Source organism: Podarcis tiliguerta (genome assembly GCF_965153285.1).
Source record: "Podarcis tiliguerta genome assembly, chromosome: Z".
Taxonomy (NCBI): domain Eukaryota; kingdom Metazoa; phylum Chordata; class Lepidosauria; order Squamata; family Lacertidae; genus Podarcis; species Podarcis tiliguerta.
In genome coordinates, this window is record NC_139553.1 from 1,157,833 (window position 1) to 1,229,207 (window position 71,375).

General features: G+C 48.9%; 1 protein-coding gene across 3 annotated transcripts; it reads right to left on the reverse strand.

Annotated features, from left to right (window-relative positions):
* Positions 1-4,730: 4,730 nt before the first annotated feature.
* Positions 4,731-59,143, reverse strand: LHX2 (LIM homeobox 2). 3 transcript variants are annotated; one of them, XM_083423127.1, is made up of 5 exons: positions 57,222-59,143; positions 42,243-42,448; positions 40,893-41,269; positions 31,085-31,290; positions 4,731-5,636 (listed from the first exon to the last, which is right to left on the reverse strand). In XM_083423127.1, exons 2-5 carry the CDS (start codon positions 42,440-42,442, stop codon positions 5,349-5,351), a joined length of 1,071 nt encoding a protein of 356 aa, XP_083279253.1. In that variant the 5' UTR covers positions 42,443-42,448; positions 57,222-59,143; the 3' UTR covers positions 4,731-5,348. The 3 variants fall into 3 exon arrangements, with proteins under 3 accessions (XP_083279253.1, XP_083279252.1, XP_083279251.1); XM_083423126.1 differs by having other exon boundaries at positions 56,933-59,143; XM_083423125.1 differs by lacking the exon at positions 57,222-59,143 and adding an exon at positions 45,142-46,201.
* Positions 59,144-71,375: the final 12,232 nt, after the last annotated feature.

Sequence of the window (71,375 nt, forward strand, 5' to 3'; positions counted from 1 at the left end):
CAGAACTAGCCAAGGAGAAAGGGAGGTGATCAACAGCTTCATGGCATTCAGTGGAGGCTGGTGGAGAACCATCCAGCCGCAGATCACAAGCTCTCCACTCTGTTTGCAGACAGCTCTGGTGAAGGAATGGGCAGAGCAATGGTCCCTGGCTGGGCTTTCTTTGAGGAGGCTTGGAGGAACAGCGTTAGTGGTGCAGGCAAGGGACAGTGCACAGCGTGAAGGAGGTGCCCATAAGCCCCACCTTGTGTGGTGCTGGACTAAGAGAAGAAAGGTGTCGCTGGCAGTAGGTGCAATGGGCACAGATCTGGGTTCGAATCCAGTCAAACTTGTGAGCTCCCTGCCAGGCTGTGCTCCCCACCATCCCTCAGCCTCAGTTTCCCCTGCTTGCAACTTAGCTTAGCAGCCTCCTTCCGAGAGCTTTTCGGTGCAGAAAGCAATCAGATCTATACTGTTGTGCTTTATGTGCCAGCTCCTTCTGCTTGCTGCCTCCTCTGACAGCTCAATAACTGTATATGCTCATAATCTTAACACTTTCCTTCTACTTCATAGGGTGGTGGTTTGTTTTTTTCTTACAGGGTTTCAAGATGAAGAGGTCAAACGGTCTGCAGTCCAGACCAGTGGTTCTCAAAGCGGCTGGTGCTGTTCCCTGGGGCATGACAGTGGGATTACGGGAGGTGGGGCACAAAGGGGGACGTGGGCGGCAGGGGGGCACTGGACGTTGATCAAGTTTATCAGTTTATTGGATTAATTAAGTTAAATAAATTGGATTAATTAAGCTAAATAGTTTTAATTGGATTTTGAATTAATGTGCAATTCATAATTGCACTTCTGAATTTTATTACGTTATTATCTTCCTTAGTGGGTCATGCAAACCCATTGTTTTTATTCTTTTTTTATTGCACGTTTTGAGTGTTTATCTTGTATTTTTATGCTGTGAACCAGTGGTACCTGTGAGTTAAGTAGGTTAAGTACTTAATTCGTTCCGGAGGTCCGTACTTAACCTGAAACTGTTCTTAACCTGAGGTACCACTTTAGCTAAAGGGGCCTCCCGCTGCTGCTGTGCCACAGAAGCACGATTTCTGTTCTCATCCTGAAGCAAAGTTCTTAATCTGAAGCACTATTTCTGGGTTAGCGGAGTCTGTAACCTGAAGCGTCTGTAACCCGAGGTACCACTGTATATAAAACAATAAGAAGAAGAAGAAGAGTTTGGATTTGATATCCCGCCTTTCACTCCCTTTAAGGAGTCTCAAAGCGGCTAACATTCTCCTTTCCCTTCCTCCCCCACAACAAACACTCTGTGAGGTGAGTGGGGCTGAGAGACTGTGACTGGCCCAAGGTCACCCAGCAGCTGCATGTGGAGGAGCGGAGACGCGAACCCGGTTACCCAGATTACGTGACTACCGCTCTTAACCACTACACCACACTGGCTCTCACTATAACAAACAATAATACAAACCACTATTATGAATAATGCATTTTATAGGGTAGGGTGGGTGGCACTGGAGATGGGTTTATGGAACCAAGGGGGCAGTGGCCCCCTCCAAAGGTTTTGGAAAGCACTGCCTTAAAACGTGAAGCAAAACAATCCCCCCCCCAAATGCTCCACTGGGCTCAGGTCAAGCATGCAATGTGCACAGCTCTGCCCCCACCCTCAACGGAAGGGAACAGCGGGGGGGGGGGGTGCTAAGGGAAAATGGCCAAGGGAACTTCCATTGCTGCCCCAAGCCTGGAATCTGCCACCTGAGGCAGCCATGCCACTTTGCCCAACAGTAGGGACGGTCCTGTGGGGCGTGCTAGCAGGGAGGACATAGCAGGCTCCGGTTCCATTATTCCCCTCTTGTGGAGATGGCTCCGCTCTCCCCCGCAGCCCATGTTGTTTTCACCTGCAAGACTCGTGATGTGTTGCCAGGGTCGGTCTCAGTGATGCAAGCCCAAGGTGTTGTTGCAGCAGTCAGCTGGCTGGCTGGGAAAGCCTTGGGGGCTGCGGGGAGAAGAGCAGCAGCGGCGGCGGCGGCGTCAGAGTATTTCTGGAGCTGGCCACCTCGAGGGAGGAAGAGCAATATGGAAAAGAGCCAGGGAAACACGCCGTGAGGCAGAGAGCAGGTGGCACTAATACGGGGAGGGAGCGCTGAAGACTACAGTACTACTGTTTAGAAATCAGATTGGGCGCAAAGGGGAGGCGGTTGAAGAGAAAGCCTGGAAGGGGGCCGGGAGCAGGACTCAGTTCTCTGGCTTTTTGTTCTCTTCAACCACCAGGGCCAACCCAAGACATCTTGCTGCCCGAGGCACAGGACAAGATGGTGCCTCCACCGCCACCACCCGCCATTTAGCATGCTGGCAATCAAACCCTACTTCAACGCTAGCAGTGTAGAAGCACCCTCCACCCCACCTGAAGAGGCTAGCTTAGGGGGCGCCAGGCAGACCATGCGAGGGCACGCACGGCTCCCTCTGGTCCTGGCTGCCCCATATCAGCTTTTGGCCGTGGCAGCTGCCACCCTCTGCCTCATGGTAGGGCCGTTCCTTCCTGCGGAGGTGATTTCTCTCCCAGGGAAATCGCAGAGCTGCTCTCCTCCTGCCTACTTTATCATTACCAATGAAGATCCACCTCCATCCATTGCTGATGGGATGCTGAGGGCTGAACAAGATGTGGAAATAGCCCTTTCTGTCCAAAGGGGATGTTCAGAATACAGGTACATGGGGAAGGAAGGCAAGCCGCAAGTAAGGCCACCCACCCCACACATCGAAGCCCCTGTGATGCCACTTGGAACAATCACAGCTTCCCCCAAATAATTCTGGGAACTGTCATTTGTTTGGTGCTGAGAGACCCCCCGTTCCCCTCACAATTCCCAGAGTGCTTTTAACAATCGCACCCTCTTCCCAGAGGAACTCTGTGAACCATGGCTCTGTGAAAGGGAGGGGGGGGCTCCTAACAACTCTCTGTTCCCATAATGCTTTGGGAAACCATAACTGCTGAAAGTGCCATCACAAGGATTTAAAGGTGTGGTTTGAATGTGGCCTGACTCTGGCCAGAGTGGAGGGAGAACTGCAGGGCAGAGGCGGCAGGTGATTGGCGTGGCAGGAGAGGATGGAGAGGAGTGTAAGTGGGAAAGTTCAAGGACAACCAAGGAAACATTTCGGCGTAGAATGGTAGTATCCATGCCTCTCTTCAAGGGCCTTGGCTAAAGGTGGCCAAGAGACTGGTGTGGATGAACTGGAAAAAACAAAGATAGGATGATGCCCTTTAATCAACAGGCGCAGACTTTGCTTGGATAATATTTGGAAGGACTTTATACAAAAAAGTAGTCGGCTGTTAACATTTGCATAAGTATTAGGATAATAACACTATGCCAATTTATATAAGAGTGTATGGGAATATCGTATAATGCATTTTTGCGCATAGACACACACACACACACACTTTTCAATATGTATGTTTGTTGTTCTCCCCTCCCTCTTTTCCTTCTTTTTTCTGTATCACTTAATTTCTTTTAATTGGAATCACTTTAATAAAATATAAATAAATGAATAAGAGCCTTGGCTATTCTACAGATCTCAACCACACATTGTTGTGACCAGGGCTTTTCAACTCTGACAAAGTGAAATATCAGAAAAGAGAAAGTCTTCTTTGTGCTGATGACGGGAGGAGAGTTTGTTTGTCTAAAATTAGGCCTAATATAACCCTCCTCACAACAGTGTTGTTTTGGGGATTAAACAAGGAGAGGAGAACCATGCAGCTCACCTTCAGCTTCTGGGAGAGAAAGTGGGATAGAAATGCAACTAATAAGTGGAGGCATTCAGTCAGTGATCCTTGGCATGGCGAAAGGGGTGACCACACAAGAGGGTCCCTGTTTCCATCTGGGAAATGGTAGAGAAACTGCTGCGGGGGGGAGTGTAGAGGTTCACAGGAACCTGACTCAAACACAGAGTTGGGACAGTGGCTCATCTAGCTCAGAAGCACAGTCACCATCATTCCTGACCCCCTTGGCCATGGGAGTTGGAATCCACCCACATCTGGAGGCACCCATAGACATGGTCAGCCTTGCAACTTTCTCTGCATGGCAGGCAAAAAAATTTTTGCCTTTCCCGTTGGGGAGAACTGACCTATTTACTGAACTTGGCTCATGCCCCTGCCATCTTTATTCGGGGTGTGTATGTGAAAAGGTCGTGTGTCTGAACAGAATAAGAGCCCTGCTTGTTCAGGCCCATGTCCCATCCAGTCCGGCATCCTGTTCTCACAGTGTCCAACCAGATGCCCTAATGGGCAACCATCAGGCAGGATCTGACCACATGAGCCCTCTCCTCTTCTGTGGTTTCCAGCAACTAATGTTCAGAAGCATCACTGCCTCTGGCAGTGGAGGTAGTACACAGCCGTCTTGGCTGTATTTTGAAAGAAGCCATTTGATGGACCATCATCAAGGCCGTTATATACTCCTCCATATAGCCACCCAGTTGGCCTTGCCAATGGGAGGTCTTGAAAGGGATCCATCCTTCCTCCACTCCTTCCTCCCTGCCAACCTACAGGCATTTGCACACACACACACACACACTCGCACAAATGTAGCCTTCGCCAGCCTGATGCCCTCCAGATGTTTTGAACTACAACTGCCAGGCTGATGAGAGTTGAAATCCAAAACATCTGGACGACACCATGTTATGGAAGGCTCTCTTAATGGGCCCGGCATCTAAGGCTGGGGCTCCCGGCATTCACAACAGTAACCAACATGAACCAGTTTCCTTTAAGTGGTTTTATTACTGGTTAGATTTTTACAAATTCTGATAGCTGAACAGACTTTTCACTTTTAAAATTCTAAAACATCAGAACAATCAATGAAGGGCTTAGGACTAATTCAAAGTAACAAAACTCTTATTAACATTTTTTTTTCATTTATTTTTTCTTCTTCTTCTTTGTGTTTGTTTGTTCTTTGCCCTGGTCATAAATACACAGAGAGGAAAAAAGGAGATGGGCGTGGGTGGGTGGGGGGCATGGGTGTGATCCAAAGGATGGGAGAACAGTATATAAGGCACATGGCAGTCTTTGAAAATTACAGAAGCTTTAGCCAACTTAAATTAATTGCTGTTTCCCTCGCCCAGTCCACAAAACTGTACATTGACACAAATGTTGTGTGGCAAGTTGCTCTTCCAAGTGACTCCTCCGTCCGCCCTGTGGCCGTCACACCAGACCGGACCGTGCTGCTGCTGTTCTCCTCCTCCTCAGAAATACCCTGCGCTGTGGCTAGCCCAGCTGTGAGAAAGTCTCTAGTAAAAATACGCTTGGAACTCAACTAAGAGTAATTTCTTTTTCAAAGGAAAAAAAGAAGAAGGGGGGGATGAAGGAAGGGAGAGAGTCATCAGAAAAGATTTGTGAGCGTTGTCTGTGAAGGGCTCCGAGATTCGTGGACCTCCAAGCCCCCGGGCACCGAGGTCAAGACCGAGGTGACCGATGGCATACTGGGGTTTGTCAAGTCCGTTAAGGTAGTGGGGGTGCTGGACGGGCTCATGGAGGTGTTGGAGATTTCGGAGGCAGGGCCCGAGGGCGTTCCGGCCTGGAGGGTCGAGTCAGACGTCTTGTCCACCCCTGTGTTCTCTTGGCGTAAGAGGTTCCGTCTGAATTTAGCACGTGCATTTTGGAACCAGACCTACAACCAGTCAACAGGAGGGTGGGGGTGAAGGGGGAGAGAGAGAGGGTGGGGGGACTATCAGTGGGTGGTTTCATTTCAAAGCCCCAATTGGTAAGCATGAAAAATATACATTTACAATGCGAAATGGATATTTTGAACAACAACGGAAGCATTTTCAAAACAAGACGAAATAAAATATTGAAATATATATTCATAGTTATTATTCCTTGCAATTTGTAATATTTCACTACCATGTGCTCTTGTTAAGCATCAATATTGTGGAACAATGTGCCCCTTCCATGGCTCTCTTTTGCTGGCTGGAAAATACATTTTTATACGGGCAGACTTTTGCCTGCTAATTCTTACCTCTGGTGGTCATTTCCACCTCTAATCTTTTCCACTGTCACGTTTTTAAATGCATCCCTAATGCTCCGCATTGTATGTATTTTTTATTTGGGGGGGGGGCGAGACCCTAATTTTTAATACCTTTTAATTGTTTTGAAGTGTCACAAGCCATCCTGAATGGTGCATGGACGCCAGGAAGGCAGGATGGATTTTTAATAAAAAATAAATAGCTCAGAAAAATGATACGTTGTATCCAACTACATTTTACCCAGAGTAGACCCACTGAATTAAATGGGCATGACTAACTTAGGTCCATTCACTTCCATCAGTCTACTCTTCAGCAGAACTTAAGACAGAGACACCCAAACACCTTGCAACTGTATGTACAATAATAAATTAACGATAATTATAATAAAAATAGTAAGATTGTACGAGTTGGAAGAAGAAAATATCTTGGCTTCCCTGTGGGGAAAACTGCACATTGTGATTCAAGAACAAAAGTGCTCACAGTTTCATGTGGCTGGCCAAAACTGCTTGTGTCCTTGTCTAAGCGCATTGATGCTCAGGAGAAAACACGTTACTGATTGGTTGGTTTTCATTACTGTGTTTAAATCCAAAGCCATGTTTCCCAGGAAACGTAAGTACCTAAGAAGAGCCTGCCGGATCAGGCCGACGGCCCATCTAGTCCAGCATTCTGTTCCCCCCGTGGCCCATCAGATGCCCATTGTGGGGAAGTCATTGCTGGCTCCGGTTGAGAAGGCAGAGTGAAGTCATCATGGATAGCCCTCTCCTCCATGAATTTCCCTAATGCTTTTCTAAAGCCATCCAGGCTAGAGGCCATGACCACTTCCTGTGGGAGCAAGTTCCATAGTACAAACAACCTCCATTGGTTTTGCCGTGACAGCTCAGCTCCACCAGGCCTCCTCTCCCCACAACTCTCCCCTGGAGGCGGCCACCCTGTCAGGCTGCCTCAGTGGGAGAGACACGAAGCAGGAGACGAGTTCCACCTGCTTTGATGGAGGCCACCAGGTACCTCCTGCCAGCTGATCAACACAAGAACAGTTTTGGCTTTCCTCTTCCCCCTTGCCCCTTCCCCCTTGTGTGTTGTATTTTTGTTTGTTTGTTTATTCGAATGCAAGCCTGCGGATAGGGAGTGTCTTGTTTTGATTTCATGTAAGCCACTCTGGGAGCCTTTTTGGCCGAAGGGCCCAGAACAAATGCTCTACGTAATAAATAATCTCTTGCCTTCGCTGACAACAATCACATATTCAAGCAGAGAGCACAAGACAAGCTCAAAAGTCTCTTAAGCCTCATGCTTCAGGCCTTTTAAAAAAATGAAATGTGGATATACCACCCTTCACCCAAAGATCTCCGGGGGGTTCACAGCATAAAAACACAAGATGAAAACAGAAAATACATAAAAAGGAGAACAAGAACAGAACAAAGCCATAACCCCTCCCTCCCACAAACCCATTTCAAAGGATATAGGATGTTGGTCGGCCAAAGGCCTGGCTGGAGAAAAACCTTTGCCCCTGGTGCCTAAGGGAGCCAGGCGGTCCTTCTTGGGAAGAGCATCCCATAAACAGGGAGCCACCACAGAAAAGGATCGTTCTTGAATTGTCCCCCTCTAGACCTCTCATGGAGGAGGCACGTGAAGAAGGGCTTCTTCAGGCGACCATCACAGGGTTCAGGGAGGTTCATATAGAGACAGGCAGTCCTTGAAATATTGAGGTCATGTGTTATTTCTATTATTATTATTATTATTATTAGATTTATGGTGCATGCAGGCTTCAAGGAAGTCATGTTTTAAAACGAGTAAGTTGCATATTTATCAGAGGGAAGGAAAAGGAAGCTGGGAAAAGACTTTCACATTTGGCTGCCCAAGGTACACAATCCTGGGGGTGTTCTGTTCATTCACAACTCTGTCTCTTCCGAGTCAGCCTTAAAGCAAGAAACAAAACAATAGGAGAGGTCTGGGTTTCTGGGTTCCTGGCCTGGATGTGGCCCACTTTGTGGAAGGAAGACAAAGAGAGATGTGCTAGTCACCCTGATTAACGACTTGTAGGGGGAATCAGGCAAAGCTTTATGGGGGTAAAACACCCCCCCACACACACACACACGTCAGGCTGATAAAGATGTGTTTATGGCAGGAACATATCCAACACCCATTTCATTTCTGAAAAATTACAATCGTTTGATTGGGAAGAATATTTAGATTCCCCCTTCATAGTCCTCCAATGGGCTCCTTCTAGCAGTCCATGTTGTTGTTGTTGTTGTTTTGTTGTTGTTGTTGTTGTTACCACATCTCTTTCCCTGATGGGACTCAAGGTAGCTTACAGATAAAAATGAAACGTGACCAGAGATTCTCCAAGGACTGGAAGAAATTTACAGAGTATATCAAAAATTTCTGTGCTGAGCAAATAACGTTCGTTGGCTTTCAAGAAGCTCTGTGAAATTACTGTGAGAAATATTGTTTAAAAAATATGATGTGATTAACAGTATTTGAGTGCAATATAATATTGGGAAATGTGAGACAAGGATAAAAAATAAACGGAAAATTATCAGACAAGCTGAGGGAAGTTCTGGAAAAAAGGGTTTAAGTTAAAAATGAGTGTATAATTTTGTAAAAATGTTTTTTTTAATGGAAAATCTAATAAAAAATATTTATTAAAAAAAAGAAACTGTTTAATGAAATTGTTAAAAAAAGTAAAAATGGTTAGAACTACATACATACATAAAATCTATTAAAACTATAGAAATAATTGCGATAAAAGCAGCACAGTACCAGCCCTTTCATTAAAGCAGTCAGTTCCCAAAAGCCTGTTAAAATGAAACAGTCTTCATTCCCTGGCGGAAGGACAGCAAGGAGGCAGCCAATCTGGCTTCTCTAGGGAAGGATTTCCAAGGTCGGGGGCAGCATCCGAGAAGGTCCTCTCCCATGTCACTCCCAAAGCATGCCTGCGAGGGTGGCAGGAGTGAGAGAAGGACCTCCCAGAAGATCTCAGAGAACAGGCCACTTCATATGAGGGAATGCAGTCTTTCATATACAGTCTTCCATGTAGCACAAAGAACTGCACTAAAGACGAGACATAGAATAAATATTATTTAGCTCAGCATTACCCTACGTGGGGCTACCTTTGAAGGTGACCAGGAAACTACAACTAATCCAGAATGAGGCAGCTGGACTGGTGACTGAGGGCAGCCACCAAGACCACATAACACTGGTCTTGAAAGACCTACACTGGCTCCCAGTACATTTCTGAGCACAATTCAAAGGGTTGGTGCTGACCTTTAAAGCCCTAAACAGCCTTGGACCAGTAGACCTGAAGGAGCGTCTCCACTCCCATCGTTCTGCCCGGACACTGAGGTCCAGCTCCGCAGTTCCCACATTGCGAGAAGTGAAGTTACAGGGAAACAGGCAGAAGGTCTTCTCTGCAGCGCTGCCCTCCCTGTGGAATGCCCTCCCATGTCAATGTCAAGGAAATAAACTTCTGTATAGGTAAGGTTTTAATGTTTGATGTTTTATTGTGCTTTTATTTGTGCTGGAAGCTGCCTAGAGCAGCGGGAGCCACGAAGTCTAATGGGCAGGGTATAAATACTAGAATTATTATTGTTGTTATTATCCCCTATGGAGGCCCAGTTCTTGTTGACCAAAATTTCAAGTGATGAACTTGTGAACCAACCCTAAGTGGTGTTGGGTCAAACTAAGCCAGAGGCTCCATTCTTGCTGGTGTCCTTCCACTGATTCCATGTAAGTTTCAGCTTTGTAAACTTACTCACTTCCTCACCCTCCCAAAACCCAGATACTTTGGCATCCTGGAAGCTTCCTGGCAGGTCAGGAAAAAGTTGGATTTCGGCTGCTCAAGGGTTGCATTAATTTTTATTACAAAGATCCCACCTTTTCCCCAGACCAGGGCTCATGGCTGCTTATGCAAATTAAAAACAACACAGGCAAAATACCAAAAGCTAAAAACTTATAATTGATAACTATCAAAAAGTGTTTAAACTCTAACAGAATTAAAACAATATAATTTTTTTTATTGAAATACAGATAATAAAAACAGCACGGCACTATTAAAAGCCATTTCCTTAAAAGGCAGTCGGTTCTGAAAGGCCTGTCAGAATAAAGCAGTCTTCAGTCTCCGGTGGAAGGACGGCAAGGAGGGAGGCATTCTGGCTTCTCTGGGGAGGCAGTTTGGACACAACTGGATGTGACGCCATTAGCAGAATTAGCATGACAAATTGCTTCGGCAACTAAGAGCAGCCACACAGCACCAGCCACAGAATCAAGAAAGAGCTGTCAGTCTGTCAGTCCTTTCCGTCTCCAGGCCCTAAGTTCCCAAGGAGTTCTGGCTCCAAGCAGCTCTTCACGCAGTAGCTCTGAGCTCACAAAAGCCCCATTCCATTCAGTGAGAACTTCTGGGCATGACTCTGACCATAATAATTGTGTTCATCAATAAAGCTGGGGTGGAAGGTTTTTTCAAGCAGACAAGAGTAGCTGGATCAGTTTTTCAAAAGTTCTGACACAATGGCATAGTGTGGGTTGCTAGCCATTGTGTCCTTGTCTAAGCCAGGTGAAACTGTGAGCACATCTGGGGGGGCGCACTCGCACTCGCAGCTCTCTGCCCCTACCTGGCTCACTCACTCTCTCTCACTGCAGTGCTGGCTGTGCAAATCCGATCCGAGCCGCCGGGTCGCCGCCCACTGTGGAGGGGAGGGTGCCAGGCGTGCGGTGCGGTGCGGAGAGAGAACAAGGGACTATCTGGGGGAGGGACAGTGCAGCGGGGGGGGGGCACAAATTACTTGCCTTGCCCCGGGTTAGGGGGCGCAAATTACTTGCCTTGCCCCGGGTGCTGACAACCCACGCTACGCCACTGCCTTGACTGCCTCCCTCCAGTCCAGTACTGAACCCTTTCCCCCCCCACCCCCCAGCACATGTATTGTATATTAAGAAAATACTGATGTTATTGAAGTAAAATGTGTTAAATGCTAGTATATTAAAAGTGATTTAGAATCACCTGCTTTAAATTTTTGCAGATTTTTAAATGCTGGTATTGAAATCTACATTGAAATCTCTCTCAACTGACAGTATTGCTATGTTACTCAGTCTTTCTTGGCTCATTGTAGATCTCTGACACGTTTTGATTAAGTTTTGAGAAACTTATTTAACAACTGGCCGTTGTAACAGTGATAGTTAAAAAGATTCTTAATGTCACAACAAAGTTAGTCAAGCTTTCACTTTTACACCCACTAAAGTAAATCTAAAGCTGTCCAGTTAGCAATTGCCCTTATACAAGACAATATGGTGCCAAAGGCAATTTAGGAAAGTTTTTAATGTTTGATGTTTTATCATGCTTTTACTGTTCTGCTGGGAGCCGCCCAGAGTGGCTGGGGAAACCACTGGTATAAATAAATTGTTGTTGTTGTTGTTGTTGTTGTTGTTGTTGTTGTTGTTGTTGTTGTTATTTCAGCAATCATAGCTGCAGCATTCAACTCTGCATACTTAGCACATGCGTGCTGAATTTGTTCAATGATAAAATCATCTTTTTCTGTATCCAACAATGACTGGATTTGCAGGAAAGCAAATCGCTGGTAAGGCATAGTCATCTGTATTGTACATTTTGTAATTTCTGCCTTATGCCAATTACCACAGCAGGGGCAAAGCTTGGGCTACAGAGATGCACCAGCAGAACCAGTCTAGTCCTTCCACACAATCCTGCCTCACCGCTGCCTTTTTTCTGCAGAAGCTGCTGTTGAGAGTGTGACAGCACAACAGTGCTCCACTGGACTCCTGCAAAACCACTTTGGGCACAGATGTATTTGAATTACCCCAGAAGTGTCCTCTCTTCTGTTTCCTCATACCTGTGAAAGCTACCCAGGCACCTGAAATAGAGGGCCTTTAACTGCCACAGCAAGAATCTATCAACCAAAACTGGCACATATCCAACAGCAAAGCACCATTAATATGCTTCTAAATGAGATCTGGTTAGCCTCAATTACAAACCCACAATGAACAAAATATTTATTCAGAGGCTGAAATGAAGCCACAGCCTGTTATCCTCAAGGAAGAAGATTCCTATTTTGATTGCTAAACCTGCTGCATATTCTACAGCTATCAGTCACAGCATTAGCAGTGGGGACAGAATGCCCAGGGCCTGGACCGTAATAAATTACTACTTCTGCAGCAATATACCCCAAAGCATTTCATCCCCAGTTGGTGGGGCAACTGTCTTAAGGCACAAAGGACGGCTGCAGGACAGAGTCCCACCTTCAAGTAACAATGCCGTTACTGAGATGTCCTACTAAACCCTGACGGTGCTTAAGCACGCTGAGGGAAATCCCATCATGTGATGAGATGCCAGGGTAAGCAGGTGAGTGGCAAAGTGGGCAGCTCACAGGCCCGTAGGCAAAAGCTCTCTTATTAGGGTGGTGGCAAAAAATGACACACATCCCTAGTGCGGTGGAGAAAAGGCGATCACTCTCATCTTTTCCTGGCCTGAAACATGGGTGTAGCCAGGGGGGCAGGCAGGGGCAGCTGCCCCCACCTAAATAAATAAAAATGCTGAGCTAAATGACGTTCTGCACCCCCCCCCAACAAAAGGCCTGCCCCCCCCCAAGAAAAATCTTGGCCCAGAAACCAAATGCCTTGGAATGTAGCAAACACTTCTACAATAGACAAAGCCTTACCCTGGTACCATAATGAAAAACTCTACGTTGTTCTGCGCCTTCAGACTTGGCAGGGGCATTCAGAGGAGCCCCGATCCAAGCATCTCTGGAGCCCTAGACAATTTGAAACACAATCTCCCCCAATGCACTTTTTGGAGGTGCCTGCAGGGGCTGAGAGGCCAACGTCTGTCTCTCCTTCCCCCGAAGCTGCTGCTGCGTCCAGCCCAGGGACTGACCTCAGCTAGAGTGCAAGGCTTGCCTGGTCCCTGCGAATAGCGAGAGTGCTTCTCCAGCTGGCCTATGGCGGGAATGCCCCTGTTTAAAGCTTCAGCTGCCAAATGTGGGGCTCACTCACAGCCGCCTCTTCTCTTGGGCTGAAAGGAGGGATGCTGGCATTTCCTTCTTCCGCAGTCGGGGACGAAAGGCAGGTCGCTCCAGGCATGGCTGAGGCTTGGAGGTGGGGATGCATTTGTTGCCCAACTTGCACCCCTACAAATTTTGCATCTCGTGGAACCACCCCAGTGTCCCCCCACCGCACACACTACACCACTGGACAGGCCTGGAATGATCTGCGGTGAAGAGCATTGGTAAAGCACTGGGAGGTCTGAAACAGGGTGCTCTGGCAGTAGGTTCCTGGTGCCAGAGCCTCCAAGGCCCTGTTTTGGCTTGCCAATGGAAAGAGCTGCTGACCCTCACCTGCTGTAGCGCCGTCCCTGCAGGTGCCCAGAATAGGATGCTGGGGGCTTGGAGCAAAGGTCAGGATCCAGCCCTGCTTAGACCTCCACTCAGAAGACCAAGGGGACCTCAGCAGATCTCCCTCCAGCCACACTGTCAGCAAAACCAGAGGAACTGTTGGATCCTGACATCCCTGGCCCAGCACCAGAGGTCTTGATGCCTGGATTCATGGCCAGCTGTGAGACACCCATGCGCCAGTTTGTCACCCCAGGACCATAGGAAGAAAAGAGGCTGCAAGCCAAGGCAGAGTGACAGGGCTGCTGGCAAAGTGCCCGGCCAGAGGCTTCCTGGGGGAGGGGCAAGGACCTGCCTGAAACAGGACCTGGCTGAGAACCAGGCAGGGGTGGAGCCACAATGTTTGTTTAAGAAGGCTGTGTCCAATATAGACAGATGTTGGAAGTGTAATGGTGAGAAAGCGCAGGCACATGACGCATTCCTTCTGGCCTGAGGTTGTTGTATTTGCCAATTTTGCATTGGCAAAACCCTTGATAATTGCAGGTGTGCACTTTTAAATTATATTCCTGTACTTATGGGGATTATCAGCAAGACAATAAGTGTGGACTTTGCAAGCCCTTATGGTTGTGAGTTATACTTTGAGCCTGGAAGGACAGGTGTCCATCTTCTATTACACAATGATCTGAGGAACTAACTGCATTAATATTGAATTTAAGATGCATGCACTTGTGGTTACTTTATCCGTAACGTGAACTGATGGTGGCTTTTGTTGTTGTTGTTTAAGTTAGTATTATCCTATTATTATTATTATTATTATTATTATTATCATTCAATTTACTCCATGTGATTGTAAAAAATCACCTAACAATTTACAAAAAGAAAAATAAAATCATCAGGAAAGTCAGCTCTATAAAATTTCCAAAAAAATAAAATAAAATCAGCAATAAACTTGAAGATTAAAACGTACATCAGCATCAGTATTATTAGTAGTATTATTATAAGTTTCTTATTTCTCTTCCTTTCTTTGTCAAATTTGCAAATGAAAGAATTAATAATAAAAACTAAGCGGTGGAGCCTCCAGCTCCGATGCAAGTCTACCAGGCTTCACCACTGACACAACAACTCCCCTAGAGCATCAGCCGCCAGCACAAAGCCTTCCTGAACTAGTAAAATGAACACCAGGTTACTTCAACAGCGCACAGAGTTTCTCACCAGGCCCTACAAAGTTTCAAAGCATATCCATGTACCTGCTCATGCGGGTATTAGGCCACAAAAACCTATTCCAAAATAATTCTGTTAAGTCTTTAAGGTGCTGTTTTTGCTGCCACAGCAAGAAAACCCCCACTAGCCTGATGAATATTTTGACCCAATGTGCAGCAGCTGTGGAAAAGGCAGATTCCATGCTAGGGGTCTTCAGGAAAGGGTCTGAAAACTAAACTGCCGATATCATAATGCCTTTATACAAACAGCTTTTGTTCAGTTCTGGTCAGCTTGCAAAGGAAACTGCAGAGTTTGAAAAGATTCAGAAAAGGTCAGCCTCAAGAAATGACACCCTATGAAGAACGGTTGCAATACATGAGGCTTTTAGTTTCGAGAAAAAGCAAAGAAGAGGGGGGAATGACGGAAGTGCATAAAATTACACACAATGCGGAGAAACCTTTTCCTACCCCTCTCATAACACCAGAAGTTGGGGACATCCAGTCCAGCTGAATGATGGAAGATTCAAGACTTTTCATGCAGTACACAGTTTAGACTGGGGAACTCCCCCCCACAGGAGAAAGGGGTGGCCGCCAGCAGTAACTACCCACAGTTACCAGCCATGATGGCTGTTTGCTGGCTCCAGTACCAGAGGGATGCAACTAGCCAGGAGGCACAGGAGGGTCCAGTGCTCTCGCACTCGCGCCCTGCCTTCATGCTGTGCATAGCTGCCTGGCTGGCCACTGTAAGTAAGGAACAGGACACTGAACTAAACTCCTCCGGCAGCCAGGCTGTTGTTCTATTTTATAATTATCTTTATATCTCACTTTTCCTTCAGGGAGCTCAAAGTGGCACACACAGTTCCTCCCTCTCCCCAATTTATCTTCACAACAACTCTATGAGGTAGGTTAGGCTGAGAGAGCAGGACTGACCCAAGGTCACCCAGTGAGTAGAGATTTGAACTTGGGTCTCACTCTCCCCAGTCCAACATTCTTACCACTGCACCACACTATGTCAATCACAGACTCATAAAATTGGAAGGGAGCGCAAGGGTCATCTAGAGCAACCCCCTGCGATGCAGGAATCTTTCTGCCCTACCTGGAGCTCGAACCCATGACCCATGAGTCTCATGTTCTACCAGTTGAGCTATCCCACAGGCATAAACAGAAGTGGCTGTACCAGATCAGACCCAAGGTCTGTCTCTCCTGCAGCCCATTTTACACAGTGTCAGGCCTCAGGATGGGTTAGATGTGAGCATGTGGTCCAGCCAGTGCCAGATTTACGTATAAGCTAAACAAGCTGTAGCTTAGGGCCCCACCCTCTTGGGGGCCCCCCAAAAAATTAAAGGGAAAAAAACCTGGATGTACATTTCCAAAATATAAGATTTTAAAAAATGGCTTTAGATACCTATTTGGTCCATAAATTACCATATAGAATATATTCAACACAAAAAGCAGCGGCAATTGTTGTTGGCAAAGGACAGCTGGACATCTAAAGGCCACATTACCTTCAGTAGCTGAGGGCCTCACCAAACCTAAATCTGGCCCTGGGTCCAGCACAAGGCAGGATGAGGGCTGGGTCAGGGTTCAGAGCAGGATAAAAGCTTCTGAGGGCCAGAGGCAGACAAAGGTCAGGATGGAAGCCAACACCCAAGTAGAGGGCGCAGGAGGCTGGAAGAATCATCTCAGAGAGGAAAGGGTTTTATAGGCCAAGGGGAACCAGGATTGGTCCAGAGGTGGGGTCACCTGACAGAATCTTTGTGCAGACTGGCATGACAAGCTAGGTGGCGCACTTGGGACCTGGAGTTCATTCCACCCGGCTTGCAGTGGAAACGAGGAGATAGCAGCTGCCGTTTTGCAATACAGTGGTGCCTCGCAAGACGAAAAGAATCCGTTCCGCGAGTCTCTTCGTCTAGCGGTTTTTTCGTCTTGCGAAGCAAGCCCATTAGCGGATTAGCGGATTAGCGCTATTAGCTGTTTAGCGGCTATTAGCGGCTATTAAAGGCTTAAGGGATTAGCGGATTAGCTGCTAAAAGGCTATTAGCAGCTTAGTGCCTTAGAAAAAGGGGGTCGGGAGCGGAAAAAAAACCCCAGGAATCGCAAGACATTTTCGTCTTGCGAAGCAAGCCCATAGGGAAATTCGTCCTGCGAAGCGCATCGAAAAACGGAAAACCCTTTCGTCTAGCGGGTTTTCCGTCTTGCGAGGCATTCGTCTTGCGGGGTACCACTGTATTCTGCAAGAGCAAATTCCATACACAAACTATTTCATTGGGTGATCCTGAGTTCTTGCATTATGGGGGAAATGGGGTGGGGGATGGAGAACCTTCTCTGTTAACTTTCCTCATATCATACGTCATTTTATAAATTTCTATCGTGATTTATTCCCACTCCTTAAACTTTTTAAAACTTCTCCCAATGCCCAGAGGTGAGAAATTCAAAGTCCTCCAGATGTTAATAATAATAATAATAATAATAATAATAATAATAATAATAATAATTTATTTATACCCCGCCCATCTGGCTGGGTTTCCCCAGTCACTCTGGGCGGCTTCCAACAGAACACTAAAATACAATAACCTATTAAACATTAAAAGCTTCCCTAAACAGGGCTGCCTTCAGATGTCTTCTAAAAGTCAGGTAGTTGTTCTTCTCTTTGACATCTGGTAGGAGGGCATTCCACAGGGCGGGTGCCACTACCAAGAAGGCCCTCTGCCTGGTTCCCTGTAGCTTTGCTTCTCACAATGAGGGAACCGCCAGAAGGCCCTCGGCGCTGGACCTCAGTGTCAAGGCAGAACGATGGAGGTGGAGATGCTCCTTCAGGTATACAGGACCAAGGCCGTTTAGGGCTTTCAAGGTCAGCACCAGCACTTTGAATTGTGCTCGGAAATGTACAGGGAGCCAGTGTAGGTCTTTCAAGGCTGGTGTTATGTGGTCTCGGCGGCCGCTCCCAGTCACCAGTCTAGCTGCCGCATTTTGGATTAGTTGTTGGCCTACATCTCCATGGAAGTCAAGGTTCACAAACATCTGGAGGGCTACAAGTTAGCTACCCCTATTCATCCTCATTTGCAATATTCCCAGTATTGAGACATCTATTTGGAGAGCCTGACCATCCAGTAAAGGATTTCGCAATCCTAAATAATTTTTGAGTCATCCACAGACTTGGCCACCCCGACTCCAGATTGATTGGTTGGTTATTTAATTGTTTGTTTGTTTGTTTGTTTGTTTGTTTGTTTGTTTGTTTGTTAAGCATGCCACCCTTCATCCATATATCTCAGGGTAGATTTCACAACATAAAAATACAAGATTTAAATACAATATTTAAAAAAAAGTCAAGAAAAAATCAAAAACAGTAACCCCCCACATACCTCTTTCCACAAACCCATTTAAAAGTAGGGTATTAATCAGCCAAAGACCTTGTTGAAGGGGAACTTTTTGCCTGACACCTAAAGGTGTGTGATAAAGGCAGCAGCCGAATGTCCCTGGACAGAGCATTTACGAATAAGTTATATAGCCTCAGTTTCTGATCCTCATATCTCATGACTGCTAGTTTTACTTATTGTGAAGGACTTTCTCAAAAGTTTTTCTGAGGACTCACTCGCTGCCTAGGTATAAGTAGACCAGAAATACTGTATTGTTGGTGAACAGGCCAAGATTTGTCACATTTTAGAACCACAGTGCTCTGGTTTATTTTGTAATCTCTCTTGACCTTTTCCCTGTTTCCCCTGCTTCCTTTTGTGCTTAATAAAATTCACAGTTAGACTAGCAAAGTCTGTGTAAAATGCAAGCTCCGGGTGTATGGAAATCCATACATTCAATGTTCTAAGATCAGAGTGCATAAAGCCAGGTTGTTGTTTTTTCTATTCACATGGAGAAGCAGAGACGGAACGCTGGCCTTGCATTCAGAGTAAATTGCAAGACATTGGATGGAGAGGCAAGGCTCACAGATCCAGAATCCCTACATCTAATTTTTAATTGGACATCCCTAGATGTCCCCCTAAAGAGGGTGGTGGTGGTGACAGGAATGCATTGCAGAGCTGTTATGCAGCAGTGAGACCAGAAAAGGAGATGGAGAGGCTCTCTTGAGCACACACAACCCCTTTTCTACACTACGAATGCCCGAATATTTGTGAGAATTATACTCCCCTTCCCTCTGCAGAGAAGGAGTGCAGAAGAAGAGACAACAGCTGCAAGTGTCCCTTAGAAATCTTGAACATTTAACAGTGACGGACATCACCTCTGGCAAGGAGCAGCAGCACAGAATGGGCAGGACAGTCAGGGGGCCTGGAGACAGTTGCACATGGCAGTTCATGGCAGACTCAGGACCACTCACACCTTAAAGCTTTATGCAGTGCCAAAGTGCCGTCCCATATCCCAATTCCTGACAAATATTAATCCGGGCTGCTAGTTCCACAGCTTTTTGATTTATGGGGTGTTCTGCAGAAACAGGGCTCCTCCAGACTTTTGCTTGCACAAAGTTCACATGGTGGTTAGATCGGGGGGGGGCCAGGCTCTACTGAGTGCTCATTCTGTTTTGTTTATGAGGCAATTATGGGACAATGAGCTTCTGCCTGATTTGCTGGCAGGATTTTTTTAACATGCTTTATCTTTAGTCATTCTTTCATTCCACTTTTTTCAATGCACTCCCCCATCAAAAAGTCCATGAATAATTATTATTTTGTTAGCGGTGAGTTTGCTTCACTGGGATAAACACTTAAAATCCACAGACCTAAAATCTCCAGTTTGCATTTGCTACTCTCCTCCAAATACTGAAAGCCTGAAGGCCCCCCTGGGTGGGTCCAGATTGAATGGGGGAAATGATACACGACAGCATTATGATGAGGGTGTCATTGTTCACATGATGTGCAAACATGAATGGCTACAGAAGCTGCACCTAACCCACCACACACTGGTGGGCAGAAGCAACTCCTAAAGGGGCATTGGCTTGCATTTTAAAAAAGCAACAACGAAAAACAACATTTATTTACATATCTATGAAGTATATGGTGCTATTCATAAGACATATCAGAACAGATTACAACAATTATATGTAAAACCATGCAATAAAAACCTAATAGCGTTTTTAAAATCCAAAATCAGCTAACTATTATGCAAATATATATTCTTCATTACATGCATAAGCCCAACAGAATGTTAAAGTTTTCTGCAGGCATTTAAAAGGTTGGAGCAGAAGACACCTGCCACATCTCTGTCGGCAGAGCGATTCCACAGGATTGGGCCAGCGATTCTAATGGCTCGGTTTCTTGTTGTCAAAGGAGCCTCACCAACTCAGGGGATTATGAATTGAGACCAACATATCATTATTTCAGAAAAACTCCCCATACAATTCTGGAGTCACAAACTATCAGAGGCTTAAACCCTTAATACTGTCCAGGGGTGGGGGAGATACAGAACAACTTTTGGCCCCCTGAAATCTGCTTTCCGTTCACAAAGCAATATGCATCTTCATTGGGAAATATATGAAACAGGGGACACCACAGAATTGTCCGAAACAGAAATCCTTGAAGAGAAAATAATTGCCTTGGTGGTGTAATTGGTTTATTATTTCATATGTGTATCCTGTCTTTCTTTCTAGACAAGAAGCAAGGAAGCAAAACAGGAGAGAATGAAGGAATAAGCCACAGCACCCACTATCCTGAAATTGTAAACACATTCTGCCCCATCTGACTACACATTTGCCATGCAACCCTTGCGAACTCTGGCCGGTGTCCAAATAATATACAATTCGGCATCCAAAGAATATCCACTGAGAAGGCCTCCCTGCTCCGCTTAGGAACACCACAGAGACATATGCCCATCACTGTCCAAAGAACATTTCAGGTAAAGGCAAGGCTGAAAGCTCAGGTCCAGGAAGTCATCCCCAGGTGATGGTCTGAAGCTACCTAAAACCATCACCTTGCTAAAGCTGAGAAGGTCCAGAGGTGGTCAGTGCCTGGGTTGGGTGGTCACCTGGAAGCCACACCTGTACACTGCCTTGGGTTCCATGACGGAATAAAGTAGGATAGAGAAGAAGCTAATAAGAAAGTGAATAAATAACATCTTGAAATAAACTTTTTTTGGGGGGGGAGATTTAGTATATTTTGTTTTGCAGTATGATTTGCATTTAAATTCTTACTTCTTTGCTGCACTTATCTGCTGAGCAATAACAGGACATTCTTATGACGCTTGAAATCAAAGGCTCTGTTGTTTGCGGGGACAATTTGTTTATTTACATTAATTTTCTCAATGAACTACATAAAGACATTTGGTGAAATGTTTGCCCCAAATCTTGTAATTTTTGGGCTTAACTTTGTTGCCTGGTGCTGCTCCTGGCCTTAACAGCAGCATGACACACAAGGGTGTCTCCCTTAGAGCAGGGATGTCCAACCAGTAGATTGCAATCTACCAGTAGATCCCCAGCTGATCCTGGTAGATCGTGGGATCCTTATCCTGTAGCAAAAGTTATGGGGGGAAAGCTCAACAACTCTGGGCAATCCACCCACCCCACGCACGCTCCTCCTCCCTCCAATGGGTAGATCACTGCCAGTTTTTTAATACTGGGAGTAGATCACAGTCTCTTGGGAGCTGGACGTGCCTGCCTTAGAGGACAGTTCTGCTGCCCCTGTGGACCATGCTTCATGGGTGGGGTGGGCCGGCCCTGTCTGGTGGTCCAGTGAGAGAACAGGATGCTGGACTAGACAGACCTTCTGTTGACCCAGCAGGAGTTCTTCTTATGTTCCTTTGAGAGAGGAAGCGAAGAATAACCTTACAGTCCAAATACGCTTCCCCTTTAATTGCCTCCCCCCTCTAAACTAAAGAGTTTCCCAAAGGTGGAGGACTCTCTTTCACTGGAGATTTTAAAGCAGAGATTGGATGGCTACCCTGTGAGGGATTATTTCTCTGTGATTCCTGCGTGTTGGGGTTAAATGTCGCTTGGGGATTCCTTCCCACTTGACAATTCTGTGATTCGGTGCTGAGCCTCTCCAAGCAAGGAAGCCGTTCCAATTGCTGATCCTTCCGGTTACCCTTTCCTCCTTCATTTCCAGCTCTATACAGTGGTACCTCAGGATGCGAACAGGATCCATTCTGGAGCCCCGTTCGCATCCTGAAGCAAACCCAACCCACGACTGTGCATCTGCACGTGCGTGGGTCGCGATTCACCGCTTCTGCATGATGCCATTTTGACCTCTGCGCATACACGAGCGGCGAAACCTGGAAGTAACACGTTCCGTTAGTTCTGGGTCACCGCAGCGCGCAATCCGAAAGCTCTCAACCTGAAGCTACTTCAGCCTGAGGGATGACTGTGCTGCCATGTCCTTTTTGCTAAAGGTGAACCTGAGTGCACAATGGGCTTGCTATCAAGGGCTTTTGGCCATGGTGCCTCTGCTCTGCCTCCGCAGCCGGAAGCAGCCGTGCTTCTGAATTCCAGCTGCTGGAAACTGGCACAGGAGAGGGAGAGTGACCTTGCTCTCAGGTCCTCCTTTTGATTTCCCAGAGGTACCTCTTTGCTCACTGTGAGAACACGATGTAGGACTAGATAGGGCTCTGCCCAGATGCAGCCGGCTCTCCTTAAGATATTGCAAGGACATCTGATTACCGGCGCCTTTATTGCCTTGTTTGTCAGGGAGACCTGCATGCCTCCAAAATGGACCAATCAGAGCCCAGCCCCCCTTAAGGGCCGAAGCAGCCATGGAGCCTCTAGCCGAAATGTTCCCAGGCTTTCCTGCTGAAAAACTTCAAAACAATTACGTCCTGCCTCTGATAGCCATTATCAACATGCTCCAAGACCCAATTGATTCCAAGCAAAAAGCACAAAGCAAACTCTTCATCATTTGCAAACCTGCCAGATGTGAATATTTTCAAAGATTTGTACGTTCTTATTTAAAATAACCACAGAGCCCTTTCACCTCAAGGCTGGCTGCTGTATTACCTGGGTCTCTCTCATAGTCTGGAAAGGCTGAAGGCTGCCAGTCTCCCCACAGAAGACTCTCTCAACCCCGATCAACCTTGTAGCCCTGAGCTGCTGCCTTGAACACAGGAGGCCGCAGGTTAGATCCCTGTCATCTGCAAATGCCCTTTGGTTTGCTGTCCAGCATGGACCCGGGGGAGGGGGCGCTTCCAAGGCTATCAATGAGAGGTTTGCACCATCAAGACCCAAAAATTGTTGCCTCCCATTATTACCCTTCAACAACAACCCCTGCCTCCATTAAGTAAACAAAGAATTCCATGCCTAGTGTTAGATACCTCGCCGTTGCCACTTTTCTTGAGAGCCAGTGGTTATAGTGCTGGACTAGGACCTAGGAGGGACACGGGTGGTGCTGTGGGTTAAACCACAAAGCCTAGGACTGCCAATCAGAAGGTCGGCGGTTCAAATCCCCACAATGGGGAGAGCTCCCGTTGCTCAGTCCCTGCTCCTGCCAACCTAGCAGTTCGAAAGCACATCAAAGTGCAAGTAGATAAATAGGTACCGCTCCAGCGGGAAGGTAAACGGCGTTTCCGTGCACTGCTCTGTTTCACCAGAAGCGGCTTAGTCATATTGGCACATGACCCGGAAGCTGTACGCCGGCTCCCTCGGCCAGTAAAGTGAGATGAGCGCCGCAACCCCAGAGTTGGTCACGACTGGACCTAATGGTCAGGGGTCCCTTCACCTTTACCTAGGACCTGGGAGCTCAGGGTTCAAATCCCCCCCCCAACTCAGCCATGAAGCTCACTTTGGGTGACCTTGGGCCAGTTACTGTCCCTCACCCTAACCTGCCACACAGTTGTTTTGGTGATTACATGAAAAAGGGGAGGAGAACCATTGTAAGACAATGTGAGCTTTGCGGGGGGAGGTGGGATGAAAATGCAATTTAAAAATAAAATAAAGCTTGGGTCCTTCACATGTTTTGCGGCTTCTCGGGGAACTGCTTGTTGCCTTTTAGTTAATTGTTTCATCATGGTCTGACTGTCGTTAGGCTCCAGTGTGTCAGTCCCCTTGAGCACTTCTGCAGGAAGTGGAAAGGCAGTAGAGAAACCGCTTTAATGCAATCATTAGATGCTTCTTGCTGGAATGGGGTCTTCACAGGGGCCGTGGCTCAGCAGCAGAGGATCTGCTTTGCATTCAGAAGGCACCAGGTTGATTCCCTGGTACCTCCAAACAGAAAGCATCTAAGCAGCAGGAGGGTATAGTGGAGGCAGCTGCTGCCAGTCAGAGCCAAGATGAACTAGGAGTCTCAATCAGTCTAAGTCAGTTTCATGTCTCCCACGCAGCATGAAAGTGGCAATTGTTGTTGTTTTTAATGCTAAGATTTGTAGAACGAATTTCAGAACACTTTGATCCATTTGTCTGGTTCATCCAGATGACCTGTTTATTGAGCTTTCATCCTGGTTGGCTTGAACAAAATTTCTGTGGAAGTCGGACTATGCCTGGTCTTTGTTGAGCATCTTTTCAATTTTTTAGTGAAGTGGTTATAAAACAATGCATATTCACCCTGACTGGTTTGCACAAGGGTTTATGAGTCTTCCCATTAAACCACTGCCCTAAACCATGACTGAGTTTCCTTTACGTACAAAACAAAACATAATTCTATGCCAAGGCAATTCAAGTTCTGAATACTGTGCAGTGTATACATTAATAGACAACTGTAAATATACTTTCTGTACCCAGCGCTACAGAATTGATTGCAACACACACACCCCTGGTCCCCTAAAATGTCAGTGTAAATGAATTCAAGTGTGTGGATTTGTTATGTTTGAATCTTTTTTTCTCTCTACGTATCAGGATCTTCCAGGCACTTTGCGCCACCATCTGCCAGAAGTTCCCTTCCAAATCCCACACAGGACAATCTGGTCACACTCTCCACACCAAAGAATAAATGGACACACATCTGACACCAGAGAGGGTAATACCCAGAAACCAGCAGAACGTGTCAACCACACAGGATCTTTATGAAGTCATTTCTGAGCAAAGGAACTTGCAACAGAAACTCCCAGTGGAAAACTCACCAGAGAGTACAGGATTTAATCCTACTACAGGAGGGGAGTCAATCGACCAATATTTGCATTATCGTCAGTGCCACTTCATGAATGGCCACGGTAACTATTTTACATATGTTTTCAGTTTAACCCAGTTATCGGTTTCTTGCATTTCATTTCCCCCTCACCTCACAGCTAATGTAACATCCCTATGAGTATATGCCTCTAACAAGTGAAAATGGCACTGCATGCATCTGAGGAGCAGGCCACTAGCCCACGAAAGCCCATGTCGTAGTAATAATAATGCCCCTTCTAAGTGCAGAAGTTATTCAATCTCTCTCTCTCTCACACACACACACAGCACTTTGCTTAGCATCTAACCTGATGAAGAATTTTCTTGGACTCAGAACCTTGCTCGCCATATTGTGGGCATTCTGGTTGGTCCCTGTTGAAAGGACTTCACCACTTTTATTTGCTTGCTTTAACCCTTGCTAATATATGCAGCCCACCTCTCTTTCCACACAGTTAGTTGGGTGGATTTCTCTCTCTCTCACTTGGCATGCAAGCATTGGCAAATGCAGACCCCTGCTGTGGAATAAATAATGGTGCTCCGTCATGTCCCTGCTCCACAGTGCTACTGGCCTGGCCTGGCTGAAGCCAATCCAGTTTTTATCCCACTGGGCAAAATGCTGCCCTTTCCTGTCTTTCTTTTTTAATTTTATTTTTTAATTAATAATGCACACACAACACTACAAATACAACCATTCAAATATCGACAATACAAATGCACTGCACAAATACAAACATAAATATTACACCTACGTGACTTCCCTCCACCCGGCTTTGTCATTTCTTATATCCTTATTTATATTGCAATTTGTAACTCTCATCTTTATTGTTGTTATTTAACTATTAATTTGTTATCTGTATCAACTTTACAAGCTTAATCTAAACATATCAGCATGTTATCTGTATCCTGCCTTTCTCACTTCCATGGTCGCACCCTCAGGAGAGAGAATTCTGCAGCTGCTTCTAAAAACACAGAAGTCTGTGGACCAGGAGGTCCCTGACCTCCGCCAGTGGGTCTACTGGGCTCACTCATGAAACAAAGGCACTCTGCACATGTTCAGGAACTTGGCTGCCTCTACTTCTTTATACACACCCAGGCTGGTGCAGAAAACTGGCTGGGGGGCACAGAAATACTGGAGTCCAAAACACTGATATACCAGTATTCCCAACACAGACTGGCAGCAGCTGCTCTCCAGGAAGGATTACAGGAAGCAGTAAATCAACAGAAGCAGGAATTCCTTTTTAACTTGCACACCTCAAATTATAGAAAACAAATAAAACACATCACCCCCCCCAAAAAAAAATATGTGAGGTGGTCACATATTTTTGCATATTAGCCAAAAGGAAACTTCCAGCAGGACTTAATTATTTTGTGGTGATGGGTCACTTGAACTCAACACCCCAGAACCTGCTTCCCATACCTGGCAACATCAACACTATGGAAGACAGGGAGGCAACATAGATGGCAGAGTCCCCAGTGCAGGCTGTGTATACAACTGGGCTTGCACACTGCTTGGAGATTTACTTATTTACTTTCGAGCATGCAGTTTTATAAATTTTCTAAATGAATAAATAAAACTAAGATGATGCAACCTTAACCACCATGTCCCTTGGGAAAGGGCTTGCAGACTGAACTGTTTCCAGCACACCCAGCAGAGCTTTCCAGCACACAATGACAGCCATCATCACAGACGGTAGAGAAAAGGAGAGGGAGAATTCTGGAGGGCAAAGGTTAAGACCAGCCTCTCTGGCAGGTGCCCGTCAAGGTGGTGTCAAAAGCCAGGACATAGCTAATGTTTGCATTATTGATTTTACCTTTATTTTTAATGGTACTTTATGTATATTCGTTTTTAATTGGTTCGTGGGGAGTCAGTCACATTTTACATACATTTGGACTTGTACACTGCTTGGAGATATTTAGGGTTTTTCCAGTTTGTAATTTTTCTAAATATAATGCAGCCTAAGCACCACGATCCCTTTGCAAAAGGGCCTCATGTGATGGCGAATTAGGCCTAGGGGGCAGGAGGCAGTTAGGCTGCCCCAATGCCAGAGCCGGCTTCAGTGCAGAGATGGGATCATCCAGTAGGCAAACTGGTGGGAATAGGGCAGAGAGAGTATCCAAACCCAAGAGACAGGATTTCCTGTTCCACACAGGTGACTTTCCTTGCTCTCCCCCCCCCCCCCCCCGCACCAAAGCCAGATGCACACATACAAGTTGGGTCCAAATCTGCTCGTCACATCTCATACAAAACTGACTTGTGGAACTCATCGCCACAGGATAACCACCAACATGAATGGCTTTTAAAATAGTTACCTAAATTCCTGGAGGCTGAGCCTCTGAATAGCTAGTTGGTAGAAGATTAGAACAGTCCCATCGGCAAAGTATCCATAATTTTCAGATGCACGCTTGCCTTTCTTTGTACCATCCCTGTTTGACAACTTGGGGAGGGTTCGGTAAATGATGGAAACTGAATTCCGCCCATTGTAGAGCTGTATATGGTATTGCAATGCTCTTACATTTTTTCAGCTCAACCTCCCCTTGAGTCGTGCCTTTCCATGTCTAAATTCCCCTTACTTATTAACTGATCTCCTTAGCACAAGCAGATTCCTAAATTCATCTACTCTTGTGGATGGTTGCCATTAAAACATAGCCTGCACATCTGCCGCAGTGAATTCTGTTCACTTTTCTGCCTGCAGGGGGGATGCAGCTCAGCGGCAGAAGAGCTCAGCTGTGCCCGCAGAAGCTCCCAGGTTCATCGCCTGGCAAGGAGAGACTGTGTGGTACCCTGAGCTCATTACATCAGCAGGCCTCACTTGGTGCAAGGCAGCTTCCAGGGGTGCCCACCTGAATAAAATATTGAGGAGGCAGGTAAGCCCTGTCCCCAGACAATCAACCACACGGCACAACACACACACACACCCCATTTGAATGGCAATGCCCATCAACTGTGTCGGGGGCCTTATGTATTTTATGGGGGGCAGGGTGGCAAAGGGATCTCCACCCCGAGAGTTTGGGTCCTACGGCAGTTTCCTGTGTTCCTCCAGGCATCTTGTGCTTGCTCAGGATGACAAGCCAGTTAATTAATTTTAGACTTCGGAATTAGTGGTCTTCCTAGTCCTCCTTTTCCGATGCATAGGACTTCACTTGCTTCGAAACGCAGTGAGCCAGCCTTGCTGCATTTACACCCTCTGCTCATTCCTGCAAGAGTGGGGTGGCCTGGACATCCACCCAGGCAGCAAATTCAGACTTTGGACTCCAGGATAAGGCAGTCGCAATTCATCTGGAAAACTGATGCACCAAAGCAGGTTGACTAAGCAGGATCTGTTTCTGGAAATGTGATATTTTATTTCATAAATGAGCAGGGTGGTGTTCAGGGTCTCATCCTCTATTACCTCGCTATCCCTTTTGAGTGCTTCCAGGCAGGTGTTCGCTGTGAAATTGGTGCGGCTAATGCCTGCAAGGCTTTTGCAGTGTCCAGAAACATGCAAACATCCTGCATTTCTACCCGATTTAATTCAGATTTGCCCTTTTCAGAGGAAATCTAATAAAATTTACACATTGCTTGTGTGTGTGTGTGTGTGTGGAGAGAGAGAGGTAAAGGTTAAGTCCAGTCTATGGGGTTGCGGTGCTCATCTCGCTTTCAGGCCAAGGGAGCTGGCGTTTGTCCTCAGACAGCTTTCCGGGTCATGTGGCCAGCAGGACTAAACTGCTTCTGGCACAACAGGACACTGTAACAAGTACCAGAGCACATGGAAACACTGTTTACCTTCCCGCCTCAGCGGTACCTATTTATCTACTTGCACTGGTGTGTTTTCGAACTGCCAGTTTGGCAGGAGCTGGGGCAGAGCAACAGGAGCTCACCCCGTCGCGGGGATTCGAACTGCCGACCTGCTCAAGAGGCTCAGTGGTTTAGATCACAGCATCAGGTGATGGTGTTGGGGAAGGGATTGTAGGGTTAGAAAGGACCCTGGGGGTCATCTAGTCCAACCCCCTGCAATGCAGGCATCTCAACTAAAGCATCCATGACAGATGGCCACTCAACTTCTACTTAAAAATCTGCAAAATTTCACCTCCCCAGGAAGTCTTGAAACTTTAACCTTCTGTAGAGTAAAATAGCACCACTGGTTGGCTCTGAAAACAGAGTACTAGATTAGCAGTAGCTCAACACCCAGTACAACGGGTGAGAGGGCTTCAGGCTTGTTCAATCTTGTTTTGTTTGTTTTGTTTTACACTGAAACTCTGCTGCTACCCACCAGCTGCAGCCAGAGGAATAAGAGTTCTTCGGCTGGGTGGACCTACGCAAGGAATTGAGGAGCAGGTTGTCTCTGTGCGTACACATGGTCAGCCCAGGAATTTGCAATCAGTACCAAAACCAATTCCACGGGTCCTTTCACACAACAATCCACTCCCAGCTTCCAACCCAGCAGTCTAATTTATAGAGAAGGTAAGTTTATTGGTTGTTGCTACACAGGCCTAAGACATTTCGGTGCCCGAGGCAAACCACAAAATGCCCCCTCTCATCCAGGAAGAAGGAGTGAGTGAAGATGGGAGTCAAGGGCCGTCAGAGTGGGAAAGGGGCCTGATCTGAATCACACCAGGTGGGCAAAGGCCCCAGGAGACCCCAGAGGGCAGCCCTTGCCGTTTCCTCTCTAGGGGTGGGAGAAGACCAGCATCACATCCTATTTGCTGCTGTGGAGGGGGCAGATTTGGCAAATGTTGTCGCTGCTACCATGGCAGCAACAGTGGGCATTGTGATCCTCGGAGGTCAGATCAGCCACTCCTCTGGATCCGGCTGTCCAGGGCGGCTGCCTCACTTCGCCTCATGAGCAGGCAGTCTCTATTGCCATAGTTAGACCATTGGGAATTGGAAACCCCTTGCTGATCTACAGCAAACCACCCAGAGAGACACAGGAAAGGATCCTGATCAACTTTGAGCCTAACAGCAAGCTGGTAAACAAAATATTAGACATAAACACAAAGTTTCCCACTCATGTTCGGCAGAAGCAACACACAAGACGGCCAAATCAGTTTGTGCTTTTTCTGTATGAGAGGTGGGAGCAATTCAACTCATGCAGTGAGTTAGTGGTTATTTTCTGAGGTGCAAGAGCTCATCAGGACAGTCCTCATAGCCACACCTCCAAGTAGGGTTACTGGTCACCAAGCAACGGGAGCACAATACATAAGGCTCAATTTATTGAGATTGGATGAGCATCATATAATACTAAGTTGGTTTTATCATGACTTCCTCTACGCTAATATATCACAAGCAATAGCAAAACTTGAAAGCCTCATTATCACTTCACCTTCTTGCCTGTTCAAGGAGGATGTAATGCTGCTTTGGCAAATGTCATCATTATTCCTGCCCCCATGGCTGGATCCGATGTGCTGACCCTCCTCAACATCACTGAGTCTAGGCCAGCTTCTGCCACTCTGGTGCCCTCTACCCATTCGTAGAGTACAGGTCCCATGACTCCTGTCCATTGGCCATGATGGCTGAGACTGATGTGAAGGACCATGGCTCACTGGGCAGGGCATCCCAAGTTAAATTCCTAGCATCTCAAGGGGAAAGTGGGGAAAGGATTCTGCCTGAAGCCCTGGTAGAGCTGCTACCAGTCAGTGTAGGTATCTCAATACTGAGATAGATGGACCAGTGACTTAACTCAGTATAAAGCAGCTGCCTCTATTGCTTTGATGGCAGCTGTCACCCAAAACATCGGCAGGGCACCAGATTACATGCACTGAGGCCAACAATATGGAAAGTCCAAATCTTGCATGTAAGTGCACCATGCATGCAGCACACATTTCTGCTGATGCATCAGGGAAGACTGAGATCATTGGGGACAGGCGGTTGACAGCACTTTTGAAATGATGGGGTCATCTGGCAAAAGCCAGAAGCTGCAGCCTCAAAGAGGCAGTGCCAAAGGATCCTGCCAGCACTGCCCTAAATATCCTTTCTCTTCTGAGGCATTGCTGTCGACCCCCCAAGTGCAAGACAGTGCAGGCACAACCCAGTTTGCCTTGGGAGCATTCTCCCGATGGTGCACCACAGATACGTTCTGGAAAAGCAAGCATCGCAATGGCAGTAGGCAGACAAGCATCAGCACAGAGCACACACAGGGGTTAGTATTGCCAGAACCTACAAGGTATTATTATTTCCTCAGCTGTGGCTTCTACCTCTTGCAACACTCCAAAAGCACCGCAGTTCACGCATCAGGCAAACACAGGACACATCTTTAATCTCTCAGCTACAACAAAAGGCATTCACAAGGGCACAGAATTGTTGTGAGTCACAGGGGCTTCACTTTGGGAGCCCATATCCATGAACCCATGAATGGGAGCTCACTCCCCATCTATAGGAGTATATCAAAATGGCTTGTTCAACCTGCCTGTGCTTAAGGAACGGGTGATGCCAGGAATCTTGGCCGGACTGCACAACTTCTGCAAACCCTTCAGAGGTTTTGAAGAGAAGTTACCAAACTTGCACCATAGCAGATTCGAACCTCCTATGCACCTCGAGATGACACAGAAGACCCCACATCCTCTCTTACCTGGAGAACCCTCTTGGTCAAGCCTGTTTTCTGAGCAAGCTGTTTCAAGTCCTTGGCATCTGGATTGTGGTTAATAGCAAAATAAGACTTCATTGTCCGCAATTGGTGGTGTTTGAACGATGTCCTCATGCGCTTCGTTTTCTGGTTGCTGGGGTATTGCTGGTCTCGGTCCAGGTGGTCCCCGTCATTCTCATTGCAGCTCAAAGCTGGGAGGAAACAAGGACGGGGTAGGGGGGGGAGGAGAGCGAGTCATCACAGCTACTGAAGAAGCAAGGCCAGGGCAAGTATTACCAAGCCCTTTCAGTCCCTCCTGTCTTTCTTCTCCATACACTTATAGGGCTACAAGAACCCTCACCTGCACTTTTGCAGCGACAGGCGGCTCTCTCTTTTCTCATCTGCAAAAGCAGAAAAGGCATCTCTGTCCCCCCCCTTCCGCTCCGCATTTCCAGACAGCATGAGAACAACTTTGCAAAAAAATGTTTTAAAGCACTGTCACTCTGCATTGTGCAGCTGCAGACCCACAGCCCACCACGTCCACTTAACCTTCAAGAGGGGGCGGAAAAAACTCATTCAGGCCCTCGGTATTCTTCCCACCAAACTCAGCTCACAGAGCACAAAAGAGACCCTTAAATAAAACACCGTTTAAAGAGGGGAGGGTAGATGGAGAGAGGCTGTGTACACCTGACAGCAAATTCCAGATATAATTTGATATAAAGTTGGGGGTGAGCGGGCAGGGAACAGTTCCTAGGAGGTTTGACTTATACCAAAGACCAAACAGAAGCTGCAAGTAACTATCCACATTTGCACTCCATTAAAAAAAAATAAAAAATCAAACTCCCTTGAAGGAATCTGTTGTTTCCTCTCCCCTCCCCCCTCCCCATGTGTTTACTAGAAACAATTTAGATCAAGACTCCCTCTTATGGCTACAAAAATTCACTAATGAAGCTTCCACAAAGAGGCAAAGGAACTTTACAATAATTAACAAATGGAGCTACAATTTGCACAGCAAGCATAATATGCATGCATATTAAAAGGCTTTTTGTTTTGTTTTTTACATAGAAAATGCATCTACACCTTCCAAGAACCAAGCACAAAAAGTTCCTATTTAAAAATAGCAAACACTCAGAGAAAATGTAGCAGTGCATCTGGTTGTTTGGATATTCTGTCATTAACATGTGTTATCAGTGCTTATCAATTTCCCATAAACTAGCTTTTTCAGGTATGTTGAAATAAGAGGGGTTCTCAGGAAGCTTCATTTTATGCTCTCCCTTGACAATTCTTTATCCACTCTATGAAATGACTAACAAAAAAGGCGGGTGAATCAGATAAATATCTATCCTGAGAGCATTAGAATGTGAATTATTGATCCAGCTGTCGAAACGCATCTGCTTTTGAAATTGTCCACCATCACAGATCCTGTGTACTTCCAACAAGGATCCAAACCAACACACAACCTTATATCAAATGCAAATTATTTATCCTGCTTAAAATCTACCGATTACACCAGGATTCCCAGAAAGTTAAACGCTGCAACAGATCTGCAGTAATCTCAGTCATGCATGCTCTGCCTTAAGTGGCCTAATGCTCATTAATGCTACGGAAAGGCATTGGAATGCATGCAGAACAGCTGGTTTGCAAGGAATGGCCAGTCTGGGGAGGGTTTCAGTGGTTGGTGTCTACTGCTGCAGGCAAAGGCCCACTGGATAACTCCCCCCCCCCCAATAAGAAAGAACACATCCTATCAGAAAATGAAGGGCAACTTTTCTGACGCTTGGCTTCCATTCCCCAAATATATTAAAGCAAAGGTACATGACTGGCAGCCGCCCTCTTCTCATGGACTCCTATGGAAAAACATCATTTGATAATGTAGTTATGAAGGACAAAAGAAATAACATATCATCATCAACAAAACAACAACAAATACTAAATTGATTACTCGTCCTGCACAAGCGTGTCCCAAATTGGCTTACAACAATTTAGAATTAAGAACAGTTTAAAAAGATCGCAGTGCCAGGAGCAGGGTGGATCCCAAACATGCGCACGTAGCCCCCAGATGTCAAATGACAATGTGAAGAGATGAGGCTTCAACATTCCAGAAACAAAACAAGACTCTACAGTGAATGTGCCAGACACCTTCTGTGCGGAGGGGATTCTGCAACTTAGGACCTGCCGCAGAGAAGACCCTCTCCTGGGCACCAGCCCCCTGGAGCTTCTGAGGGCAGTGGAACAACCAGGAGGGTCCTCTCTGCGCATCTTAATTCCCAAGGGAATCTGTAGGATCTCATATATTTGGGGAATAAGTCATCTGGGGATTTAAAGATTAGCGTAAACACCTATACACAATGCCAGATCAAACCGCAGAATCTGCTCTCATGGCTCTTAGTCCCCAGATGTAACCCTCAGCTACCCTCTGGGAAAGCAAGGTAGCCACCTCTCCCTATTTTGCCCACTGAAAAGGTACGCTCTCCCCAAACCCCGAGGTTCCATTCCCAGCTCTCAACCCCAAAAGGCACAGGAAGGCGTGTCCCCCATACTGCTTGGCATATCTGGTCTCAGAAAAGAAACCATACAAATGACGGGAGATGGAAGGAAATTTGGCTTTGCTAGCAAAGTTTAGAATCACACAGGATCCTTAGCCTGCTTGATCAATAACCCTGCATAGTTCAAAAGTCTGCAAAGTAAAACCTGCTTTTGTTTTGTTCCCCTCAATATACATAACAAGATCTGCACTGGCACATAAGTATTCTTGCGGGAGGCGATGAAATTGTGCATGGCCCATGAGGCAAACTTCAATGCAATGTCTGCGCAGTTGCAAATTCTGTGCAATGTTCCTGAAGACCGTGGGGGGGAATGCTCTAAAAGCGGCACTCCAGAGTTCTCTCTTCAACACTGCAAGCAATATTGTGACCATGGAATGCAGCTGTTGGGGTGGGGGCCAGGGCATGTCCTTGAGCTGCCCACACCACCTAAACATACCACAGCAAAATCCCAGCCTTGTCTGCGTGATGTAAAAGACTAGAAGCTACTTGCAAGCATCTTGCATGTGGTGCATTGCATCCAGTACCCTGCTGGACCTTTAAAAATGCTTAGGATTAGTCATAAGAGGGATTGCCTTGCTTATTCCACAGCAGACAAAAAGGAGGTGATTACATGAACAAAACAGAATTTGCTGAGTTAGTCCACGGGGGCGGGGGGGGGAGACAAATAAAATGCATTTTAAACCTCTGCATAAAAGTACTGCATATATAAGACTGAATTTTGGGTTAAAACAAATAAAAAATAAGGGAGATGTGTATCAGAATGACTAAGGATCTTCACCGCAGCGAACTGAAATGGATTCCAAACGTCTTTTCCTGAGGCTAGGAGCCTTTTCCACAAAAGAGGCTCCCCTCAGTGTCACATGGCTGATCATTAGTTCCCTGTAATAGAAAGCTTAATTTCCCTTTCACCTGACATTGCTCAAGCAAGCAGCCTGGGATGTGGGAAGCAAGAGGGACGCAGTTGATCTTGCCTTCTGTGAAGGAAATGGGCAGGCAAGCAAGATGCTTATGAGTTCACAATAAATATTGCGATTTCTTCCACCTACGAAAGGAAACATTCCTCCTTCCATTGGGGCACTATGATTGTCCAGACAACAGTGGGGCTGGAGAACCACTTTGCTGAAGGGGAGAAGGCATATAAATGAACAAGAACCTAGACTGGAAAATCCTGGGGTGGGGTCTTTCCCCCCACCCACAAAATCATTGTCACTGAGCTCTCCTTGCTGCCGCCTCCAAAGGTCTCCCTCCTAGGATGACAACCATGTTGTACGGTGTGGACAGCTGTATGAGTGTGGGGGAGGCAGCCTGGAGCCACAGCTGAAGTCTGCATCCCAGTGTCTGCAATGCCTCTCCAGCCATTATGCTGAGTTTGTGGAGTATCACACAATGGTCACCAACATTCCTAGGGGGTGGTGCTGTCAGCCACACAGATGAGCAGCTAGCCCAGTGGTTCCCAAAGTGGGTGAAAGTGCCCCCTAGGGGATAATGGGATTACCTGGGGGGTGCTAATCAGCAGGGGGGTGGCAGGTGGGAGACACTGGATAACTATCAGACTTTGAGAAGTTGGTATCACTGGCTCAAGTTCATCAGTTTTGTTGAATTAATTAAACAAAATAATTTTAATTAGATTTTGAATAAACATGCAATTAATTGTGACAGCCTTGAATTTTGCTATGCTATTGTCTTCCATAGCAGGCTGTGCATTTTCTAGGGTGGCATAGGGGGCACTGGAGACGAGTTTATAGAATCAAGGGGGTGGCCTCCCAAAGTTTGGGGGCCACTGAGCTAGCTTTCCCTGGGAGAAGCAAAAGAAGGAATCAAATTCCACATAAAGCCCAAGAGGGGTTGCATATTCTTGGCAAGAAGGGACTTGGTAGCAAGATGGGGAGGACAGCAAAACCCAAGAGATTGGATAGATTGACCTGGCAACTCAAACAAGGCTGGACAGAGGTCTCCTTCTGTGTAGAGACCCAGGACTCCCTAGGACTGGGGGCAGAGGTGACCCCCCCCTTCAGTGGACGTTAAATGCTAGCAGAAAAGACCCATTTTAAACCAGCTCCTTCCGTCAAAGTCTGCAAAGGTGACACATCCAAGGACTGCTGCATCCTCTCAGAATCCATTCAATCAATTGTTCACTCTGTGTTTAATTGCCAACAAAACACAAGCCATCACGGAGGGAGAATAAGCACACACAGTCACAGACCATCTCAGATCAGCAGGTCCTAGGAGACCTCCATTCAGAATGGCAAGACTTGGGCCAGGGAGCGGGCAAGTGGAATCAGAGGTCTTCTGCACAAATCCCCACCACAGCTGACTGCTCTGCCCACTAAAGAGTCAGTGTTCCTGACCTGCTTGCACCCTTGAAGAACACAATACCCAGCTGTGCTCCCCACGCACCCTTTGCTTCCCCTCCCCCCTAAAAAAATAATAAACCCAAAAGACCAATAACTGGTCACTTTTCTACCCAAAGCATCCCCACCAGCCTTCAAAGACAAAGAATTAATGAGGCCTTAGTTTAATCTTGTTCCCAGCGTATAGTTCCAGATGGGCACTTGGCCTGGTGGAAAGTGGGAGGGAGAAGACAAGTCAGCCTGAGCCAAGTTTAGGAGATAAGATTTTCTGGGGGGAAGGGGAAGGGGCACCCATCACCCACCCGCCCTCTCCTGCACCTGGAAGGTTTGAGCTGAAAACAAAAAACAAGTCAGGCTGTGGATGGGCACTGCAGATCAGAAAAGGAAGACGGTCATTTCGGGATTTTAACTTTTTCAGTAAAATAGATTGAGAGAGAGAGAGAGCAGTGTTAGCACCCATAGCACCCCCTCAGCTCACAAGCTTTGCCCACTGTGCTTTGGATTAAGTGGAGCAGGGCACTCTGGAAGCCTGCAGAGTCATCAGCATGACATGTGCAACACCACTTTCACAGGATTGCTCCCAGCTCATCTCTGCTACTTAAGATAAACATTCTTAACACAAAGTGGCATTGCATAATGAAGGGGTGGGGAGGGGGAACTTTGGCCAGTTTGGGAGTGGGGTTCCTCTGTGGAGATAACATTCCTTTTTCCCCAGTGTTGCCACAGGCTCTGGGAACCCAGGCTTTTCTATGGCCAGTCAATGGAAATCTTGCTTGCAACACCTGGACAAGAATGTTCTGGGGAGCGGTGGGTCTTGAAAGGCAAGAGGCAACTGGGTTGTGGGGGGAGGCGTAACAGAAAGGACTGTGGGAAAGCCTTGCCCCAACTTTAGATATGGCTGCCTGTGGCTTAGTAGGAGCCTGGAAACACACCCAGACAACCCACCCACACACACATACCCCCTACCAAGACAGGAGCATCTGGAACTGCTTGGGAAAACTGAGCTGCAGAACTTGGCTTGGCCTCCGCGGAACAGCCTGCTCTTCACATAGTCCCTCCATTTGCCGCTCCAGCCACTGGTGACCACTCTACTCAGCAGTGTGGCCTAGATGAAGATCCAGAGTGGCGCTCTGCCCATGTTCATGCCCTCATTTGTCACAAGCCAAGCCTTCCCCCACCTCCCAATCGCTTAGATGTGATCGGCTTCCAGTTCAGGTCCATGCCAATCCCTACTCCCCTGCCAGGGCTACACCCCTGCCATTCTGCTGGACTCCAAACTCCCATCAGCTGCAGAATGGCCCAAAGCCAATGGGCACTGGGGTCCAACAGCCATCCACATGGCCCCAAGCTCCCCAGCGTTAGTTTAGCGGGAAAGCCCAAAGTGTGGGTGTCGTTGCCCCTCTGGTGCACCCCTACACAGAAAGCTCTTGCAGCTTGGCTCCAGCTCAACTCCCTTGGCTGAGAGGCTGTGGTACCCACCCTTTGCAACCCAGAGGTGGCTCCACCATGATGTAACGTCCCACAGCCTCACTGCCACCAGCAAGATAGAGCAGTGGCTTTAACCAAAGATTTAGCAAGTTTATGGAGGGGAGATAAATGTGCAAACAGGGAGTGGTTGGGTGGTGGGATCTCATAGGCATTGCATTTTAAAGCATGCCAGGCCACTGTAAGCAAAGTCCTTTCAAAAATTGCTTAAAGCAGGCGTGGAATATGGGTCCCAATGCAAAAGACTGGACCTCAACCTCCTATGTCCTCCCCTAACAACACCCCCCAGGGGCCCTCAGCTAAGCATCCTAGAGAGGCATCTAGCTACAATGGTGTCGTCATGGTCCCCCTCAAGGGAAGTGGGGGCTCAAATGCAGCCTGACTAGCTAGCCACATTTTTTTCAAGTGAAGACAATTGCATCCAAAGTCCAAAATGACTAAATAGCACCACTGCTGAGCTTTTCTGCAGCTGAAATCGAGGCGCTGGGTTGAGACGGATTTGGAGAGGTCAGACCCAGGAAGACTAGTATCTTGCTCTCAAGCAGGCAGTGGGGGGAGAGCCAAAGCAAGGTGAGAGTGGGGCCCAGCAACCAACCTGCTGCTCACATTGTGCATGTATCTAGTTCACGCCATATGAACTAGAGAAGGATGTGGCCTTTGTGAAGTACACCCATCTCTCTCACTCTACTCACCATCATCATCATCAACACATGCACTGGCCCCCCTTAGAGAGGGGAGGGGGAGGGGGAGGGTCAGCATCAAAGGGGTGGGAGGTTGGGGGATTTTCACCCTTGTGCCCATTTCTCCAGACCCATATATTTTATCCAACTCAGTTTGCATTTTCTGCCAATAACTGAAAGTGGGACACAGAATGTCCAGATTAGTGTGTTGACACACCTGATTAAAACATTTTTGTTTAGGCAAGCCTACCCAGACATGCAGATACTGATACATTCAAATCTCTCCTTAATTTACTCCTGGTTATATATATATATATATATATATATATATATATATTACTTGTTTGCAACAGTGTTTTATTGATATTCTCAAAGTTTCTTGTGAACCGCTTAGAGGTTTTTGTTACTATTAAGCAGTAATTAAGTAATTAAGCAAGGAACCTAACTGCAAATGATCAGTTGCTACCATGGGCCTGAATTATAGGAAAGGGCCAAGGGTGTGCCAGGACAAGTAGGAGATTTTGGAGGCACCTTTGGGTTCACACACACCCCCCTCCTTTCTGGCAGACTTCTCCTCCTGCAGCCCCAGCCCCACCCCCACTGAGAAGAAAGTAGCCTGTTGACCAAGGATTGATGTCCTGATTTGTAAGGAAGACCCCTTTGGCTTAATGGGCCTTGCTTCCGAGTAGGCACATCCCCCCCCCCTTTAAAAAGGCGTGGTGCCAACCTTACACACTGGCTATAAGAAGGGAAATAGAGAGTGGGAAGATCCTAGCTCCCAGACCACCCCCCCTCCACAAACCCTGGAAGGTGGGGGGGGGGATTGGTCCTGCTTGGGCAGCAGAGGAGGCCCCTCCTGAAAAATCAGGAGAGCAGCAGCTCTGAATATGGACAGCCCCCCCCCACACACACTTTGTCACATCTAGATTCCAGAAGAGAGAACATTGGGCAGGAAGCTCTTCCCACACTACGAGTTTCTCAGCTACCTGAAATTGGGGGTGTGGAATTTACAGTCTCAACTCAGCACCTTACCTGGCAAGGTCTGTGCAGAGGGAGGGGTTAATAAGAGTCCCTCCTTAAAAGCCTTACACATCTGGGTAGGGACAGTGAAGAAGCAGCTATTGTACCCACAGATGCACCCATGCCCTGGTGGAGCCCCCAGTCCACAAGCCCCCTCCCACTCTCCAACAAACCCCTGTCTTATAAAGACATATTATTATGCATTAGGTTTCTTCCTCACTTGTTACCTAAAGGTCCCCCTCGCAACGCATTAAAAATCAATCACAGATACATTATAATATTAAAGAAATATAAAATACCTATCATTCATCAATATCTAAATATCGCATACATGCCCGCACACAAAATATCCCCCTTAAACACATATTTTTGCACGGAAGGGTGAACTCGGGACCACAAAGCGCCCTCGTGTAACAGCTGGGGGAGGGGGGAGGCTGCCGCCGAGAAAGGGTTAGGAGGGGGCTGTTTTTGAAGTCCCGGACGCCTTTCTAAGCCGCTTTCCACTTGTCACAGCCCATCGCGTCTCCAGGACCAGAGCCGCAGGTCCCGCCGCCGCCGTCGCCCCCACGCTGGGAAGTAGAGGCAGAGGCCGCAAGAGACCCGCCGGAAGAAGCTCCAGTTTGCTGGGTAATTTAGGTTCAAAAATACCAAGTTCGGCGCATTGGGGAGATGAGGCGTTCCCAATATTTTGGCGAATAATATTGTTATATTTATAAAATATAATAACAATAGTAACAATGGAGGAAAACTGTTAAATCAGAATTTTCTTTTAAAACGAAAGTGATAATGCAAGTCATTTCGTTTGGGTAGGTGTGATGGCCTTTTCAGAAAGAAACTCCATTAGGTTCGGGGTTTTTTGTTCACGTTATATAAGGAAATTTAAACCAAAACGAAACAGCTTTCTAAATTCTCCCTGCTACCGCTTTAGCCTACCAATACTTCGGATCGCAGCCTTTCCCCGCTCCAGCAACCCCTCTCCGCGTTATTTCTGGTCCCGTCGCTTAAAAGGAGCCCAAGAAACATTTCGAAGTTTAGCGGCGGCTGGAAAAGGAGGAAGCGCCTTCGCGGAAGGAACGCATGTCTCGGGGTCTCGTTTGTAGAGGAGGAAGGAAGCGAAGCCTTTTTTCCCCAGGGATGCCAGCGACTCATTTTAGGAGGTTCCACCCTGCTCCCCCCCCCCAACCTCTCATATTTGCTCTGCCAGATACAAGAGATTTTCAGGCGCGGAGAAAGGTCCCGGGTTCAAACAGCTCAGAGCGCGCGAAAAGCTTGTTTTGCAGCACCAGCGTTTCATAAGCAGCCCCCTCTGCTTTACAACACCCCCCCCCCCAAAAAAAAGAAAAATTAATCCAACATTCTGAGCCCATCCTTTGGCATCATGCCTTTTACTCTGCCAGCCAATCCGAAGTGGCTCCCCGCAGCTGCTTTTTCCCCTACTCCGAAGTCGCGCCCCTTCCCTGAACCATTTTCCGCGCCTCCGGTTTCGGATTGGGATGCCCTTCCCCGTTCGGCGCAAAAACGGCGCAACTGGGCTTCATCCAGCCACTGCAAAAGCTGAGCAGTCACACACCCGGCAGCGCGCCCCACTCAACCCCCTCCACAGCACAACCAGAGGGGCTCCAAGGCGCCCCGATATTTCCCCTCCAAGCACGCACATTCTAAAAAGGCACCGCTCAGCACCCCCAGCTCCGACCGCCCCGTCGAGCCTCCCGCCACCGCCCGCTCCCTTTACCTGCGTTGTAGGCGGCCAAGTCAGCGCCGGGCCCGGGGCTCTTCCTCTTCCTCGGCCGTCCCTTCTGCACGGTACCCACGCCGTTGTAGTAGGGCAGGCCGAGAGTGGCGGCGGCGCCCAGAGCTGGGCCTTTGCCGGCGGCGCCCTCGCCGTGGTTGAAGTGCAGCTGGTACTCGCCCTGGAGCAGCGCCTCGAAGTGCAGCCGGCAGTAGACAAGGTTGTCCTTCATGCCGAAGTGGTCGCCCGTGGTCAACATTTTGGCGCACGTCGAGCAGGTGAAACAGTTCAAGTGGTAAACCGATTCCCGGGCGCGCATCACCATCTCGGAGGCAGAGATGCCCAAGTGGCAACGGGCGCAGCGCTGGACCGAGAATCTCCTGCAGGGATGCCAGAAAGAGAGAGGCTCAGGAGCGCAGCGGAGAGGGTCCCTGCTATCTTTAACATATATAGGCCACATGGACAGAACTATAAGGTCCCTTCTCGCGAGGAGCTTAAAATCGCAAAGGGCGCTGAGAAACTATTGAGCAACTGAAGCAAGCGGCGTCAACCCCAAACTTCCCGGGAGTTCCAGCGGTCACGCACGCTTCACCCCTCCCCTCTCTTCCTACAAGTTATTTTCCACGGGTTTTTTTCTTTTTTGGAGGGGGCACCTCTATGGAAAGTCAGGCAGGCCCCAAAGCCATGGGATCCAGTGAGCGGAAGGAAGAGGCGAGTGGTGAAGGGCTTTGCTTGAATGCCCGCTTAGATTTTGACCAGCCCAAACTTATTATGGATGAGGCCCCATTGCAGTGCTCTACCACAGAAACGCAATACTCGCTGCAGCCATCCAGGATGCCCGGATTAGGGGGCCTCGACCCGGCCTAAGCACTCTCTAGCCTGGCAGTCGCCGCCCCATGCCTCCTCCCCATAGTTAGGCAGGAGGCCGTGGGTACTTTCTGTAAGATTCAGGGGGCCGGGGCCTCTTTCTCCATTGAATGGAGGTCTGAGCTCAGGCCATAACACGTCTCTCCAAATGAGAGATTGCCAAATCCGGCTACATTCGGGGCAGTGAACCTAAGAACACAGTAAGAGCGGACTGCTGGATCAGGCCGGTGGGGCGTCTAGTTCAGCATCCTAATCTCACAGTCCCCGACCAGATGCCTCTTCTGCAAAACCCGCAAGCAGGCCTTTTCCAGTAACTGGCGTTCAAAAGCATTTACTGGCACGGCTGTGGAGGCACAGGCGCCGCTTAGCCTTCGTGGCTAGTAGCCATGGTGGCTAGTTGTGGTGGTGGTAGGCTGAAAGTCGCAGCGGTCCCCGGCCGGGCCTGCCCTGCCTGCCCTGCCCTCCCCCTCCGCCCGGGGGCTTTACCTGTAGTAGTCCTCCTTGCAGTAGATGCTGCCGTCTTTACTGAAGCAGGTGAGCTCCGACTCCAGGTTGAGTTTACACTCGCAGCATTTGAGGCAGCGCATGTGCCATTGCTTGTCCACCGCCAGGAGGTAGTAGCGGTCCGAAATCTTCCCCCCGCAGCCCGCGCACAAGGCGGCCCTCTCGCTGCTGATGGAGGGCATGGCGTGCTGCGGAGGGAGGGAGCAGACAGACAAGAGGCGCGCTGATTAGGGAGCCGGACGCCGAGGAGGCCCGGGCGCGGAGTTCAGCCCCCAGGCCTTTCTCGGGTTCGTCTCCCCTTCCTTGTTGAAGCAAGGGCCGGGGACAGGGGGTCCCACCCCGGGATGGGAAGAGACAGGAGGGGATTGGGGGGGGGTTGTCAGCCACAAAAAGCACCGCTCCCGCCCACTCGCCCAAAGGAAGCGCTCTTGGGGGCCTGGCCCGCTGGAGCTGCCCAGACCAGAAGCCCAGGCTGGGTGGGGGGCGGTGGGGGGGAGAGAGAGAAACTGCGAAGCCAAAGAGCTAAGAGAAAAAGCGCTTCTCTTCCCCCCCACCCCACACGCCTAGAATGAAGCCGCACCTCAGTCCAGGCCCACCAAAACGGCCCCTGGGAGAGAGGGAAGGGGGAAAAGAAGGGATTAGTGAGAAGGAAGCGACCGTTGAACCCGTCCTTTCTCCCGCTCTCAATCTGGATTGTGCCACACCGAGGGAGGGGTGCGAAATGCGGGACGGCGGGGAGAAGAGAAGCAACGCAACGCTAAGGCCGGCGGGGGAGGGCAGGGCTGCAGAGCAGAAGAGGTTTGGCTGCGAAACTGGAAGAAAATAAAAATCTGAGGGTTTAAAAGGAAACGTAATCGACGGACATCTCAGCCCGATCTTAGATCCTTGCAGAATGAAACATAAACAAGCAGTGATTTTAAATTGCATTACATTACTTACGAAAAGAATAAATAAAAATTAGTAGTAAACAAATCTCGGACTGTTTTAAAGGAAGGGGAAAGGAAAAAGAAAAGGGAGTTTCGAAAGCCGCTTTTGCACAAAACACACCCAAGTTTTCCTGAAAGTACTTAGATCCTCAGCCGCTTCGGGCTGCCAGCTGACCTGCGCTTGCTTGGGAGTAAACCCACTGAGCTCAGTGCGACTTCCTTCAGAGTAAACATGCCCAGCATTTTCAGCCCTGGGCTTAAGGCGCAAAGCATTTCGATGCGACATGTGGCGCGATCCTTTGCGTGCCTACTAGGAAGTAAGTCCAAACGAGCTGAAGCGGGCTTCCTCTCCAGAAGGAATAGGATTGCTGCCTAAGTCCGCGTCTCCTTCCCTATCCCTCTTTAAGTCAAACGAATGAACGAAATGCGTGTTCAAATGCCCAGTCCTCGTCTTCTTGCGCTTGTTACAAAACAAACAAATGTCCGAAGTTTTGTTTCATGTTTTCCCCACCAAAAAATTACAAATTACAAATTGAACCCAGGTGGGTTGTTGTCTTTGTGGAGTCCTTTAGTTCCTTAAACTAATGCGTAAAAATGAGAAGAGACGGGAAAACGGGGGCCGAGGCTTGGGGAATTCTTTTAAAACCGCCCCTCTTAAGCAACCCCAGAATTTCGGGCATCAGGACACCCGACGGCTAATTTATCCAATTTCTGAGATATCCGTTCCACCTTTGAAGAAAAGCATTTTTAAAGAGCAAAACGGAGACCAACACCCAAAAAGAAAACAAAAAAAGAAACCCGATTTAAAATAATAATAATAATAATAAAGCAAAGTAATAATTCCCGCTCTATTTCTTTTCCGCTTCGCAAATTGCAAAAATATCCGAAATCAAAACGGGAGGATACAGTGACTAAAAAGGCGACTGCAAATGTCATGTTCTGATTAATATAAATCGGTTCCTGTCCATTTTCAATAAAATCCCAAAATAAAATAAAACACATAAAATCGGTACAAGTATTTATTTATTGTTTCCCAGGCTTGAGCGTGGAAGCGCCAGCCTCGAACCGAGAAGGGGTTCGGAGCCGTCGGCCCACCGGAGGCTCCCAGCGCCTCTGGCTCCCCACCCCCGCGACAGTGGGCGAAAGAAGGAAGGCACCGAACGGGTGAGAGGAACGGACTTTGCTGAATGGTCAGTTTGTTTTAAACTAAAAAACAGGATAAACTAAAAAAACGGTCTAATTTCCGCTCCATTAAAAAAAATAAAATAAAGGCCTTTGTCACTTTGAATATCTTGTGCGCAACGAGAATGAATTTAATCTATTTTTATATGTAGTTCTTTTTTATAAATAGATAACTATATAGAGATATTACTGACTTTACCTTTTTTTGTTTTAAATGGGGAATCAGAAAGACAGAAGGAAAGAAAGAAAAAGGAAGGAAGAAACATAATTTTAGTTAGCCAAAAAAATGAAAGAAAAAGAATTTTATTTATCAGCCAAAGCCACTCCCCCTCTTAAAATTATTTCTTAAACGAATGCATTTTATTTATTCACTTGTTCACCCCTTATTGTTAGCTACTCCGAACCCCTGAAACGCAGGATCTTTCCCAGAAAAGCTGCTGCGCTTTTCCTCAGCACCAGAGTGAACCGCCTTGGCACTGTTTTCCCGATTCGGTGCCCTCCATTGCAAGGGGATTTTTATTATTAAAATGAATGCATATATTATTATTATATTATTATTATATTAATGAATGCATATATATAAATGAATGCAATTATATATGTAATATATAGATATATAATTGCTCGGCCGTTGGGCAAATCTGGGGTTCCCCTGCCCTCACTTTCCCCAAACTTTGGGATCTGGGCCTTCCTGGGTGAACCGGAGGGAAGCCACGGGCGCCTGCCCATCACCGGAGCAGCGGAGAGCGGGGTCTCCTTCTCGGCGGCCCTACCGTTTCAGTCTCGCCGCGGTCGATGGCGGAGCTGATGGCGGGCGTGTCGCCTTTGGCTCGCCGGTCCATCTCGTCGATGACGCCGTGCATCTCTGAGCCGGCCAGGCTGTGGAAGAGCATGGCAGGGCTGGGCTGGTGGCCGGCGGGCGCCGCTTGGGAGGTCCCGCGCTTCTCCGGCTTGTCCTCCGGCCGCTCCCGTTACTCGCGGTGAGGCCACGCCATGCCTCCAACGCGGCCGCGCCGTCTCGCCTTCGCTTCCTCCTTTCTGCCTGCCTGCCTGCCTGCCTTCGCGGTTGCTTTCAGTCCCCTGGCGAGGTCGGCTCAGGCCAGGCCAGTCGGCGGACGGAGGGCGGGATGGCGGGGTCGCTGGCTGGCTAGCTGGCTGGCTGGCTGGCTCAAAGCATCGCTGCTTGCCTCCTCGCCCCGGCGCAGCCCCAGGACGCCCGGACGGCGAGAGCTCCCGCCGCGCTTGGGACGAGCGGGCAGCCGGCAGGAGGCCTACGGGCAGCGGCTGGCGCGAAGCTCCTGGACGGGCCGGATCCGCGGCGGGGCCGACCGAGGCACTTCTCTGCAGGGCAGGCGCAACGGTGGCGGAGGTGGCTGCTCCGGGGACCGAGGCACGGGGGAGGGAGCGAGCGAGCGAGCGAGCAACTGGCGGAGGGGAGGGCCAGGCCGGGCGACCGGGAGGAGGAGGAGGAGGAGCCGCGATCCGGGCAGGAGTCGCTGTAGTCCCAGCCCAGCGCAAGGCTCCGCGCCTTTTCTAGCGTTGCTCTGACATCACGTCGGGCGCGGCGCCCATTGGCTGCTCAGCTCCGGGCCAGGCCCGGCCACCATGTGCTCGCGCGGGCCCGGAGAGGACGGAGGCCGTAGCCGCCGCCGGCCTGACGCGCGCAACCCAGTTGGGCACCTCGAGAGCTCTCTCTCCCTGGCCGCGCCGTCGGGGCCAAGCCCAGCCCGGCTGCAGCTTCAGTCGGAAGCGACCTGGAGTGAGGAGTGGCAGCGCAGCGGCAATCTCCGCGGAAAGGTCCTGGTCCGGGTAGAGACCCCCTCCGGCTCCTCCCCGCCACTCCCAGCCCTCCTGGGGAAAGGGGGGGGGAGGAGCTTCCGCCTGGCCCCGTCCTCGCAGGAGGAAGGCGAGAAGCGTCTTACTTTCAGACCCTCCAGGGCAGCCCCCAGAGGCTCCCGGGATGGAGCGAAGCCGCGCAAGCTGCGCTTTCTATTTCAGCACCCGCGGGGAACGGAACCTGCCACCGCCCAGCAGCGCCGTGAGCATGATCCTCCGGGGGCCTTTCCCTCTGGGGACAGCTCCCCCAAGAGAAAATGATGGGAAGAGGCGGGTGGAGAAAGAGAAGGCGGCAACAAACATTGCAAGAGGGGTGCAAGCACACGAATAACTCCAGAGGAAGGGGTGCCTCATGGCTGGGGTGCGTGTCTGAAGGCAGCGGCTCAATGCTATTCCTATGAGCGCAACGACCGTTTTACCAGCTACGTGCCCTTGAAGGGTTCAAGAACTTGCCCTACAGAGTTGGAAGCGCAGGTCCCATGAAGCCCCCTTTTGCCCGTTTTCCACAGGAGTTTTGTACTACAACTCACATCCGCCCCTGCCAGCAGGGCCTGCGGTGCTGGCGCTGGTGGGAGTTGTAGAGCCAAACACCTGGAGGCATTAGGTCAGCGAAGAGACAGAGGGTAGTTTAGGGATACCGACTTGTGGGGCACTCTGCTGGATCTGTTTGTTTCGGATATTTTTGTTTGTTTCTTTGCTTGAGAACTCGACCTTTCTTTTCTTGAGAACTCGACCTTTCAGAATCCCAGGACTGCTCCCCTAACATTCGTATATTCTTCGTGACTTTTCCTTCCCTCCGCAAGGAAGGCATATATTAAATGTCCCTCTCCTAAAACCGGCGTCCCAAAATGCAGAAGGGGCTGCGACGAGTTAAAAGGAGGCGCCCCTTAAGCTGGAGTGGGGAAAGAATTGGGTTCCCCACACCATGCCGCTCCTCACACGCACCATGACTGGGGATCCCTCCCCCTTTTCACGCGGAGGAGCCCCTTACCAGCTGTTTGAGAAACCCTTTGCTTAAAACTAGGAAGTCAGAAAAAAATGAATAAAAACATTGTGGAAGGAAATTATGGAAAGAGAGAGAAGGAGGGACGGAGGAAGGAGATACGAAGCTAATTCTCCACTGGCCCTGTCGTTTTAGGCTTCCCACATGGGTCAGACACGTTCCCAACGGGATTCCGTCCTGATCTCTGACCCTACACATACTTGAGTTGCTTAAATACCCCCTTGGAGGTCTCAAGGCTGGACCCTGCAGCCTCTGCCCTCCCGCCCCCCCCAGGACACGATCCAGACTAAGGGGACCTCAATGGAGAGCCCTCAGTGGGTTAAGCCGGCGCTGGGAACTCCGGCACGCCCAGAAACCTGTCATTGATACCAACCAGCTTTAAGGCGTTTGACTGATCTCTGAGTCTTTTGCCTAGGTGGCAATGAAGTACGACAAGGAAGGTTGTTGGGGTGGGCGGCCTGTGGGTGTCCAGAAAAGCGGGGTGAAGCAGGCAGTGGCATCACCTGGTCCCTTGGACGTTTCCATTTCCCCTGGGCCATGAAGCCACAGGAACATGCGACGAGGCTCTGCACAAAACCAGCCATTTGCCCATCTAACTGGGTATTGTCTACACTGACTGACAGCGGCTGTCCAGGGTTTCAGGCAGGGGACATTACCACCTGCTCTCCCGGGACTGAAGCTGGGATCTCCTGCCTGCAAGGCCGGTGCTCTGCCACTGAGCAGCACCGGGCCTTTTGGACCTGGGCCGCCTCCGCCGTTTGAGCAGGTGGAATGCATTTAGCTTAGGTGGGCCTGACATAATCTGTAGAAAGGCGGGAGTGGACGGACACCTCCTGCTCCAAACGTGGTGGTGACAACAGCAGCTAAGCTGCAGCCAAACTCTCTGGGCGTTTTGGAAAGCAGCCCAAACTCAAGTGGGTAGAGGCAGACAGAAGGCATCTCCGGTTGGGGCTGAGGAAAAGCGCCTGTCTGGAACGACGGGCGGTTAGGGGCATCAACGCCGGACTAGGACGACCTGTGCCTTGATCTGGTAAGGTCTGTTCGACAGTGGAACAGGCTCGCTCGGAAGAATGGTGCGCTCTCCTCAATTGGGAATTTCAAGCAAAGGATGGGTTGCCATCTGAATGCTTCATGCATGCTTTAGTTGAGATTCCTGCATTGCAGGGGGTTGGACTAGACGACCCCCAGGGCCCCTTCTGCGCTTCTAAGGCAGCTGCCCTCTGTTCTTGCCTGGGAGTTGTGTCGATTTGCGCGCCTTATGTGTCCGAGGAGCAGCGCATCCCGAGGAACCGTGGACCGGCTCCGGAGCGCCCAATGCGCGAAGCCTGCTAGATCGAGTCCCTCCAAGCAGGGCAGGGTCCCGGCCTCAGGCCCCGCTAACGATCTCAGAGGGACTGGAGTCTATATTTTATGTAATTAGATTGATTTAATGCCTGGAAACAGCAACACAAGGGCTATAATTTAAGAGGGATGAGGGGCCCCCGAAAGCCCTCCTCTCCCCCCACCAGCTCCCTCTCCCACCCACCCCTCACTCTCATTATCTGCTTAAGTGAAGTGCGAGCACAAGAAGAGACACCCAGCGTGGAAAGGATGGACTGTAAGCACGCCGGGTGCCTGGCAAGCTCGCTCCTGACATCCCAGCGCCACGCTCGCATCACTCAGGACCAGAGCAGCAGCAGCAGCAGCAGCAGCAGCAGTGCCACCAGCAAAACTCTATTAATCGTTGTTGTTGTTTTTATTAGTGTTGTTTTTATTATTATTATTATTACTACTGCTATTATTATTATTATTTCAAATACCTTTTTTCCAAGGGGAGCCCCTCCTCAGACAGCCACCCCCTCCACCTGGTGGGAGGCGACAGGTGAGCGCCCGCCCGGCCCAGCCAGGGCCATCTGCCGCCTGGCAGTCCCCAAACGCCAGGCCCGCTCCCGCGACAGAAGCCAAACAAAGGGAGGTTTCCACCGAGGGAGGCGGAAGACCCTGCTAATTGCCGGGTTTCAGGTGGTCCCTCCGTCTGTCTGTCTGCTTGCCTGGGATGCCAAAGGGAATCGGGGAGGAGACCCCCGGGGCCCCCTCCCATCCTCCCAGCCTAGGCAGCGGCTTACAAGGGGGGGCAGCTCCCTGGCACAAACCCTAACTCCGGATTGAAAGCGGACTGTAGAGTCAGCTCCGGTTTCTCCGCTGCGGTGATAGGCCCGTTGTACGCCCAGACCCAACAACGCAGTGAGGGGGCATCGCGTGTCAATCGGGGGGGGGGGGTTTCACCTGATATCTGGGCGCAATAACTGGGCGCAAAGCTCCCATATCAGGGAAACGGTAAAAAGTCGGGTGCGCAGAAGCCCGCGAGGTGCCCTCTCGTCTCCAGTTAGGTGTTTTCGCCCTTTTGTGTAAGAGAGTTCTTAAATGCTTTTAATAATAACAATAACAGCAACAACCATAACAAAAATAATTTACCCTACATCCGAACGAAACAGTTTTGTGCTAGGAGCGGCCCGAATGTAAGGCAGGTTGTAAATAATAATAATAATAATAATAATAATAATAATAATAATATTTATTTCCATGAGTGGAAAGTGTACAACTTAATGCTTTTGGAACGAAACTTCTGGGGGAGGTTAAGGTCTTCCTCTCGCCTCTTCTTCCTTCCTTCCTCTAACCTCTCCCTCCCTCTGCTCTGCACAAAGTTTCTTTTCCCACCAGGGTAAGATTCGGCTATGGAGGAGAAGGGTCCTTCCCGCCCCACTCGCAAGAATAAATTGAGACAATAACCGAGAGCGTCTCTCCTTTTCCATTTTTGCAAACAGGATAACAGCTCGCCATGGATGGACGGAATGGAAGCCATAATTCGGCGTGGAAACGCCCAGGCTGCTGCTCATGAATGGATGGATGAATTACAAACAAGGTGCTAAATCGTATAGGTCGGTTCCGTGGCTTCTGTCCCAGGAGGAAGTTTATTCTGGAGGAGCGCAGGGTCGAATCCTGCCCTGCGGCCGCCTCCATCCCAGCCCGCCCAGCTTCGCCTTCCTTGTGCAGCACTCCCGCCCCCCCGCCCCCCCCCCCCCCGCCAATCGTGTGTCCTAGTCGGGGAAGAACACGACATTTTAGGGCGATTTGAAAAGCTGTCAGTCATCGCTAAATCAGCTCGGATCGTCCTCCATCCTGCGCCGATAAATTAGGTACAGTAATTAGATGCCGGGAGGAGGTCGAGGAAGGCCGAGGGCTTGGAGTCGAGCCATCAGGAAAAGAAGGGGCTCAGCAGCCAGTGAGGCAGGCAGGATGAGGCCCCGGGACAGAAAGAGAGGAGGGGGTGTCCTGGCAGGGCTTCTAGAAGTCCAGGGCTTTTAAAGAAGCGCCCCTCCCAACACACACACACCGCCTCCCTCCCTGCCTGCCTCTTTTTCTCCAGGTGTCAAAGAGGGAAGAGAAATCTTCACCACACGATCCTCTCTAGGGTCCTGTTAAATGCACTGAACTTAAAACAGAACAAGACACGTGAAATATGGGTTTTGAGCGTGCAATGTCAGAAGCGTAAAAAGGTTGGAAGTCTTTCTCTCTCCCCTCCCCCCTTTTTTTTAAAAAAGCAACGGGTATTATTAATATTGTATAAAATGCAACTGGAGCACAGAAAAAAGCGGGGGGGGGGGGAGAGAAAAGAGCTGGATCTGTCGGGAAGAGGAAACTGGTTTCCTGTTCGGGTTTACTGAGGTTCTGCGTGTGTCTGTTTCTGTCTGGAAGCTGCGCTTCTGCTCCAGGTGGGTCAACCCAGAGGAGGGCAGCCGGGCCGACGGGGCGCCTGGCGTGGGCTTTAAGGTTTTGCCAAAGGGATGACAAAAATGTTCAATTTTAAAATTACTATTATTAGTATTATTATTATTATTGCAGAAGTAGCTGGATGGTAGAACATCTGCCTTGCACACAGAAGGCCCCATGTTCAGACCTCAATGCCATCCCTACCTAGGGCTGGGAGAGACCTCAGCCTGGAACAGGGGTGCCAACTTGAATAAAATATTGGGGGGGAGGGAAGCCCCGCCCCGCATAATCGATCACATGACTCGGCACACCCACACTGAATGGCAATGACCATCAATTGGGGGGGGGGGGTCTTTACTGGGGGGGGAGGGGCGAAGGGACCTCCGCCCCTAGAAGTTGGCTTTTATGCCCTGGAATCCTAGAGAGTGACTACGGCCAGTCCGTGCAGACAATAGATGGACCGATGAAGAAAATGGGAAGGAAATGGGAAAGAAGGAAATGGGAAAGAAGGGGGCAACGGATCGGTGCCTTCTGCAAAAGAACGGGAGATTTGGATTCCTGGGGAAGAGAAGGCAAAAAAAAAAAAAAAAAGAGCTTAGGCGGGATTGTGCGTGTTCCCGATACGTGTAGCACAGCTAATTTTAAAATAAATAAATAAATAAGTAAGCAAAAATAAACAACATCTCCACCCTCTCTGGTCAGACGCGAGTAGCCCGGGCAGAGAGAGGAAGAGGCAGGCCCGTCGGCCGATTCAGCTGCTCCGCGGAGGAGCCTCGCTAGTGGAATCCGCAGGAGACCTTTGGGGTCTCGTTGGTGGCCGTCCGGTTCCACAGGACCCCCTTTTCCTCCCCTCTAAGGGCCGCAGTCGAGACTGATCATTGCAACAAATCTGCAGAGGATTTAAAACGCCTTGTCTCTTAGGGCAGCCCGCGCTGCTGGGATCCAGGAGGAAGAGGTGCGTTGGGGATGGGGCTGTGCGCCCCCCACCCCCCGTTTGGCTCTCCTTTACAAAGCAGCCTAAAGAAGCTGCTCCTCGCCCAAGCCTTTGCTTCAGCCCCGAGCGTACGGGGGGTGGGTGGGTTTAAAGGGGGAATTGCCTTCCTCTCCTCCCGTCCCCCTCTATCCCAGGCCCCACCGGGCTTCTCCGTGGCTGCTCCATCCTGACAGTGGGGCACCCCCCTCTCAGCTTTCTCCACCTGGCTGCCAACCTAACCCAACCTTAGAATTAAAAAATGAATAAAATAAATAAATTTACGAGTTCCGCGTGAACCAATCGGAGAGGTCCGGAGGGCTGGGACTCGGTTTTGGGTGGCTGGTGGGCTGCGTAAATATTGTGGCACAGGGAGGTGGGGGGGTGAGGGGGCGGGAAGCGGCCCTTCAGCAGAAGCTTGGGCAGGCAGGCAGGGGGCTAGACAGACAGGTGCCCGCCTGCATCCAGGTACGAGAGAAGAAGGCGAGCGAGGCAGGGCAGCTTCCAGATGTAAAGCCGGCAAATGGGAGGCCAGTGGGCGTCCGGGAAGAGGTCTTCTTTCGGTGGCCGAAGGGCAAATGTCAGGGGCGGCGATGGCGGAAGGGTCTTGGCCCAGGATCCATCTGGGGCGAGGGTTGCAGGATTAGGTGGAGGGGGTGGCGGAGAGGGGGTCGCTGCTGCGCTTTCACGTCTCCTGAACGAACTGGAGGAGCACCGGCCCCAGTCCGGAAGGTCTCCTGCGCAAACCTTATTGACAAAATAAATGGAGGGGGGGGCCACACAAATATACCACTCTCTCATCTCCTTTATTCTTTTTATCCTGACACCCTTTTATTAAGGGGCGTTTTGCCTTGTGGATCTCTAAGCAGAAGCTTTTTTCACCCTTCCTGTCGGTTTATTTACATATATTTTAGATATAAAGCAATATTTCTGTTTGTTCTTCGTTTTCGTTTGGCTGCGGAATCACGATTACAGCCCTCAGTTCGGAACAAATAAAACCCAATATCGAGATGTTAAATGACGTGATTGGTTTAGAAGGATTTTTACCATTACAAATAACATTTTGTTTTGTTTTCGCCCCTCTTCCCCCCGCCCGACAATCATATAAATTATCACCCCCGTTTTCTGTCGAAGAGGGGGCTCTTAACGAAGGTCCTCCTCTGTCGCCTTCAGCCGGGGGGGGGGGGGGACGGAAGGCGAAGGCCGCCTGGGTGGGAAGGGGAGGCTCTGGCACCGCAGGCGGGTTGATGGGGATGGGGTCAACAACTGCATTGGGCCGAGTGGGTCCAGGCTCGCCCCACCCCCGCCACGCACTACCTTTTCTAGCCCATGAAGCCCACTCTCGATTTAATGCACTGAAATTGCGGGCCAAAGAGCGCCAGCCGATCCAGGACATCTTCCCCGATTCCCCTTCCATTATTTCTCTCTCTCTCTCTCCCAAGATCACCTGGTTATTGCATATTTATTCTCCATTTCCCCCAAACTGCCCTAATTGGAGCCTTCACCCTTTACAAACCGGTCGCTGAACCACCCTGCCCCAACTTCGCTTGTTCCTCTACGTCACACTCGCCGCCCTCCAACCGTCCGCCCCAGAGATACCAGCAGCGCCTCTCCATCAGGAGCCCAGGAGCCTTCGACGGCAGTGCAGGATCGTTCCCCAGGACTGGGGAGGGGGCAACCCGAAGGAAAAATATTGCCGAGGCAACGAGGGACCGAGTTGCCAGAGATCTTTTCAGGGAGCGCAGTTTCCCACCCCCGCCACCTCTCTCTCTCTCTGCTCCCCGCACCCCAGGTTCTGACGCTGGCCCAGCGCGCTCACTTCTGTCTCGCAAGGAGCAATTAGCGGTTCTTTTAATTAATGAGCCATCCTCCGAACGGCGCAAAAACAGTTCTGGCAGCCACCGGCTCCTTCCGCTTAAACGGAGGCGAAGAGCTGCTCAAAGATGAGAAACAGGAGACTGAGAAGGCGAAGGGAGAAGAGGAGCCGGCCAAGGTGGGAGCCGCCACGTGGACCTTCGCGCGCCTGGGTCCGGCTCCGCGGCGAAGAAGGCCGGGCCAGGCTGTGGCTAGAGAGAGTGAAAAGGGGAGGGGGCCGGCTGCGCGGCGCGTTGACAAGCCCCCCCGGGGAAGGGGCCTCCCTGAGCGCAGCAGGCTGATGGAGACTCCTCCTGCCCCGGGGTCGGAACCTTCTCGTCCGGGCCGGCAGGAACTGCTGGGTTTGGGAGCCGAAAGAACAACGCGGGGAAGGGCTTTCTCGGAGTAGGGGAAAGGGTCTGGATCCATCCCGCCCCTCCCGCGTTTCTTCACTGCCAGCTTCTCTCCCACCCACTGAAGTTATTTCAAAAATGATCTCTCTCTCCCTCTCTCTATCTCTTTCTCTCCGGTGAAGAAGGGAGCAAAAGATGCTTTTCCGCAGGGGCTTTCGTCAGAAATATTGTTTTCAGCCCCCTGCCCCCCGCGACTCAGGACGCGCGCGCACGCTCCGTCCCGAGCACAAGCGATGCACAGCCTCCTCCGGCGGCAGCTGCAGGGGAACCATCCCGAGTTGCGATCTCCTCCTGAGAGGTGGGAGTGTTATTCGAGAGAGCGCCCCCCACTTCCCGACACGCGCCCTGCCCCTTTCACACAACCGCACGGGCGCCTTCCTCTAGGTTCGTGGTCGGCAGGCCCACTGCCCAGTCAACCCTTCCTCTCCCGACCCAGGTCCTCTTCTCGCAGGCCACCCAGATAGGAGCCAACTCCTAGGGGCCGAGATCCCTTTGCCCCCTCAGCAAAATATTTGAGGAACACCCCCCCCCCCAAAAAAAAGTTAATGGGCATTGGCATTGAAATAGTGGGTGTGTGCAGTGCCATGTGATTGATTATGCGAGGCGGAGCTTACCTGCCCCCCCCCCATTTCATTCAAGTTGGCATCCCTGCTTCTTAGACTGGGCAAGGGAACCCCTTTCCTGTCCCGGATCCCCACAGAGACACGGGTTGGCGCATGCCCACGTTACAAAAGCGGCAACATGGTCAAGAGGACTGAGAGTCAAGGGATGCCGCCTCCCGCGCGCCCTTTTCTCACTATGCAGATTCTTTCCTCGGCCACGCCCTTCTCTCCCGCCCCGCCCCTCTCGTCTCGCTGTCCCTCCGCAACCACATTTCTAATTATTCTAACGAGGAAGCCTGGCAGCGTGTTCCGGTCGCGTTATCCTTCTCCCACCCCCAGCAGTAGCACTTGCAACGCCGGCGCGTCCCTGTATCTCTGACTAATGTGACGGGGGCTCCGGGGGCAGGACGGCTCCCCACTTCATCCCTCTTGCGTATTTGGGGGGAATCAGAAGCCAGCAGCGCCGGATCAGTACCCACCGGCTGCCCCACAACCTTCGGCTGGAAGCTTGAGCTCGGCAACATGGTCCTTTGAGGTGGGGGCTCGGTGCTTCCAAAAGTGCCCAGCGGCAGGCTGGCCGGGCCGGGCGATGGGCCCTCAGAGGCGCGCAAGGGGAAGGCCGGGCAGCGAAGCGAGGGCGTCTGCAGGTAGCAGCCTCACAACCAAATTGGCCTGTTCTGAGAGCCCCCTACCCCTCCTAGATAAGTTGACTAAAAGCGCCGCAACAGCGTCAAGTGGAGGAGAAAAGAAGCCGCGATCTCCCTCCTCGCCTCGTGTCTTCTTTTCCTCCTTTCCCTCTCCCTCGCTCCGTCCTTTCCGCGCCAGGTCTGTGCTGAGCGGGCTCAGTGAGCGCGCGGAGTTGAGTGAGGAGCCCCGGCAAGGGCACCTCCGTATCCTGCGCCCTCTCCCTCGGCCTAATCTCCCCAAGCCCTCCTCCCCCCCCTCTACCCAGCCTCCTGCCTTCAGCGGAAAGCAGCCAGCTGCCCTCATTAGTCTCTGGGCAGGCGGGCAATCCCCTCGGGGCTTTCCTCTCCCTCCCCAATCACTTCCTTGCGAGTAAATGGTCCCGGAGTGGGCTGGGACCCGCACCTTCGGATGTCAGCTCCGAAGGAGGCAAGCGGAGGATTTCCACCCAATGAATCAAGTGAGGAGCGGAGTTTGCGAGAGGACCCATTCCGGAACAAAATAAAAACACCGCCACGCCGGTGCCAAAATACAAGGGGGGGGGGGGGCGGCGTCGGCGGATTAGCTGCTCCAAAGGCCCTTCGGGGCTTCTGTCCTTCCTGAAGCGGAGTTTTGCAAAACCGCCACCCGCCGCTCACACACAAAACGGAAGCACGCGGAACTCACTATCTTAAAGCATTATTTAGATGCTGAGAAAAATCCAAATTTTGGGGGTGGGGTGGGCGTGGAAAGGAGAGGAGAGGGAGCGTGGTCGAAGTGCGTGTAAACCGTACAGAAGCGAAGCAAACACGGAAACCGCGACTTTCGCGCTATCTTGGTTGGGAGCACAAAGGTGCCTCTTTCCGGCGAGGACTAGGAGGCGACCAGGGGGGCCCGCACCGCAGCACACCGCGCACCTCCTGGGCGGCTAATCCTACCCCCGTGAGATCGGCACTGCAGGGAACAAAACCGAAGGCAGATAAGAAAGATTGAGCGGGTGGGAGGGAGGGAGGCAGCGGCACAAGGAAACAGCTCTGACGGGCTGGACGTCAGGTTAGGAGGCAAGGAAACCTCTCCCGGCCTGGCTGGAAAAGCACTTGCCCCGGAGGAGGAGGAGGTCGAGGCAGAGGGGGAGCACCTGCCCCGCTGGGTACCTAGGGGTCCCATCCCTACCCCCACTTCCGCAGCCTGAAAGACGACCACAACAACAACAACAACCACCGCCACAACTGTCAGTTATTTCTTCCTTATTCTATGGAAACCAGCTCCCTGCCAGAGGCCCGTCAGGTGGTCGGAGGGAAAAGAAGAAGGTGAAAAAGCAGGACACGAAGGAAGGAATGAAATCCCACGAAAGAGGGAACAAGAGAGAGGGGGAGAAGGAGGAGGAGGAGCGGGGACAGAAAGGAAGAGAACATCCTCGTTTGCTCTGCTTGGGAGGCGGCGCGCCGTCGGCAGCGGGGGAACCGGACCTACCCCGGCGGAGGAGGCACTGAGCCCCAGCGCGGCAGCGTCCGGTCCCTCCTCTCTCTCCCCCGGCGCGGTGCCCACAACGAAGCGGCCCACGGGCGACTCGGGACCAGCATGCGCCGAGGAGCAGCAGTTATGCGGGCGGCGGCGGGGCACCAGCAGCGCCAGGCGTCTTGGCTGGCAGGAGGCACATCCACCCCGCAGGCAGGCGGGCGGGCGAGCAGTGCAAGGGGGAGGGGGCGCCGCCTGACCATCTCCCCCTCCCTTCCCGACGCGCACCTGTGCGCCGCCTTACCTGCCGCCGCCGCCGCCTCCTGCAGTTGCAGTCGCTGGACAATCAGGAGCCGCGGATCCAGCTCTATGGTCCAGATGCGGAGGTCGCGCCCGCCCGGACGGGACTCACCGTGGGGGAGACGGGGCGTGTGCGCGCAGCTCTTTCGCCCGCCTGCGCGCCCGGAGCGTGACTCGAGGACCTGGGGGGGCCGAGCCCCACCTTCAGATTAGGGTGAGGAGATCCCTGCCAAGCGTGGAAGCCAGCAGGGGTTCGGAAGCTGCCGACCTCTGCTCATCCCCCCCCTCCCCCGCCTCCCACCCATTTGCCCAACGCAGCTCGAGCTTTGAAGACAGAGGAGAGGGCTGGCAAGGAAGGAGGTTCTAAAGATGGGGAACAGGAGAGGGGTGAGGAGGGGAGGGAGTAGGGAGACCCCAGCGCCCCCTGTTTGTTAGGGGTCATTGCCGCCAATAAGTTCAGGCTGCAGAACTGAAATCAGAGTTGGGAAAACATAAGTAACCCACGGAATTCTTTGCCGTTGGATGTTAAGGGTTGTACGATACCCAGAAAGAGCAGAGAAATCGAATATTTCCTGTTTGCTAGAATGGACTCTCAGCTGAATGTGGGCCCAACCGGGATGTCTTACTGTCCAACCTGGGGGGAGCTGCTTCCCTTGGGTGCAGCCAGGTAGGCAGTGCCTTTTTTCTTTAAAAAAATATTTAAGGGTACTCTTATTTTCCTACTCATATTGAAATATTGTCCCTCAATGAGGCCAAACTTAGATTCACAAAATGTTTAGGGGTATGCGCACCCCAGCGTCCCCCCAGAAAAAAAGCACTGCAGGTAGGGATGGGTATCACTCATCCATGTAAGTACCATGGAGTCTTTTGACCTCAGACTCAAGAACTAGCTGCATCCCTAGAGATGAAGTCAGAGAGTAGGAGAGCAAGAGAGAGAGATGGTGCCGTTGCCAGACTTTTATATAAACTAGAGATGATAGGAACTGCAGTCTAAGGACATATGGAGGGCCATAAGTTCCCCAGTAGAAGAAGAAGGGTCACTTGCTTCAAACCTGGCTTCTGAGCATCTCAGAGTCCCTTGGCTGCAAGACGAGAGAAAACTTTGGGCTGATCCATCCCAGTGGTTCTTAATCTTATGAGGGTGTGTTCATGTGCATGCAATAATATGCAGTTACTAGCATCTGCCTTCTGGATCCACAAGTTTCATTTCCATATTCATTGGAATATGGAACATTCTTGGGCTTGCTGATTGAACGGTTGGCGGTTCGAATCTGCACGACAGGGTGAGCTCCCGTTGCTCTGTCTCAGCTTCTGCCAACCTAGCAGTTTGAAAGCATACCAGTGCAAGTAGATAAATAGGTACCGCTGCAGCGGGAAGGTAAACGGTGTTTCCATGCGCTCTGGCTTTTGTCACTGTCCTCTGTGCACCGGAAGCAGTTTAGTCCTGCTGGCCACATGGCCCGGAAAGCTGTCTGTGGAGAAATGCCAGCTCCCTCGGCCTAAAAAGCAAGATGAACACCACACCCCATAGTCGCCTATGACGAGACTTAACCGTCCAGGGGTCCTTTACGTTTACTTTTACCTTCAGACTCTGGCTCACCTCTCCACTTTCAGCCCTACTATGTGTCACCAATTGGGAAACAGAAAAGCAAAACACAGTTGGGTTTTGTTCTTGAGAATGGTCCAGATTGTGCCCACAATGGGGACTCAGGAAGCCATTTTTAAGGCATTGAAGAAAGAGGGAAAGGGGTGGCTTAGATACAGGATTCCAGGTTCAGTCCCTCATGGCATTTCCAGGTAGGGCTGGGAGATATTCCTTGTCTGAAACCCTGGACAGCTGCTGGTGGTCAATGTAGATCAATATTGAACTACCTAAATGGATCGGTGGGTCTGACTCAGTAAGAGGCAGCTTCTTATGTTCCCTATGTAAACGGCATTCATAGAATCATAGAATCATAGAGTTGGAAGAGACCACAAGGGCCATCGAGTCCAACCCCCTGCCAAGCAGGAAACACCATCAGAGCACTCCTGACATATGGTTGTCAAGCCTCTGCTTAAAGACCTCCAAAGAAGGAGACTCCACCACACTCCTTGGCAGCAAATTCCACTGTCAAACAGCTCTTACTGTCAGGAAGTTCTTCCTAATGTTTAGGTGGAATCTTCTTTCTTGTAGTTTGGATCCATTGCTCCGTGTCCGCTTCTCTGGAGCAGCAGAAAACAACCTTTCTCCCTCCTCTAGGTGACATCCTTTTATATATTTGAACATGGCTATCATATCACCCCTTAACCTCCTCTTCTCCAGACTAAACATGCCCAGCTCCTTTAGCCGTTCCTCATAAGGCATATCATTCAATATATTTAAAAAGCAAAAGTCTTCTCCAGAGTCAGCCCAAGACATTCCACTGCCTGGGAAGAAGGACAACTTGCCCCACCACAACCATTCCTCATACAGCAGCTGACAGCGGTGGCCGATTAATCTGTGCAAACAATACAATGCCCTGCGCTGCACCTGAAGGCAGCGCCACCCTGGTGCTTCCAGCCCCCTGGCATCTGCTGCCCAAGGCAGCTGTCTCACTTTGTCTAATGGTGGACCAGGCCCAGCTTATCTCAGGATACACAAAAATAGATAGCATCAGGGTTTGATGGAATGCATCAACTCTAGGGCGATTCAAAACATGCCCACATATTGGACGCATCGAAAAACTGATATTAAAAACTGGGAACTAGGATCTTTTCTGTGGAACCAATTAATGATTTATGAGCATGCAAAACCTTCCAATGTTTCACTGACCACAACGTTCAAAAGCTCATGAACGTGGGGTACTTCCACACAACAGTTTATTATGGGCTTTTTGCTGCTTGTGTAATGTCAACACAACATCAAAATGCATATTCGTATTTTGTACCCGTTTAATCTGGATTCACCGTTTTGAAGCAAGAACACCCTGCAGGATAAATGATAAATCTGGATTACCATAAATGGGGAAAATAAGTATGGAATGGTATTTGATGAGGACTTTATCCTGAAGGGTACTGCACAAAAGTTTAACCCCTGAGCAGCCCCAGATTGGTAAAAAAACTGCCATGTAGAAGCATCCTTAGATGTGATTGTTTACACACACACACATATATACACACAGCCCTCCTCACACACACCCTGGTCACTTCCATGATTCCTCTCTGCTAGGCTTTGGAAACAACTGTTAGCATATGGAGTCTGTGTGCAGCCCCAGGAGCCTTTCGGACGGGCTTTATGTGTATGTGTCTTAATGAATAGAGTGGAATATGTCATGGGGGTGGGGAGGGTGTGTGTATGAATTCAACACTGCTTAGCTTATTTTGTTAACATGGTTAATTTTATCTTACAGATTATTACTGCTGCTGTACTTTGTGAATCCTATGCCATATGACTTTTGTTATAATAGTATATTTTTGTATTTTTTTAGTTAATAATGTTTTGTAGATTTAAATTGATTTACTGATTATTGGTTAATTATTCTATGTGATTTACATTGTGTTTGTGATGTTCTATTATGTTATTGTTATTTATTGTTTGTAAGCTGCTTTGCGATTCATGTGAATGAAAAGAAGCATAGAAATACATCAATCAAATCAATCAATCAAATCAACCAACCAACCACTTCTGCTAGGTGGAAACAAGGTCCTCCTAGACATCAGTGATAGATCTTTGCATCCTAAGGTGTCTCCTTGAACATAAGAAGCCCCAACCTTGCTCCACCTCACCTCTGCTTGATTGGTTGCCTTTGGCCTTTGCCCCAAGGGAATGACATCATCCTCCTGGCAGGTCCCAAACCTACCAGAAACTGTGCTGCCAAGCTTTTGCTTCTGGACCAGAGCTGAGATCATCCATTTTTTTCCTCTTCTGCCTTTGGAATTTGGACAAATCACTATTCAAAGCTGATCCCATTTTGATAGACCACCAGGCACCAGTCAAGCCCACCAGAGCCTCATCCTGGAGACATTTTAAAATACCAAAGTGTAGCAGAACCTACAGTTTGATAAGCGAACACTCTCGGACTGCCTGACATTTTTAAGTTGGCTTATATATATAATGTTTGGGGGTACTCTCATTTTTCTTCTCATATTGAAATACTGCTCCTCAATGAAGCCACACTTAGATTCACAAAATGTTTAGGGGTAAGTGTACCCCAGCGTCCCCCCAGAAAAAAGCACTGTATATAACCAATTCAATTTAAACACATGCATATATTGCCAAAGTCTCAATACAGCTGCCTATTGAAATATATTGAAGGGTGTGTTGGATGCAGAAATGCAGTTCCTTGTTGGAAGTGAAGGACATTTTCACTTTTTCATTCCCTGTTGCAGCAATGCTCCAGAACTAACCTGTATTTCAAATGCTAGCCTGCATGGACCCTGAACTCCTCACACCCCCAATTTAAATAGCTCATGTGGGGAGGGGGGGAGATGTTTGCTTGTAAGCTCCTTCCCCCAGCAGACAAGTGTCTGTAAAAAAAGGTTCAATCAACTCATAGATGGCGCACTAAAAATATGTGGGTGATTAATAGCGGAACCTCCACCATCAGGAACAGAATACCTCCAATTATCAAATGGTGGGGACATAGAAAGAGAGGGTAGTAATTTCCCATCATGTCTTGATGGATTCTCTTGGGCTGTCCATTGCCAGTGTGGGATATTTAACATGCAGTCAAACCAACAATTTATGTTTTGCTAGATAGGCACATGTTAGGAGCTGATGCTCACAGATTTTTCCTGTAAGCTTGCTAGAGAGGACTCTGTGAGAGACAGAGGGAGGGCATAGCTATATGTTCTCCTATCCGCCTGGGCACACTCTCTTACTCTTCCCATCTCTTTCTACCCTGCCAGCAATGTGAGAACACCTGAAAAGTCTGAGCTCCAAGCTAGACTTATACTTAACTGAATTACCATTTTAAGCCTGCCTAAACAAAGCTGCTGTACAGGGATGCCAACTTGAATAAAATATTGTGGGGGCCCAGGTAAGCCCTGCCACACATGACCAGTCACATGATGCAGTGCACGCACACCATTTGAATGGGAATGGCCGTCAACACGGCCCCTAAGAGTTGGCTTCTATGCTGCTGTATCTGTTACTGTTCAACAAGGATCCTGAGTGAGTAAATGTTATTTTTACATTTTACAAGACTGTGTGGTTATTGTTTTAAGGCGAAGAAAAGGAGGAAAAACCAAGAAAACCCTGTCTTAATGCATCCTGGATTACTTAAACTAAAAGTCTAAAACTGGCCTATCCAAGCTTCCTTCTAAGCTGCAAAGGGGTGCACTCACAACCTGAGGAAAGATATCTATTTATTAGATAATATTTAATAAATATACCCTCTCCTAGTATCCACATCCCAACAGCCAGAGACACGGATGAACTGGAATAACTTTTGGTCTAACTGGATCTGCCCTTATTACCATCTCATAAAATCCAGGTGGCCACGGATCACTTTGTGATCTGAGGGGGGTGCCGCAGATATTTCATTCACAGACAGTTTGGTTCCCCCTCAATCCCTCTCGTCTAGTAATTTTTGGGGATCAGTGAAGGCCCTGAGAGGAGTCTTTCAGGAAGGGGATTTAGTATTGTCGTCAGCGGGTCGTTGAGAGATCGCAAGCAGGTCTTTGCAACGTTTGTGTTTGCGTTTCTAAAACTTGTCAGATGTCCTCTCACAAGAGTAAATTTGGGGGGTGGCGGAATACGGGCCAGCATTTTGATGCTGCAAAAAAAAATGTTTTTAAGATGAACGAACGAGCAGCAGCCACCCCATAATATTGGGACTGCCCTGAAAAGAAAATAGATATGAGAGTATATGTAAGAGAGTAAACAAAAGCAATTTTCTAAAGTGAAACTGAAATTAATGCATGTTGTTTTCTTGTTTCGCAATTCACGTGTCTGTAATTGCGAATGCAATAGCCAGCGCCAGCGTTCCACTCTGCGATGGCTCTCGCGTCCTTTTTAACCTGTATTACTAGCATTCACACGTACTAGGAAGGAGTACAAGACAGCCTGAGCCGTTCTTTCAATTCCCAAATTATCATATGTTCCCGTCTTTATAACTGCTCTTTACGACACATGCAGCCGTCAAAATTTCTATAGTTTATCGCTGATTCTTCCCTTACACCTCAGTTTCTGCATAAACTGTGGTTCGTTTTATAAACCAATTCGCCCCTTTCCTCATCTCATCTCCTTGCCAAAAACACAGCCCCCCCGAATGGAGTTTCCTTTAAAAACAAGGCCCCTCCTCCCACCCCCTCTTTTTGGCACGCTTGAAGTGAACAGACCCGTGCACTTAAATTAGACTGTCTCTCCCCCCCCCATTTATTACTAATACAATCCTCTTAACTGTGATTTATTTGTTAAACAAAGTGCCATAATCCGTCACTTATTCATCTTAATTTCAACAAAATTAAAGTCGTCGCTGTTATGCTACACCTAATTGCGCTGGCAATGAAACAAACGGAGATGTTAATCAAAATAAATTGAAGATAAACAATAAAATCATTAAATCTTTGCAGCAGTAAGTGTAACTAATCAGTTTTGACTTGAAGCAACCGAACACAAATAATGAATCTGTCAGCAAAGACGCGCTCATTAAATAAAGCCACGTTCACTGGGGTCCAGAAGACCGCCTGCACCAGGCAGCCCCCTGTGACCCCCCCGCCCCTCCCCCCCCCCCCGCCACCGCCCCCCTCAACGCACAGGCGCTGCCAGGGAAGCGAGCGGGGCATCGGGAGGCAAGCAGGACCCTCGGTCGCGGTTGCAATCCATACAGTTCTGTCTCGGGCAGACAGCGGCTTACGAAGGATGCTCAATACACAGGCATGGATCATCTTTGGCCTTGTGGTACTACTGCACGGGAAACAGCGGAGGCGGCGAGGAGGATAAAACAGCAGAACTCAGCGCGCTTCTGCTGCGCTAGAATCGCCAGCATTACCAAGCACAGCGAAGAGGCTTGTGGCTCCTTAACGACTAAAGAAAAAGAAGATTTATTTATGTAAGAAGCATCTGTGGACTAGAATCTGCTTAATCAGATGCATGAAGAGTAAACCTCAGTTGGGTCAGGCAATGGGTACAGGAATGGCGGCAGTATGTTTTGGGGTGTGTGTGTGTAAACTGTTGGGGGCTAAATGTCAATGGGATGCAAAAAGTATACTGTGTGCCAAGTGGGAAATTATATGCATGGTTAAGATAAGAAAAGCATTTTCTATAATAGGGTTAATCGTCACAGAACATGTGTGTTTTTAAGGTGAAGCAATACTGGCTGGGTGCTGCTGCCACAGGCTAGCACAACAACCCCCCTGGAAACTGTGATGAAGAATTTTTTTGCAGCCCTTTAAGGGCAACTCACAATGCTGCAACACACATCTTTGCCATCCTTGCAACCCCCTAGTTAATGAGGCTGGCATTGTCATCTGTATATATGATCCAAAGGCACAATCTTCGGGCACAGACCAGAACCTCACTGAAGGTTGAGCAGGGCTGGGTCGGTTGGTGCCCGAATGGGAGACCCGGAAAGCCTTGAATTCCATGATGGGAGAAGTAAATGAGAACACAATCCCATGTCCCAGATGGGGACTCCTGAGGCTGAGAGTGTTAGGGCTTGCCTAGATGCCACCTAGGGCTAATGCATTCAGATGCTGGGAATATTGCATTAGCTTTCCTGGCTATAATGCCAGAGCTCCTGTTTTCTAATGCTGCAGCAATAGTAATTATTATCATTATCATTATCAATACCCTTCCCATCTGGGTGGGTTTCCCCAGCCACTATGGGCAGCTTCCAACAGAATATTAAAATACAATAGAGTTGCATTATGGAACTGTGGCTCCTTGACTGATATACTGACATGCCACACTAAATTTCACCCATACAGCCAACTAGAGCACAAGACCACAACACAACTGGAAAGTTTTAAATACCCACACAACAGATTGCCAATAACATAAGGAGCGTCCTCTGGGTCAAACCCTCAGCAACTGCTGTCCAGAGATTTCCTGCCCCTTGAGCATGGAGGTTCTGTTAAGCCACAGGTGGGGAGAATGTGGCCCTTCCAGTTGATGCTGGAAGACAACTCCCATCCTGCCTGACCCTTATAAGCTCTGCACGGCAAAGTTCTTAACCTCAGCCAAGACTTGAGGTCAATCTTCAACCTTATTCCTCCTGCGGCTGGCTCTGGCCCCTTCTTGTTTGCACCACTCGCATGTATAGGGCAACAATTCTTCCAGTGACCCAGTCAATACCCAGCTTTGGGAGGGGGGTCATGGTGAAGGAAAGGAGTAAAACAGGACCCAAATGTTTGAGAAGCCTATAACTTTGGTCCAGGGTACCTCAGGGGCTGCCTTAACTCTCCTCCCCCAGCTCGATCACTGAGATAATCTGCAGGGCTGCCGTTGGTCATACCCTGAGTTGGCGAGGCTCATTTGTAAACAACAATAAACTGACCCCTTAGTCCAGTCCTGTGGAATATGCTGCCAATAGAGATTCAGCGGGAACCTTCTGTGCCAACTTAGAAACAACAACAAAACCTGCTGAAAACTTTTCTATTCTGCCAGTTAAATGCAAGCAATTAAACACACAACCTTCCACAAATTATTTATTTTTGTACTGGCTTTCGTCCAAAGATCACAAGGTAGTTTACAACAACAAAAACACACAACATACATAACACAATAGTGTAAACAAAACAAAACCTGTCTGACAGACATTTAAAAGGCCATGGGTGGTTAATTTATGTCTGTTTTAAACTTCATTTGTGGTTTTTATGGTTTTATTGCTGTAAACAGCTTCAGTATATATTTTTATGACACGGCAATATGCAAATACTTTTTACAAACAAACAAACAAACAAACAAACAAACAAAGCAGTGCCACATTGGCTACTTCCAGGCCCCATCTTCCCCCAAAGCTGGCATTAGAGAGGAAACGAACAAAGACAACCGGCTGATACCAGGGTGTCAGGCAGCCTTCTCCAACATGGCCACCTCCAGATTTTTTTAGACTCCAACTCCCATCAGCCCCAGGAAGCATTGCCCCATGGCCAGGGGTGATGGGAGTTGGGAGTCCAAAATATGTAGGGCATGTTAGGTTAGTGGAAGCCTGGTGTTAGGTTTCCATGTGAGCCACTCAGACTCTGAGCAAAGGAGCCTGTCTCTGTGTGATGGACTTACTAGGACAGGCAGATAAAAGGGGAAAGAAGAGCTCCTTCCCCTTTAAGAGGGAGTGGCAGCTGTCTCATAACACCAGAACTTATGAACATCCAGTGGAGCTGAATGTTGGAAGATACAGAACTGATAAGAGACAAGACTTATTCACACAGAGCAGAGTTAAATGGCGGAATCCCCTCCAAAAGTGGTAGTGATGCCTACCAGCCTAGATGGCTTTAAAACAAGATCAGACAAATTCATAGAAGAGGGGGCTATTGGTGGCCAGCAAACATGGTGGGAAAGCTCATTACATTCACTGGAATTTCCTCTTCTACACAACTGTTAAAAGCACTGGAATCCTGTCCTATTTCGTATCTGGCCACTGTCTCAGCACCAATCAGTTTCTCTTTTGACAAAAGTGGCCTACCCAACAATAAAGTATTACTGGCTTTAAAAAAAGCATATTGGAACAGAGCAGGTCCAACGCACCTGACTATGATTGCAAAGGACCCAGTATGATACAGGCAGACATATTAAGGCGGGGCAGATTTCTTGCATAACAGATTTGCCTCTGGAAGTCATCTGGTTCATCCTTAAATAGTTCCAGTGCAATAGGTGCCATGTAAGTGTTAGAGCAGCTGTTTTGCACACAGGAAGTCACAAGTTCAATCCCTGGCATTCTACTTAAAAATATTGCTGAGATGCAGCTCAGCTTGCTGAGGGGTTAAGGCACATTGAGAAGGGGACCCTCAACTTTCTGAACTGTCTCACTGGCCCTTGACCTCTGTGCTGCTGACCTTTCCTTTGGTGTTAAACTGATATTCTCCAGTTTCAGCTGTCCCCTACCGCCTCCTTCAGTCTTTTCTTTGGACCCTCTTAGAGAGAATTCATATTTTCGGATCTGATGAAAACAAAGGGGCAATCATGGCTCACTTAGTTAGCTGGAACAAAGAACTTTCCTACCACAGGAGCCAACTCCTGGGACCAAGGGAACTTCGGCCACCCCCAATAAAATATTTGAGCCCTCTCCTGAGTTGATGGGCATTGCCATTCAAATGGTGGAGTGCACCACGTCATGTGATTGATTATGTGATTATGCTGCACCTGCTTTCTACACAAGTATATATTTCGTATAACAAAACTTTCTCTTTTTCCAGACCAGATTGCAGCCAAGGCAAGCCAGATTATTCCAGCAAAACATTCAATACATCGTCAGCTCCAAGCTGTGTGCTAACTCTGCAAAGCAATTCAACAAAAAAAAGGGGGGGGGATAACAGGAGACTACAAAGATGCAGCTCTGCCTGAATCCATGGAGAGTTGCTTCCAGTCGGGAGTAGACAAGACTGGGCTATCAGAGCTTTCCAAACTTTTCATTTGAGTGACACACTTTTTAGACACGCATCATTTCATGACACAGTAATTCAGTTTTACTAGCAAAGCAGAGGTTAAACAAACCCCTTTCCGGCCCCAGGATGAGCAGGGGGAGTGTTCACACGATACACCTACACAATGCAGCCGACACACTAACGTGTCGCAACACACAGTTTGGAAAGCTCTGGGCCGGATGGACAAAAAGCCTGACCTGCTTCAAGGCAGCTTCCCACGTACAATGAGGCAAGTGTCTCAAGCAAAGAAGAGGCTGCTGGGGTTGTGTTGTGGGTACTGATGTGTGTTTTCAGCGGATTTATAGTGGACTGTAGTGCAAAAAATAGATGGAGAAAATTTTCCCTCCCTCTTTCATAACAGTAGAACTTGTGGACATGGAATGAAACTGAATGTTGGGTGATTCTGGACAGCACAGAGTTAAACTATGGAACTCCCTCCAGGCAGTAATGGCCACCAACCTAGATGCATTAAAAGAGGATTAGACAAATTCACAGAGGAGGAGAGAGCTATCAATAGCTACCAGTCAATATGGTTGTGCTCTGCATCCACAGCTGGAGGCACCAATGCTTCTGCATACCAGTTGTGGCTAGAAGCAACAGGAGACAAGTGTGTTGCTCTTGTGCTCAGGTCTTGCTTGAGAGTTTCCTACAGGCAACTGGTTGGCTAGCAGGCTCTTCTTATGTTCTTATCTCCGTCTGCACCCCTCCTGCTCTCTATACCATCCTCCAAAATGCCTCCTTAATGATCCCACATCACACACATTCTCATCTGACTTCCATGGTGGCCTGGTGTGACTGGGGACCGGGTAGAGTGAAAGAAAAGTGAGATGATGCAGTAATGGTCAGTCCTAAGGTGTGTGTGTGTGGCATGCAATGGAAACTACCCAAGGAAGGTGTCAGGAGCACTTCTGTAATAATCTCAGTTGACGCCTTACAAGTGTCAGGGAACAAGCACACAGGTGCTACAGACAGAGATCTCAGCAGTATCCTGATATGTAGAGGAGATACAGAGATGCCTTCCTACTAGAAACTTCTGTCAGCGCAGGACCCATGCTGCATTCCAAAGTGGCTTTGAAACAGGAGCAATCAAACTGCCTATTGCTGTCTTTTGCCCCCACGAGGAACCAGGCCATGCCCAGCTTGAGGAGGGGCATGGGCGACATCTTCTATCCGTGGGCTGTTAGGCTGCTGAATGAAAAGATAACAACAGGGCAACTGACTTTTGGGTTTGGTGCGTCAGTAAACAAGGGGAATTAAGACTAAGAGAGCTGAGTGGGGGGTGCTAGTGTAATCTCACTGTATACAAGTTGTACAAATAGCAATAAAGTATTTCAATTTCAGTTCAATTTCAATCAATTTCAATTCCATTCCTTTCATTTTCCATTATAGGTTGTCCTGCTCCTGTTGATGATACTCTGAATGACCCCCCCTCTGATTCAAGAGGTGACCCCCCCACCTGCCACACCAGGCCGTGTGCTGTGACCACTGCCGTTCCTTTCATTTAAGGTTCCTCCGAGCTGTTTCTGTGAATCTGCTTATATACAGCTTCCATGCTGAGCCAAAGGTTTTTTAATTTCCTTGCTCTAGACTTTAGGGTCTTTTTAACTAGCTTCCGCTGGTCCCGTCCCCCACCCCCAGCAATCCCTCCCCTGAGGTTTTTGAACATAACTACATTGTGGTCAGTTTCAGTTAGTGTGTCTGCTTGAGTTACAGCACAGATCAACTCCCAGGTGTTTTCTGAAACATGGTTTGAAGGAGAGTCTCTTGCCTCGGTGCCCCAGTACAGGAAGGCCCCTTGTTTCCCATTCCAAAAAGGGAACTATTTTAAAGTGTCAGGACAGTTAAAAAGAAACCCGTCCCTTGAGTGGGACACATTTAAACTATGGCACTCCCTGCCACAGGAGGCAGTGATGGCCACCAACTTGGAGGGCTTTAAAAGAGGATTGGACAAATTCATGGAGGAGGAAAAGGCTATTGATAAGCCAGGATGGGCATGCTTTGCTTCCACAGTTGACAGCAGCAGTGCTTCTGAATACCAGTTGCTGGAAAGCATAGGAGGGGAGAAGGCTCTGGTGCTTTGGTCCTGCTTGTGAGGGCACCTGGTTGGCCACTGCGAGAACAAGCTGCTGGACTAGATGGGCCCCTTCGTCTTGATCTAGCAGGGCTCTTCTTCTGTTCCAAATTCTCTGTTTGAGCCAAGGCAGTATGCCGCTAGAGAACAATAACAAGGACGGAGTCACTGAAGCACTCAAGTTTTGTGCGCAGGATTCCCATCTAGGCACATGGTTGGTCACTGTGGGAACAGGATTCCGGACAAGGTGGACCACTGGCCTGATCCAGCGGGCGCTTCTTAGGCTCTTATGTGTCAATAAATCACATATTTGCGGCTTCTAGGCATGTAAATCAATATCTGCCTCCGCATGGTCCAGGAGTAAAGAAGTTCAGTGTCAGTCCCTCCTGTACGGATTGGCTGCAAGCCTCGCCAAAGATGCTCTGTATTACTTCCCTTAAAATTGTCAGATATCTGAAGAATAATACAATTTGCCTGAGACCTCCTGAGTCATCAAGTCATCATCATCCCCTTGAAACCATTTCCCGCGGTACATACAGCCCCTACTTTGATGAAGCTAAGCACGTCTGGGTCTTTTCAGTGCCTGGATGGGTGAACTCAGGCCTAGGAAGCACAGGGATACTGTTTTGGGTTCCATGATGGAGGAAAGGCAATATACTAATGTTACAAAACCAACAAATAAATAATTTCCCCTTCCCTGTTTTTAATTTCTGACTGGAAGCCCCTCAGGGCAGGGACCTTTCCCCTTATATCTTGTAAAGCATATAGATGGCCCATAGATGGTGCTATTTAAATAGTCTGCTTCTGGAAGGGACTAGTCCAGTGGTGGCTGTTCTTGGATTAAAGGGAACCATGACCTTCCAAGTTTGCCTAGCTGTCCTGCTGCCTTGTGGAATGACTGTCTGCCAAACTCGTCTAATCAATATTTATCTAACCTGGTCTTTAAACAAACTCATACAAGGTACTAGCCATGCCCTCTAGGTATTTAAGAAACCTAAATGACAATTTGGGCAAATTCTCCATTTAATAGTAACAAAAAGAATTTGCATAGCAACAACCTACTGCTTTTCGCATGTGATGTCAGAAATATTTACAAGAACCCTGTAAGACTGGCTAGTATATTGTCCCCCTGTTGCGGATCCAGGACTGAAGCTGCGAGAAAAGGACTGTGTGGTGAGCTCATGTCTGAGACAAGATCTGAACCCAGGACTTAGAGGTGGACCTGCTCACTCACAAGGCTACAACATTGTACCAATTCTCTTTAGAAAGAAAAGTTTCTGCTCTAGCACCAGTGGAAATTGTTGTCTATAAACGGTTATGTAGTGGTAAAATAACAGCCATGCCTCCAAACAGCCTGTAGCCACATATTGAAGGAGAGTTTTGTTTTGTTTTTTAGAGGCAGGCAACTGTGTTGGTCCCCCCCCCTCACACACACACAAACACCAAAAAGCAGCAATACATAGCATAACACCCAATTTATTACAACTGGCATGACTTTGGGTCCTGTACAGAGCATTCCAGAAGTCAGATCTATTTAACTCA

Bases quoted from the DNA above. Each gene is read 5' to 3' on its own strand.
- LHX2 (XM_083423125.1), bottom strand. From the start codon at position 45,261: ATGCTCTTCCACAGCCTGGCCGGCTCAGAGATGCACGGCGTCATCGAC. The intron at 42,449-45,141 runs GTAGGGCCGCCG...CTCCCTCCGCAG, and splicing joins ACCGCGGCGAGACTGAAACG to CACGCCATGCCCTCCATCAG. The intron at 41,270-42,242 runs GTAAAGCCCCCG...GCATCCCTGCAG, and splicing joins TGCAAGGAGGACTACTACAG to GAGATTCTCGGTCCAGCGCT.